This window comes from Lytechinus pictus, chromosome 14, assembly GCF_037042905.1.
Source record: "Lytechinus pictus isolate F3 Inbred chromosome 14, Lp3.0, whole genome shotgun sequence".
Classification (NCBI taxonomy): domain Eukaryota; kingdom Metazoa; phylum Echinodermata; class Echinoidea; order Temnopleuroida; family Toxopneustidae; genus Lytechinus; species Lytechinus pictus.
In genome coordinates this window covers 6,160,220-6,232,308 of record NC_087258.1, presented here as the reverse complement: position 1 = coordinate 6,232,308, position 72,089 = coordinate 6,160,220, and the positions used below count along the sequence as shown (strand labels likewise).

The 72,089-nt window shown below is 35.1% G+C and overlaps 4 protein-coding genes across 7 annotated transcripts in view; 2 read left to right on the top strand and 2 right to left on the bottom strand.

Moving 5' to 3' along the window:
* Positions 1-6,475, top strand: part of LOC129276720 (solute carrier family 35 member E2A-like) — a 26,809-nt gene extending 20,334 nt beyond the window's left edge. Inside the window, exons 7-8 of one of the 2 annotated variants that reach the window (XM_054913119.2) lie at positions 1,359-1,489; positions 2,230-6,475. In XM_054913119.2, the coding sequence (XP_054769094.2) occupies positions 1,359-1,489; positions 2,230-2,431 (333 nt within the window). In that variant the 3' untranslated portion in view covers positions 2,432-6,475. The remainder of the gene's footprint in view (positions 1-1,358; positions 1,490-2,229) is intronic. The other variant, XM_064109090.1, reaches the window with a different exon arrangement.
* Positions 6,476-10,133: 3,658 nt separating this feature from the next.
* On the bottom strand, positions 10,134-26,158 carry LOC129276318 (echinoidin-like). The gene is made up of 3 exons (XM_054912706.2): positions 26,070-26,158; positions 16,256-16,451; positions 10,134-12,257 (listed from the first exon to the last, which is right to left on the bottom strand). Exons 1-3 carry the CDS (start codon positions 26,156-26,158, stop codon positions 12,024-12,026), a joined length of 519 nt encoding a protein of 172 aa, XP_054768681.2. The 3' UTR covers positions 10,134-12,023.
* A 13,269-nt stretch (positions 26,159-39,427) lies between these two features.
* LOC129276721 (protein SCO1 homolog, mitochondrial-like) lies at positions 39,428-53,991 on the top strand. Of its 3 annotated transcripts, XM_064109268.1 has the most exons (9): positions 39,448-39,510; positions 42,624-42,739; positions 45,806-45,952; positions 46,996-47,166; positions 47,951-48,041; positions 48,455-48,652; positions 49,381-49,473; positions 50,441-50,556; positions 51,226-53,991. In XM_064109268.1, the coding sequence occupies exons 3-9, from the start codon at positions 45,824-45,826 to the stop codon at positions 51,367-51,369; spliced, it is 942 nt and encodes a 313-aa protein (XP_063965338.1). In that variant the 5' UTR covers positions 39,448-39,510; positions 42,624-42,739; positions 45,806-45,823; the 3' UTR covers positions 51,370-53,991. The 3 variants fall into 3 exon arrangements, with proteins under 3 accessions (XP_054769095.2, XP_063965338.1, XP_063965340.1); XM_054913120.2 differs by lacking the exon at positions 42,624-42,739 and having other exon boundaries at positions 39,428-39,510; XM_064109270.1 differs by lacking the exon at positions 42,624-42,739 and having other exon boundaries at positions 39,458-39,510; positions 45,831-45,952.
* Positions 53,992-59,296: 5,305 nt separating this feature from the next.
* On the bottom strand, positions 59,297-65,966 carry LOC129276722 (uncharacterized). Its single transcript, XM_054913121.2, has 6 exons — positions 65,507-65,966; positions 64,493-64,586; positions 63,562-63,650; positions 62,857-62,964; positions 62,224-62,298; positions 59,297-61,724 (listed from the first exon to the last, which is right to left on the bottom strand). Exons 1-6 carry the CDS (start codon positions 65,582-65,584, stop codon positions 61,647-61,649), a joined length of 522 nt encoding a protein of 173 aa, XP_054769096.2. The 5' UTR covers positions 65,585-65,966; the 3' UTR covers positions 59,297-61,646.
* Positions 65,967-72,089: the final 6,123 nt, after the last annotated feature.

Below are 72,089 nucleotides of genomic sequence, written 5' to 3'. Positions count from 1 at the left end.
TTGAAATGACATCATAACTTAGAAAGTATATGGACCTAGTTCATGAAACTTGGACATAAGGTTAATCAAGTATTACTGAACATCCTGCCTGAGTTTCAGGTCACATGACCAAGGTCAAAGGTCATTTAGGGTCAATGAACTTAGACCATGTTGGGAAAATTATTTTCAAAATCTTAACCGAAGGTTAAGTTTTTGAAATGACATCATAACTTAGAAAGTATATGGACCTAGTTCATGAAACTTGGGCATAAGGTTAATCAAGTATTAGTGAACATCCTGCTCGAGTTTCAGGTCACGTGACCAAGGTCAAAGGTCATTTAGGGTCAATGAACTTTGGTCAAGTTGGGGGTATTTGTTGAATTACTATCATAACTTTGAAAATTTATGGATCTAGTCCATGAAACTTGGACATAAGGTTAATCAAGTATTAGTGAACATCCTGCCTGAGTTTCAGGTCACATGACCAAGGTCAAAGGTCATTTAGGGTCAATGAACTTTGGCCAAGTTGGGGGTATTTGTTGAATTACCATCATAACTTTGAAAATTTATGGATCTAGTCCATGAAACTTGGACATAAGGTTAATCAAGTATTAGTGAACATCCTGCCTGAGTTTCAGGTCACATGACCAAGGTCAAAGGTCATTTAGGGTCAATGAACTTTGGCCAAGTTGGGGGTATTTGTTGAATTACCATCATAACTTTGAAAATTTATGGATTTAGTTCATGAAACTTAGACATTTGGTTAATCAAGTACCACTGAATATCCTGTGCGAGTTTCAGGTCACATGACCTGATGACCATGGTCAATGGTCATTTAAGGTCAATGAACTTTGGCCGTGTTGGGGGTATATGTTAAATTACCATCCTAACTCTGAAAGTTTATGGATCTAGTTCATAAAACTTGGACATAAGAGTAATCAAGCATCACTGAACATCCCCTGTGAGTTTCAGGTCACAAAACCAAGTCAAAGGTCAGTTAAGGTCAATAAACTTAGGCCATGTTGGGGTAATTGTTGACGTGCCATCATAACTTTGAAAGTTTATGGATAGAGTGAATGAAATGTGGACATGGGTGTAGTTGACAGTCTTAAGTCTCTGTTCAAATGTCATTTATGGTCAATGAACGTGGTATTATGTCATTATATGAATGATGTTTTTGTTAATGATTATTTTATAGTAGTTTTCAAAGTTAGCACTGCTGCTATATTAAATTGCGTAATGCAGGCGAGACTGCCAGAGGCGTTCCACTTGTTATAGACTGATGGTCCTTGAATACAGGTAGTTGTGGTATGAAATCAGCATGGACTAATGCTTATCAGGTAGATCTTTTTTTTCTCTGATTCCCTATAAAAACACAGGAAATTCCTTTTAAAGATGGTGCTCCTGATCATGTTCTTGTCATGGCATTGATAGTTGATGGAATCTTCTTTCACCTTCAAAGTATTACTGCTTACGCCCTCATGGGCAGGATATCGCCAGTTACTCACAGGTCAGTATTCTTATAGAGGGAGACATACTTGTTAGGGGGAGATGTGGAATTTGGTGAGACACACATGTTGCCATGTAGATGGACTGCCATTCTAGGGAAAGTGAATTTTATATAAATTTGGTGGTGCAAATGAGCAAACTGGCTCTTTATGAACAGAGAGTTCACATCTAATAACTTCTTGTGTCTTTATACAGCATCTTCAAATAATTTTAGATTCTATTTTAAAAAAATTTTAATTGTATTATTTAAAATTATTCATTTATTCATGTATTTAAGTATTAATTAATTAATTCATTCATTCAGTCATCAATTCTTCATTACTTTTTCCTTCATTCATTCATTCATTCTTTCACTTGTTTGTTCATTCATTCATTCATTCATTCATTCAATCATTCATTCATTAAATCATTCATTCATTCATTCATTTCTATGTTTATATATTATTTATTCAATGGGGGATTCTAGGGATATTTTTTTAATAAAAATGTTTTTAGTCAAATGTCACGTTTTCATTGAAACTTAAATTCTTTTTACGATTATCTTTCTAAAATATATTGATATGTTCCCTTAGTTTCAATTTGATATATTACAAGTCATGCTTCCATTCAGATATTTCTATTAGTAACCAGTTGTCCCTATATTTTATTTTGTACAATCTGAATTTTAACATATGCTTAGCCATTTGAACCTCTTAATGCTTTGTAATCTCCAATTGATTTGAAAACATGTTCCGTTCACAGCGTTGCCAATACTGTAAAAAGAGCACTCCTCATATGGCTCTCCATCCTGACGTTTGGTAACCCGGTAACCTTGTACAGCGGCATAGGAACCCTTATCGTCGTGTTCGGGGTCCTCCTCTACAACAAGGCCCGGGAACATGAGCAGCTGACGAGGGAAGAGGCGAAAAATGTCTGGCGCCAGACGCAGGAAGTAGATTTATGACAGGGTGACCCAAGGTAGCAAGTATTGTAGTTATGATTATGTGTTATATTGGCACATTAATGATGCCATTGAAATTGACCTCCATTATTGCCTATGAAATTGACATTGATAATTTGGCAGATGAAATTGACACTGACATTGCAATGTTTAATTCACATTGACATTTTTTATGTACAAAATTATTATTCTGTGATATTGATGATTATGGCTTTAATGAGATAAATCATTGGCATGGACATCTAAACTTACGTTATTATGTGATGATTATATTCATTTGGCAGTGACTTTGACACTGTCATTGACACCAACATTGTCATTGACATTGACATTGTCATTGACACCGACATTGTCATCGTCAATGACATTGTGACAGGTGTATGATATAATGAATCTGCTTTGTAGTTGCTATATACATAGTCATTGCCATTGTCATACAATCACCAAATCCATACCAGTGCCATTGGTCAGTATAATTTCCTTTCCAAAATGGCATGTGGCATCATTCATATTGTTGGTGTATATTTTCAAGACGTTGACACTATCCAGGGATGTTTATACCATAGATGTATACAATATTTTTGTACAAAAATCAACAAAATAACCACTGCAGAAACTAGCTATTACACAAAAGCGGAAGAAGTAGATATATTTTGTTCATGTTTATGCACAAGCAAGGACGGTTAATTACATTTGGTTGTTCGGGGCATTCTTTTGCAATTATTTTCCAACATTTTGTTTTTAGAAATAACTTTATTCTGTATGCTAGTGTACCTCTGTTCAATTGATATGTATAAGATGTTGCAAGGCAGTGTCCAGAACAAGTCAGGCTTGGTTCATACATGTATTATAATTATTAACAAATACTACTAATATACAACATTATTAGAATGGATTAGACCCAAGTCAGATCAACTTCTTGTAAACTTCTTCTCTACTCTCTCCTTGTCTCTACTTACAGCTTGTGTAGGCAGTTTTTGTGCACACACAAAGAAAGTTAATCCCATTTCTGAAATACAGCAAAAATCCATTAATTTACAGTATTTTTTTTTCTGAAATCAAGTCAGTTTATACATTCCTCAGAAGCACTTCATTTATACTTAATTTCTATCAATGTCAACAATCAAATTATATATATATATAAATCAAGAGTATTAAATGATATTTTGTGACCATGGACCCATCTTATAAACAGTATAGACTATAGACCCAGGTTTTTTTTTATTTAAAAAAATGCTAATTCTGTTTTTCCCTGGTGTTCTTAACATCATGTTCTTTGTTCTTGGGTGACACATACAAATATAATTAAGCAACTATTAAAAGTGAAAATCTCAGAAAAACATGAGTTCCAATGCATATAAAGTTTGGCATGTAAAACACTAAGAGCAGGCTTGATAGGCAGAATTTTCACTTATGAATAATCTTCTTTTTTATGTTGCCTCAATTTTCATTATTTTCACTGTACGTATTTGTTGTAATTTAATTAGGTTTTTTTTTGGCCTGAATAATTGCATTTTCCATGAATTTTGTGTTCTTGAATTCTGTGAGGTTTATATGTTTTCCTTACTGCAGAAAACTGAGGACTAGTCAAACTGAGATTGATTTCAAATTGTGACATATAAGAATGGAGATAGATCTTAATTTAATTTGATTGTAAATGCAACTCTTGTATGACTAGCCTATTTCATATTGAAGCATTATATTTTGGGGCCCTATTTTACAAAGATTTATGATCAATCTGTATTGATCTCAATAACTGGAAGCTATATTTTTCACAAACCTTCAAATGGCAACTTTCCCTTTAATATACTGAATGAGCAAAACCATCACCCATGCACAGTCAAGTTTTTATCGTAGTAGAGATAACAGTTTCAATTGACACATGCTTTTTAAATGGTGTCGTTACTGACTTTCCATAATTGAGAATTTGAGATGTATTGGATAAATAACAACACGTTGTTTTGATATAGCATGAACTGATAACATGACCTAGCTAATTGTAGCCATTTTTTCCAGGATCATTTCTATAAAAATATTTACTGTAGCTCATTATACAGAGAATTACATCTATTTGAACCTTCGAAGAGCATGCCAGCCAAATAAAATATATATTGGTTTTTAATATGTTTTTTTTTCAGTAACTTTATGTTATTGTAGTTCATAATGTTTTAGTTTTTAAGAGAGGACTCCTCTCTTGAATTAGATTTCAAACCTGCCACTGATGTCGTGACAAACCTGTCTCATGTTACATTTTAAAACCCCTTGTTGAAAAACCTTTTAGAGAAGGAAATATTTTCTTGGTACTTACTAAAACTCTACCGCTTCGATAATCAGAAATTATAACGAAAATTCTAAATGAAATATACTTAGTCTATATGAAGTTAACATATTGATAATGATATTTCCTTTGCGGAGATGAAGAGATGAGTGAGACCTTGACAGATAATTTTCTCCCTGTTAATTTATGATGTGGAGGAAAAATAAGTATTGATTTCCTTTTGTGTAAAAGAAAAAATATTTTGTTTTGATATTTACATTGATTGTGTTTCTAACGTATACAAAGTGGTATCATGAAATGAAATGTTTATTTTGTCTGTGAAAATTGATCAGAGCTGTTAATTAAAAATAGTTCCCATTCCCTTTCTCTTTTCTCTGCAGAAAATAACACAGTGTCCTACATTGTGTTTCATTTGAAATCATCTTCACACTGTCACATTTGAGAATTATTTCAGTGTGAATCACATATTCACATAGTCCACTTTGTGAACACTCTGTGATCACTCATATTGTAAGACATTTCCACAGTGTGAAATAATCACCACACTGTTAGATTTGAGCATTTGAACAGTGTGAACACACTATGAACATCAACACTGTACTACACTGTTATTTCTGGACAGCAGGGTTTGTCTTAATTTGCTTATAAATCCTTCTTCGTATGACCGAAATCGGATCTTTGTGGTGTGCTTGCTAAAAGGTATTTTTCGTTATTTTTTAGTGTAACTGTAAAAAATAAATCATGCCTCAACATTTCTATTTATGTTGTTTATGTATTGTATAGTAAATACATGTAGTTATCTTGTTACGATTATCTGTTGTTAGAATTAATTGATTTTTCAATCTTGCCAGGATCATATCATCTCTAATGTCATTGACTCATGTTTTTGTTATTTAGATATGTACAGATTAGTTATTTTCTTTTATTATGTGTTTTAGAAACACACTTGACGGTAGTACATGTACAACAATGGTACTATTACAATTCAATGGTTATTGTAGAAAATTTAGTTATTGAATATTCATCATCATTACTCATTGTTTTTATGGTTCATTTGTGCAACACAGATTGTCGCTGGGCTGTATAAAGACTTGTATCTTAAAATGTTGAGGTCAGCTCAGAAAATGCTGTATTTTAGAATTATGGCAATGTTGGCAACCTCATTATGAGTGAAAACAGTCTTCTAATTCTTGTAGAGAACTCTTCCCAGGCCAAAGAAAGTTGCTACTTATGTCAAAACTCTAAAATCACATTTTGCCGAGGTGTCCTCAGAATGATTAATTTTCATCAGCCCAGCCATGACATGTAAATGATGTATATGTGCAAAATGGTTAAATGCTTTCAGTATAGATGTTACAGAGAAAGTGATTTTATGCTATTTGCAAGCACTATTTAGGTTCTCAGTTTTTTTTTAAATCAGGGAAGTATTTGGAAATTTTTTCACTTTTTCTAATCAGAGAAAATTTCAGAGAATTTATCATTTGATGTTATTGTTAAATACCCTCTACTAAACTCTATGGCCCATATTCTGAACTCCAGTCCAGTTTAAGTTATATCATAGTCTAAATCTGGGCTGGATTTATATGGAAAACTCTAAGCGTCAAACATTTTTAACACCCTTTGCTTAGAACTGTATATTTTGTCTGAAGGATAGCAGCAATGGAAATCTCTACTTTGATTGATGAACAGGCTTAGTCCTACAACAAAAGTATGTGTGTTTAGTGGGATCTCTCCTATCATTCAATTGCGAAGGAAACTATTTATCCATCATGGTTTGTAATGCTTTGAGTGCCAGAACTTTTTTAGACCATAGTTTAACCCTAAAAGGACTGGGCTATTTGCCCGGGGGGCCGCTTACATTGGCGAGTGGATACCATGCGCGACCAAAAAAACACGTAAAAAGGATGTCTTTTTCAAGATAGGGCACGTTACGTACGTAAGGTAATAAGGGTGTCAAAAACACTAAAATAATGAAAAAAGGGTATCTATTTTCGCTAGGAAAGCTACGTGTTTAGGGTCAAATTTGCGAGGGTGTAAAAAATTATAAAACTAAAATGTTTTATAAAGGATGTACTTTTCGCCCTGAGAGTCAACACTACGTGTTTAGAGTATGATTTTGCGCGAGATGTGGGAGGTGCAGGGGCTGTACTAAACCCAATCAAGTAAAACCGACGACAGTGCACATAACAATAAAAATATTGTTGTACTTGTTTAGGGGGTCAATTCAGGGAATACTTGCCAAGAGTATTGTTTTGTTTCCAGTACTTGTTAAGGGTAGGGTTTTAAACACCAATAAGGGGTGCATTTCAGAATATGGAAAATACGTGTTTAGGGCAGGTGCTTTTCGAGACCCCATGGTCGCGCATGGTATCCACTCCTCAATGGAAGTGGCCCCCCCCCCCCGGGGCTATTTGAGATGTATTGAGACTGGGGGGGGGGACATGATGGCCCCCCTTCTGATCTTGGCCGCCGTTTGCGCGATTGCGCCGAAGTATGGCACGCACATTCTTTACCACATAAACTACTAGCTAATTTAAAAAAAAAAAATCTGAAAAATTATTTTTCATTTATTATGAATAAAATATGAAAATTTATTCATGAAAAACATTATTTGCATTTTTGATACCCAAATTCATTTCAAATTTTCTTCTTTTTTTGGCAGATGCCATCTTTGTAATCTAATTTAAAGGTTTCCATAAAGAAAAATTTCAAGAGCCAATTTTTTCCTTATGTATTTCTTTGTTTTTAGAATTATGTATTTCTTTTATGAATTTCATCTAACACGTGACATGACGTCGCGATGCTATACCCGTATGTCACGAATTTGGTCTCAAAAGTTGCGCGAGACTTCAAAGAAAAATAGTCATGAAATTTTGCGGCGCTATCTTTTTGCGTTTCGGAAATATCGCGTGAAGCGTCTAGGGGGGTCTGTGATGCCCCCCCTCGACGCTTCAGTCCTTTTAGGGTTACGTTTAGCTAGATTTCAGAATATGGGTTCTATTATTTTTTTTGGGCATAAATGCCTCTTCTCCAGTGTCATAAGTGCATCACTGCACTTTGTCAGATGTTTTTAGCAGTAATTTACTGACCCCCCCTCTTCTGTTTTGTTTTTGTCCAAGATAATGCAGGTTTCATCATACTTTTAAATAATTGATTTATTCATGGGGGAAGAGGGGGGATTGTTTCACCAAAAATTATGTATGCCTATCACAGGAAGGAAAGAAAACACAGATTTCTTATTATGGTATATCCGTTTTCAGATCCTGAAATACAATATAATGCTGTTTACAAGGTTAGCTCCCTGGGAGGAGTGGTTTCCACTGACTCTTTTGCTCTGAACCAATCAGATGCTAGGCTTTCAGTAGCCTATAACAGTGAAACTCAGGGACTGTACTTCTCATGAAAGTACTCCTCTGATGTTCTCACCATGTAACTGTTATTCATTGACTTTGTGCATTCATTGTTCCAAGGTTTCGGATTTGTTCTCTTTTCCTGCGTGAATCATGCTTTTTCTTTCATTAGAGAGTGGAATAAAGAAGAAAAAAAAATATGGAGGAAAAGCAGAAGGAAATTGTAAAGGTTATAGGCAGTTATTTTGGGCTTCTCTAAAAATGAACTAAGATGGTATCTCTACTATACTAAGATGGGCCAAAAGTGTTCCAGCATTATCGTCTGTTAGAATTACTACTGCAGGTGCAGGACAAATGTCATTGTACTTTATTCTTTAAATGAAATCATGTGAATAATTGAAGACTACTCTGTGCTAATTTAAAATAGAATGGAGTTGAACTTGAGAGAAAATACTTTGAGTTGTGTTTTTAATTTTGTGAGATTTTCCCCCACAAACATTTGACTGAGCAGGGAGATATTTATTTTGAGTACCCTTTTCTTCAAATATTATAAGTTAATGAATTGATATTAGTTAAAAGTACAGTGAATTTTCTTTGGGGTTTGTGTATTGTAATAAGAAAATTTTTAAGCTCATCAAATTTGCTAAAACTAAATTACTCTACTAGAACAGTGAGTGGTATAAGCTGTCTCTCACACTCCAAAATTATAAGCCGGTATTTCTCGCCATTTTTGGTTATGTTTCTACTTCTCACAGAATGTGCACAAATAATTTTCTCTTTTCTTAAATTATTTTTTTGAAACTTTCTATGGGTGTTACACATTTAGTTCATTATGTAGAATATTATGTACCATCATTTCTGGATATGATTTCTTCTTTTTAAAAGGGGTAATAATGTAGCAGTGATGCAATCTTCAAATTTTGTTATTCCAATTTTAAAGGCCAAATGACAAGATGAAAAAATTAAGGATTTTTCTAAATGTCAATTCCCTTTTTGCCCTTGCCTTGATATGATTTTATTATGATACATAATGTCATAATATTGTAATGATTTGATTGTAGCTTGCATGCTGTATTTCTCATTTCTATGATGTGAAGCTAAGAATAAGGAATTCATTTGATTTTATTTAATTGACTCGACTATGCTTTATTCTTTCCAATGATTCTGAATTACTATATATTTCATATTTCTATTGCCATAATGCCATTGTTAAAGTGCCACTACCTGTTATGTTTATCTTTCTATGAATACTCTTTTAATCATGTAACTTTTACAGTGATATGATTTATAATTTCATTTTGTGTTCAAGACTGTCCGAGAATGAAAATAATTTTCATTTTGTTGTATGAAAACTGTCAAATCATTTCAAAGTGATGTGTATTTCCATTTTTTTTTTAATCTTGCAAAGACATTCATTGAATGCACTGTTAATCATTATTTTAAGCTCAAACATTACATATAGCACCTATACAAACAATAAAACTTCTGAAAAGTTTAGAACCTAGAAATGCTCGCATTTTTGTGTTATGAATGTTACGTTTGATATTTGTGATTTATAATAATACTTCATGAATGTGCAGTAAGCAAGCAGATGATGTCATAACCCCACTTATTCTTTTGTATTTAAATGTATGACATTGTATTCATTCACATTTTGTCTTCCAGGAATGATACAAATTGGAATGATTTCCGATTTAATGTGTATGATAATGATTGCCGAAACTTATTTTATTCCAGCGGAGACATGAGCATATGACAAAAATTATGATTTCATGTAGTAACGTTTTATAAAATAGAAAGTGTGGAAATGACATCGCCAGCACACCTATTGCATATTCATGACAGAATGCATATACATGTAACCGTTTTAATGAAATATTGCTTAAAATTGTAAATTCAATAACTTTGTTATTTGTTATCAGATTTTAATGGAATTTTCACCCGCTTGCTCTCTGAAATAGATGTTAGATATGATAACATCAGCCCAGAGTACCCCATTAAACTCCAATTGGATTCTCCAATTATTACAACCACACAATACTGAAAACAAAGGACAGAAAAAATATCACACATCTAGTACACTTGAAATTTGCATCGATATTTTACAAGATATTCATATTATGCTACAAGCATTCCTTTTTACATAAATGTACATTTTTTTGTAAAGAAAAAGGGTACCTTGTTATGCAGGTGACATACCGTACATTCATATTTTTGCATTAAAAAAAATAAGATATCCATATTATGCTTCGAGCATTCATTTTTTTGGAAACGTAATATATGTCAATTTTTTTTTAAAGAAGACGGGTGAATTTTATGCTCCGGGGTAATACACAATATACTCAAATATGCATCTATATTTTACAAGATATATTATGCTACAAACATGACCAACTTTTTTTTTCTATCCATAAACTTTTTTTTTTTGTAAAGAAAGGGAATTTGCTAATCGGCATGAATCATTCGTAATATGAAAACAAATTGGGACACAATTTATACAAACAGCGATATGCTAATTATATATATGATGACATTTCTGCATTCTACTTCGTTAGTTTTTAGGAGAGTAAGTGAAACTAAAATGGAAACCAAATAAATAATTTGTGTATCGTGGTACATTTATTGTGTTATTTAATGCCCTGATGATAACGAATACTTGAACTTGTATTGCACACTTTATTGCACACTGAATTATATTAAAGATTATATATTGCACCAATTCTTCAACGACCTTAGGTACCAGACTCTACCTGAACAAATATTTTCGCCACCGTTTCAGAATATATATCTTGTCCATTTACTACATATTCAAGTACTAGATTATTTAACTAATTTGTTTATTTGAAACATGTTAACAAAACTATTGTAAAAAATAATCGGAATCAAATATTATGATACGCCTGACGAAAAGTGAAATTCATTAAAGGAAATAAACATCATTATCACGACCTAGATTTATTCCAATTTCAATTCAGTACCAAGCGGAAACAAGTGATGGGGGAGGGGTGTCAGTTTTAAACACAAAATAAGTTACATAACGGTTTTACGGTCAATAATTTGACTTCATAATTGAAAGGTCAGGTTCATCCCAGAAAATTGTTTATTTCGATCAATCCAGACAAATCGAAGAGGCATAATGCTGAAAATTCCATCAAAATCGGATGTGAAATAAATTAATGACAGTTCAGATATATGAATATTTTTTCACAGAACATTTATATGCACAACTCAGTAACATGCAAATGAGAGAGTCGATGATGTCCGTCAATAATTAAGCGAAACTTTAAAATGTCGTAACTTCTTATCTTACATCCGATTTTGATGAAAATGTCAGTATAAGCTTGTTGGATTTTGCTTTTTATTCTTTATTCATTAACTTATTTTTGGATTGAACTTGTCCTGTACGCGTGGGCTTTCCAAAGAGAACCGAGTTGTTCTTTCCACAAAACCAATTTTGGCTGATCATTCTGAATGATCATGTCATAGAAATCATTTAAAAGACGAAAAGCATTCAGCATCTCCGCATGCGCAGAAGAGATATTCGATTACATTTTTGACAGCTCTCCAAGCTACCGTCTCCAAAACAGGTACCGTTGCTGATCGTGAGCTCCCTAATGGAACGGACTATGTATTCATAGTATACGGAGTTTTCGCAATCACGACGGGACGGATTCTACAACATAGAACGTCTACTGTCAAAAGCCCATCATGACAAAGCAGTCTGTCGAAAATCGGTGAATCGAAACAGTTTTGTCCTGGACTCTGGACGAACGAGATACTGCAATTTTTCGTCAGCTCCGAAATTTAGGACGATCAGCTTTCCCCGTTCACCAATTTTCGACAAAGACCTCTAAGCTGTTCATTGCGATTTGGCGGACAAATTCAAAAAGATGTTCTACCGTTGTAGAATCCGTCCCCGTCGCGATTGTGAAAACTCGCTAAAGTCTTCTTTAGGTCGGAACTACTTTTATCGAGCCATTTTACAGATGAAATGGACAATGTAGTCCCCGTGCGCGTCCGTCATATCGAACCATTTCCCTTCGTGGTTGATCTCGACGCTCATCTGCGCGAAGTCCTCGTTGCCACCGTTGTTGTTGGGTTCGCCGGCTCTCCAGTTGGCGAAGTCAAGACTTGATCCATCCGACCACGTCCAGAATCCTTCCTGCTTTTTGTCACTCAAACCGAGCCATAGACGCTCATCCTGTGACGGAAAAGATAAAAGGAAAATCGATATTGTAATTAAAGGTGACAAGGGACGTCCTATAATTAGAGTTCAAGTAGGTCATATTTTAGGTGGAGACCGAATACCTTTCTGTTAATATTCTTGTTCATTTTAACATGCTTAATACACCAACGTCATTTTTGTCTCACCTGCATAGCAGAGTGAGACTACAGTGCGTATCAAAAAAAGTTTACACTTAGGAAAAATCCTGTAAAATTATACATTTGTAATATCCTGAAGATTTTTCCACATTTTATCATTGGAACAGATCCATTTAAGCATATGACGATATAACTGTCGAAAAATATTTCCGCTTGAGTGAGCACCACTTACTTTTGAAAAGTAGGTGAAAAATAATTTGCGCAGAACTTTGAAATAGTTATGCGAATAAAAGCAGACCTTAATCATGAAGAACATGTGGAATTATCTAGTAAAATTGATTTGAAGATATCTTATACCCCTTTTAACTTGTTTCCTTGCCCAAAACACTTCGAAGAGTGCATTGCAACCCACTTTAAATGATAAAAACTTAGTGAAAAAATGCTGCATGGAGATGTCTAACATAAACTTTTTTCAGATTCAGTTATGTCTTCAGATCCAGCTGGCACAAAAAGGGTAAAGGTTGCGCCTATTAAGTGTTGAAATTTCAATTTGGGTGGCAAAATTGTTACAAAATACTTGAATGTATCCGTTTTATTTCAATTGACTAAAAGTGCAAGGGAAATGTATGAGAAATGTTCGGCAGGGTAAGTTTGATTTTGCCCTTTCCCTTTGACACAGCGTGAAAATGAGCATTTCTGCGCCAACAGATTTCTGCGAGCTTTACAAAAATGGACAGTGCTCACTCAAGTGTAACATTCTGTCAAAACTTTTACTTTCATTGGATAGATGAGACCCAAACCCAAGATTATATGTGAAAAAATTACCCACATGTTGTATATTTTTAAATTCCCAGGGCTTTTTCAAAGTGTAAACTTTTTTTTTGATACGCACTGTATAGGCGCCGCTTTTCCGACGGCGGCGGCGTCAACACCAAATCTTAATCTAAGGTTAAGTTTTTGAAATGACGGCATAACTTAAAAAGTATATGGACCTAGTTCATGAAACTTGGCCATAGGATTAATCAAGTATTACTGAACATCCTGCCTGAGTTTCAGGTCACATGACCAAGGTCAAAGGTCATTTAGGGTCAATGAACTTTGACCATGTTGGGGGAATCAACATCAAAATCTTAACCTAAGGTTAAGTTTTTGAAATGTCATCATAACTTAGGAAATATATAGACCTGGTTCATGAAACTTGGACATAAGGTTAATCAAGTATTACTGAACATACTGCTTGAGTTTCACGTCACATGACCAAGGTCAAAGGTCATTTAGGGTCAATGAACTTTGGCCAAATTGGGGGTATCTGTTAAATTACCATCATAGCTTTGAAAGTTTATGGATCTGATTCATGAAGCTTGGACATGAGAGTAATCAAGTATCGCTGAACATCCTGTGCAAGTTTCAGGTCACATGATTAAGGTCAAAGGTCAATGAACTTTGGCCAATTTGGGGGTATTTGTTGAATTACCATCATAACTTTGAAAGTTTATTGGTCTAGTTCATAAAACTTGGACATAAGAGTAATCAAGTATCACTGAACATCCTGTGCGCATTTCAGATCACATGACCAAGGTCAAAAGTCAATGAACTTTGGCCATAATGGGGGTATCTGTTGAATTACCATCATAACTTTAAAAGTTTATGGATCTGATTCATGACACTTGGACATAAGAGTAATCAAGTAACACTGAACATCCTGTGCAAGTTTCGCGTCACATGATCACGGTCAAAGGTCATGTAAGGTCATTGAACTTTGGCCATTTTAGAGGTAATTATTAGATTGCTGTCATTACTTTCAAATTTTATAGATATAGTGTATAAAATGTGGATATAGGGGTAATCAAGTTTCACTGGCAAGTTCTAGGTCACATGATCAAGGTCAAATGTATGAACGTAGTATTGTTTCATTATTATGAATGGTGTTTTTTGTGAATAATTATTTGATAGTAGTTTTCAAAGTCAGCACTGCTGCTATATTGAATCGCGTGATGCAGGTGAGACCGCCAGAGGCATTCCACTTGTTAAAATATATTTACTATAAAGGATCCTACATAACACAATTTGTATTGCATGTGCGGCGATACATGGAGTGGAGGCAGGGGCGGACGACCGCCCATATAATTCTAATTAAAATGTAAAAAAAATAAAATAAAAGGAAGGTAAAGAGAGGGAGGATAGAGAAAAGAAAGAAGAGTATACAAAGACTTGAAATGGAGTGGGGGCAGGGGCGGGCGACCAGCGATATGTTTTTTAATTGGTAAAACAGGAGGAAACAGAGGGGGAGGGAGAAAGAGAAGAAAGAAGGAAGAGGAGTATACAAAAACATGAAATGAGAGGTTTAGGTCATGCATAGAGATATATTACTAGTTTATTAGTATATATTTCTATGGGGTCATGTTACTTTGTAACACCTCTCTAATTTAATTGAGAACAAAAGACCATCACTCCTTTCCATATCAAAATATTCTGATGACGCCGTGTTGAAATGTTATTTTTATTTTCATCAGCATATTGGCCACTTGCTCCCACCTGCTAAATCAATAGATACCCTTCACTGATATCATTATCATGGGCATATTCATTCATAAAAAACGACAAAATGTTTTTTTATAGTGATTCCATGATGTTAAAACAAGATAAAGCAGTACATTATGATATATTCTGGGTACAAGTTAATTTAAATCAGAAATAAAATAACAAAACAATACACGAAAAAACGATATGAAAAATATACAATGAATTAAAAGAAGAACAGAATAGAATAAAGAATGCAAATGAAAATGAAATAAAATGAACAAAAGAATATTAAATCGGAATAATATCCATTGAACGTCAATGCGCTCCATTGTAACAACGTCACGTTTAAAGGTCAAGTCCAATATTGATTTTAATAGAAAGAAAAATCAAACTAGCACAACGCTGAAATTTTCATCAAAATCGGATGTAAAATAAGAAAGTTATGACATTTTAAAGTTTCGCTTATTTTTCACAAAACAGTGATATGCATGCACAACTCAGTGACACGCAAATGAGACAGTCAATGATGTCCCCCACTCACTATTTCTTTTGCTTTTTATTGTTTGAATTATACAATATTTCATTTTTTTTTTTACAGATTTGACAATAAGTACCAATTTGACTGAACCATATAGTATTAAACAATGCTAATTCCACATGTTCAGGGAGGAATTAATCATTGTTTCACTTCATAATGAGGAGAAAATTAAAATATTTCATATTATTTTCATGTAATAAAATACAAAAGAAATAGTGAGTGGATGACGTCACCAGTCTCCTCATTTGCATACCGACCAGGATGTGCATATTACTGTTTTGTGAAATTCAGTGAAACTTAAAAATGTCATAACTTTCATATTTTACATCCGATTTTGATGAAATTTTCAATGTTGTGTATGTTGCATGTTTTCTCTTTTTATTCAAATCAACTTCTTGTCCTTGAACGTCATTTGATTACTTTACTACTTTGTATTCAAATTGCAATTGTTATTTTTTCTCAAGAATGTGGGAATCACCTTTTAAATGAATCTATTGGGAAAATCCCTACAAACTTGTCTTCCAACCCAGTTAAAATAGTTTAAGGGGGAAAACACCCAAATTAAAACAAAGATTCTAGAAAACTACTAATAATATTGACATTTTGAGAATAAACCTATCCAGACCCACAATTATATGGGAAAAAATGTCGTAAAAGTGATTGTACAGTCTCACCAATCAAACCACTCTTAATCGACCGATAGCCTAATATGCCTTTCGAAATATCGTATAGCTTTGCTCGATCTGGAGACAGTTTCGTTGTTGTGACTGAGCATCAGCATGCTCGACTCATTTGGCAAATTCAATGAGACTTACCCTGATTGGGCCGATAGAGGGCGGTAGTCTATTTCTGACCGTATCGAAATATGAAAATAAGAAATCATTTTCATCCTTTGAGTGAATAGAAACAAGATGAGCCTGTCCACCGGTCTGGCCACCCATACATCCACTGGTTCCGAATGACCGACAGAAAAACTCTGCTTCAAGCCATGTCTTTACATCGTTGAAATATCTGTTTAAAAATAAGAAAGATAGCATTAACAATAAACTGCATAAATTTTTTATTACGTTGAAAGTGCTAACGTTTTGGAGTGACTACTGGCTCATTAAACCACTCGTCTCGAAAGCCGACAGAAAAAGTCTGCTTCAACTTCAAGCCATGTATTTACAAAGAGAGCAGAAACATTTCACAAAATTTTTCATTAACAGTTTCTATAATTATTGTTTGAAATAATTATGCATTAAAATGGATCCTTTGTTCCTTAGAACCAATATTATATTGACCAATACAAAACAAACATGGGACACTTAGAATATCAAAATGCTTGCTACGATGATATTTACACTTTTCCCCTCCATCTTTTGTTCGGGGAGAAATGGAAATCGGAAGTGTGCAGATACAGATGGAATAATATTTTTAGCCAATATTTCATTTGATTAAAGTTTACCAATATAAATTCTTGCACATTGACTTTGGCACGAAGAGGTTAAAAACAGTGGCCCAATATCCAAAATAGGCGGCCCTGAAGTTTTGCATAAAAAATCAAGTGAACGAAGCGAGTTGTCCCCAAAGTTGACATTTTAGAATAAATAATTCTTCGTATTTTATTGTAATAGTAATTATAATTCTCAAAAGGATATAATGGGTTACTTCAATAACGACATAGCTTTCGTTGTCTTTAATCATGTTTATTTAGACCATGCATGTATAATTTTGTATTATTAAGGGATCTCCTTGTTAGCTGTTAGGTGGTAATGAATAGTTACTGGCGTGTTAGGTTCCGCCCTTTTCCGGCGATTTCTTAGGATACACCTTCATATTATAACATGCAGGTTTATAATCATGTTGAACGGTAACGTAATGGAGCTTTTGAAAGTGTGTGTATGTGGGGGGGGGGGGGGGGTGGGGCTGAGCCGAAAGTGGGGGCTGATAGACAAATCACAGTCAGATATGGTCACATTTGCATGTTTGTATACTTTTCTTGAGAAGTGTGTATGTGTGTGTGTGTGTAAGCTCTTGTGTGAAGGAATAGTTACCCTAAAATGTTGATATATTTAGACCGCCACACTTTAAGCGGTCACGAGGGGTTAGCAGTGACGCATTCTAATCCGTCTAGTGGTCTCCCTCTCTTTCCCCTTTCCCCTCATTCTCATCATGTCAAAGTTATGGATCCAGTCACACCAACGAAACCGATTCCAAACCGACCAATGATATGTCATTGGAAAAAACGTAAAAGGTTTGATCGGTCTGGCGTCGGATTTGCTTGGTGTGACGGTAGCAGAAGAAAGCACTTCTACTGCATGCAAAAAAGAAGATGACCGCTTTGACTTCGTTGAGTGGGTTGGTCATAGCTCCAAAATAGATTAGTTTCGATGTGAGCATGGTGACCGAACTTAAATGTTTGTATTTAGTTTAGACGATCTCGCATTGGCCTGCACGCTATAGAGTTTTTTTTTAAATAAACATAATTAAGTATTTATAAAAAAATAAGAGAAATACAAACATATCCACAGTAATACATAAAGCAACAGTGCATATAGTATAGACTGGAAATGATCAAAAATCAAACCTCCATGAGCAGAACGTTTACCTTTCTTTAAATTTGATTGATTACAGTTCTAAATATGCACTTATTTCATAGATCAAATAGTTCTAAAATGCCCAATATTCAGTATCATTTGTAAATGATTATGAATCATTGTTTTACATTCAAACAGAAACATTATGCATCTTTTCACCTTTAGTCGGTTTAGCTTTAGATGAAACAAACAACATGAACAGTAGATGTATATACGCTTATCATAACTATGTGAATTTAGCGATTCAATATTCTTGAAAAGTTTTATTCATGACTGAGTCCCTTGTTATCTCTCTATGACAAATGGATGTAGAAAGTTCACACAAAATTATTTGAAAGGGGTACTCGAGGTTGAAGATTACATAATATAAAAAAGGGTAAAATTGTACAAAGAAAACACTGAAAATTTCAGCGAAATTTGATAAGGAATAACAAAATTATGTCATTTTAAATGTTCAAAGTTTATTCTGGTAAAACAGTTATGCATGTCTTCCTCACGTTCATGAAAATCTGCAATGAGGGGGCAGATAATTTCATCTCCCCACTTACTTTTTATTTTTTTATTAAAAAAGACAAGATTGAGTAATGGTTTGATATATGCAGTAAGATAATCATTATTACAACATGCAAAAAGTTTTTTTTTAAATATTGTTAGAATTCAATATTTAATAACTTCATGGAATTTCAGAGATGGTGATGCAGGATGGTACTTGTAGTGATTTAAGATTTCTATTTATATCTAAGTAGCTGTTTGTAATGTACGTGTATAAAATATTTGTATCTAAAGGAACTGTTGCTGCGCTAGTGCCATGAGCGTCTCTGGACGGTGTGCGCGCTCAATAAGATATCACTATTGTTATTATTATTATTATTATTATTACTTTTCTCGGCATTTTGCTCATTTCATTTTCCTCTATTAATATAGATGACTTTATTTTCAAAGTGTGGTATCCCTCTAAGGCAAATTATGCAATTAAATTTCCCTGGAGGTCATGCTCATAATATACCATACAGTAATGCGTGTGTGTGTGTCTGTGTGTGCGTGAGAGCGTCGGTGTTCGTGTGTGGGGCGTCATCAGAGCCGGGGCGGATTTAGGATAAATCTCCATCGTGGCTTTAAAAAAATAAGAAGCAGAACACTTTTTTACTTCCCTTTCTCGACTTCTAGCTTCTGGTACACGGAAGAGCACATTTCCACTCATAAGTCATCTATAATTTATTTATTGTCATGCTGTGAACGGTTTTATTAATAAAGGAAGTGCGGAGATCGAGAGGCCAATCTATAAACGTTCAGAGAGGGTATAGCTATACAGTAAATGAACAAATATTTACCGATGATGATAATGATTTCATAGCAATGATAATAATGATGATAATAATATTAATGATTGAAATAATGAAAACAAGGATAATACTTATGATGATATTACAAATATTGATAATGATAATAATGATAATATTGATAATAATTAAATAATAGGAATGATGAGTAGTAGTAGAAGGGAAGGAGGCATGAGAACATTTTTTTTCTGTCCAATATTAATTCGTACTACTGTACTACAGTACATTAAAATTGTATTTTTGTGATACAATATTGTAACAGTATTGCAGCACAAAATTTTTAACGTAATTGTGGAAGGGAACATTTAAATCTAGATCAGCACTACACCTAATGAATTGTTACAGACTTGAAGGTATCTGGTTGTGTGTTTGGGACAGAGCAAATAGTGTAGTGGGGTATTAATCACAATGCATCCTCTCAAAACGCATACATCTCAGAAATCATCATGTATTTTTCCACAAATAGAAAGGAATTAGCTACAAAATCTTGGAGCAACCGCAAGCAATTAGTAACGCATTTATATATATTGTCTATCATCATTTCCTCAGGGTTTTCTCAGATATTAGTCAGACACGAACAGTCTGTTACATTTACATCTGTGGTGCACTCTTTTTATGTACCAATTGTTCCTTTCAACACGTTCAACTGCACTCCATTTTCATTAATGCCCTCAACTAAATGAAATGAATAATCATATTGACTGGATATTGTATGTGATAGTTGATATTATTATACCGAGGCACCCATGAGTGAAAATAATGCTTACACTTTTCATCCACATTTTAAGTGATTGTAAGTTAAATGGATGTGAGAAATAGAGATCAAATTAGAGAGCGAGAGAAAGTACAATTACTGGTAAACGAGAAGAAATTTGTTTGGATTTCCCCCGTCTTTTCTAGCTTTAATGAATTAAATTCAGCACGAAAAAAATCTATAGACTTTATAAAGTCATTTCTTGAAAAGTTGCACATTTCGGTAAATCACCAAAATGTGCAATTTTACTTTTTTTTCAAAAGCGTTATTATTATTTCTTCTAATAATTCTTTTGAGCTTTGTCTATGCTATATCACTGTTAGAAATCCTGACAACCCAAAACGCTGTACACTACATACATTATCCAATAAAAAAAAACCGATTTAAGTTTATATTCTTTTTCGGCTACACGTAGTACATCACTCCTAACTGGGTAACGTTCCCCGTAACTTGCCCATACATCACTCAACTCCCTTCATTAGCTCTCTGCATAAGCCTTCTGTACTCCTAATTATAATCACTGATTATCCTTGCCGCTCAAAACTGAAATGCTTATCTGTAACAACCCAGGACTAATTGAATCCCTTGTGGTGTCACTTTTCTGGATTTAAGTCGACGCTTTGAGCTTGACTGGGATGTAGATTGTACTATCTGACCGCCTGTTAATGGCAAGATAACGAATAAATTAACAATTAGAAGTACATATTATGCTACATACTATATAACACAGCTAAGTGGTTATGCTAACAAACATTCAACACTCTGAATTAAAGCTGGCAAATGAAAATTAATTCTTGTTATCACAAAATTACAAAAATATTGTACTGGAAATTCGCTAACACTGAATCATCGCGTCTTCGACGGGATACACGAAAATTCGTTTGTTTCAGAATGTCTTTAAAATTCCTTTTAATTTTGTTTAAGTAACCACTCTGTTGAAATGAAAAAATACAAAATGAGAGTGTAGGTTTTTAGATAAACACATGCAGACCGGCAACCCTTGGCTAAACGCCCTTAACATTAACAACCGATGCTACGTCAGTGCACATTTATTAAACTCTTCCCCAACACCCCTAAACCTTATTTTCCTCTAGCAATTTCCTATTTTTCTTTGGTTAATACCCCAGAGACTAGGATTCAAACTTTTGACTTTTGTGGTTTGTCTCATCAATTTATTTTATTCACCATGTACGGTCAAAGTCTTGAAGATACACCATGCAGTGACTCTTATTTCTTTGCCCATCATCTCATTTTATCTATCTATCTATCTATTCATTCATTCATTCATTCATTCATTCATTCATTCATTTATTCATTCATTCATTCATTCATTTTTTAGTCAAATTTGTATTCATTAACTTTCACAGAAAAAAAAATCACAGCTTATATTCAATAGCGTAACTTAAAATAAACAAAGTGTACATAACATACATACATTCATTCATTCAATGAAAAAAAAACTATCGGTAACCACAAAAACTCATTTTTTTAATCCTTCCGTTTGTTCAGTCATTAATCATGATATATTCATGGCCTACTGATTGACTGATTCTCTCATTGATTCTAATTTGCTCTCGGTTCCATGACATTATTTTGCTCCGACGACAATTTTATTGCTCTGCTCTAAATTCTACACACTAATCGAATGACTAACTTCAACCCTAGGTTTAACGCTATACCCTACCCTAAACCTAATACTGAACCTTACATAGAACCCTATTGCAACCGGGCAACCCTAACCCTAATCCTACATCTTAGACGAAATTAAGCCCGGAGCAATTGTCACAGAAGCAAATGTCGTGTCACCTCGCTCTCAGCCAATCAGATGCTAGGATTTACAGTAGATTATAACATCTGCCCTTGAAAATCACTGACAAAAATAAAAATAGTCCCCTGATCGAATTTGGATGAGAGGGGTTTTATAAACTAACAGAAAAGACATCTTAAGTTTCTTTTCTTAAAAAGTTGTGTCACCGTCGCTATTGACTTTCTGCCAAGTTTACGGTTGTTATACACGTGTGATATGGCGAAGACAGATACCTCGCCTCGCCTTAACCGCTATTTTCCTTTCTGATACCCTGGAATCGGGGGCGGCGCCCCAGGGAAAGGGGAGGGGCATAAGAGAAACTTATACCCCTATGATTGTACAATTATCAGAAAAAAGGAGAAAATAAAAAAATGAAAACGAAGATGAGGTGAATTGCTATGTAACCACGGTTACTATCGTATCCTCAGTTATTTATTTATAAAATGATACAAATTCACTATTCGACCTCCCCTCTTGTCAAAATACTCCGACGCCGCCCCTCACTGGCATAAAAGAGAAACAGGCAGACCTGTTTTATCATAGGAATTAGATTAACATTACCGTACCCTCGATGTAAAAGGGGTTAAAAGAAGAAGACAAGATGTCACCTGTAATCATGATGGATTTGTTCAACTACAACCACCCATGTGCGCGTCATCTTAAAGGTAAAATCTGGTATTTCGTTGATTACAAGAATATACATCTCGTTTAAAAGTAAATAAAATGTTTCAATTCAGAAAATGTGTCTCCATGGGGATTCAAAAGAAACTGTTTGACCAAATAACTTACTGATAATATGGAGACTCTGTTTCAGAATAAAGTACGCATAACAGTTACCTTATAATTATCATGATGATGTATAATTTTTGAAAAAAGGGGTACTGTCGTTATAGAAACTATCTTTCCAGAAATAAACAGAATCAAGCGCAGGGGTGAATCCAAGATTTAACAGGGGTAGGGTTAAAGCTGACCAAAAAAGAGTTATTACTTCATTTACACCTTCCACCTTGAAGCCAGGCGGGAGGATTACACTTTAATTAGACATTTTTAGAAATATCCCCCCCCCCAAAAAAAAAAATCCACATTTGTGTCCATCGGGAAAGGGTTAGGGTGGGGCTAGATCTACCTCAATTAAACAACGCATGCATCTAAAACCATGGCCCTGGGAAGCGGGGGTGCTAAAACACCCCCTAGATATAGCTGGGGTGGGGTGCTGCGTGTATAATTTACCATAGGTAGCACCCCTGGAAATCTGTAGGTATGCTCAATAACAGAAATGTAATAAAATATTAGCTTAAATTTGTAGCGAAATCCTTTTGCTTGCAAAATTTAAAACAGCACCCCTGTTAGAAATTTGTTTCCACGGCCCTGACTGAAACGGACCATTGACAATCACTCAATAATAGCAGATGACGGAAATTTAAAGTTTTATTTTCAGTAACAATTTATATTTTCATTTTCTATTAGTTAAATAATGGACTTAGTGCAGAGTGAACAATTTAGGATTATCATTTAAAAAGAAACTCATGAATAACAATCAAATTAACTAATAGAGGGAACCTCGCTCACACCAAAAGCCACCTAACACAATGGTGCGATCTCCTTGTATGTCTCTCCATTGTAGCAGGGGTTCTAGTAGAGTCGTTATAACACTTTGTGAAGATTGAAGTTAAGGACTGGGGACCGTTTAATAAAGCTGCTCGTATGTTAAGAGTGACTTAAAGAACGGCTGGTGAACCTTTCTTACGCGTTGAACTGTCGCCAATGAAAAAGCATTTACCACAAGTAAGGATCACCAGTCGTTCTTAAAGTCACTCTTAACATACGAACTGCTTTATGAAATAAACCTATGTAGTTACTGCCCCCCTTCTTTCCTTGTTAGTCAAACCTATTTTGCCGTTCTTCATATATGGTCTAGATTGTCTTACTTTACTTTTAATTACATACGATTAAGATTACTACAAATTTATCCTAAGGGGCTTACAATTACAAGCTTCGCTTTTTGATAAGTCCCTCATTTTCATTTTCACATGCTAACTGTAATCTATAATTTGTCTAATCATCAAAATGTATCTTGAACAAAAATTGTATACATTTCATCTATTTCCTACGAATTTGTTAATTGATTATTGAAGTATTCTTATGACACTTATTCTATAATTTCTGAAGGTTTCCATGGCGAAGAAGAATAGTGTAGTAGGTTTCACGGTACACCATGTATTCTTTCTTGGGCATATGTTGGTCCTGAAAAGGACCACCCAATCTCGACGTTTCGACAAGTGTGTTCTTGTCGTCCTCAGGAGAATTCTCCTGAGGACGACAAGAACACACTTGTCGAAACGTCGAGATTGGGTGGTCCTTTTCAGGACCAACATATGCCCAAGAAAGAATACATGGTGTACCGTGAAACCTACTACACGACACTTATTCTGTTTTGTACATTTATACATATGTATATATATGTTTGTTATGTTTATTATCAGAAAATGGAAGTGAAATAAACTAAACTGAAACTGAAACTGAAATACTCACCTGGTCGTGAAATGGAATTATGGAAGAAATTCATAGCCAGTGAATCAAAATAGCAGGGAATATTGATTGATGCTCATAGGAATCACTATCTATATGCTGTAATATTTTAAAGTATTATTTTTTCTTATTCCCTCATAAATTTAGTCAAACAGTGAACACTATGGGATTACTATTTGGCAACACCCTCTTGAAATACAATCCAATTAACAAAAAGTGAGAGCTAATCCCTCACCAAATTCACAGGACACACTGATTTCATCGCCACGTATGTCTCGCCATTGCAACATGTGTTCTAGTGGAGTCGTGTGTTCAAACACTTTGTGAAGATTGAAGTTAAGTACTGGTCATAAAAATTGAATAATGGAGGAAATTCATAGCCAGTTAACCAAAGTAACAGGGAATGTTGTTTTAAAGGTCAAGTCCACCCCAGAAAAATGTTGATTCAAATAAATAGAGAAAAATCAAACTAGTATAACACTGAAAATTTCATCAAAATCGGATGTAAAATAAGAAAGTTATGACATTTCAAAGTTTTGCTTATTTTTCAAAGAACAGTGATATGCACAACTCAGTGACATGCAAATGAGACAGTCGATGATGTCCCTCACTCACTATTTCTTTTGTTTTTTATTGTTTTAATTTACAATATTTCATTTTTTATAGATTTGACAGTCAGGACCAACTTGACCGAACCATATAGTATTCAACAATGATGATTCCACATGTTCAGGGAGAAATTATCGTTGTTTCACCTGACAATGAGGAGAAAATTAAATAATTCCATATTTCATATAATAAAATACAAAAGAAATAGTGAGTGGATGATGTCATCAGTCACCTAATTTGCATACCAACCAGGATGTGCATACAACTGTTTTGTGAAATTAAGCGAAACTTTGAAATGTCATAACTTTCTTATTTTACATCCGATTTTGATGAAATTTTCAGTGTTATGCTCGTTGAATTTTACTCTTTTTATTCAAATCAACTTTTTGTTGGGGTGGACTTGTCCTTTAATGTACATAGGAATTACTGTGTATTATATTATAGTATTATTATTATTATAGTATTATTAAAAATAAAGTTAAGTTCTGGTCTTAAAATTGAATTATAAAATGAAGTCATCGAAAGTGAATCGAAGTAATCATGAATGTTAATTAATGCACAAATGAATTACTGTTTATATGCTGTTACACCTATCTGATACCTATCTACAAATTTACCCAAATCCGAGAGTGTTTCAATCCATGTTTGATATCAGTTATCGTATATGCTACATGAATAATATTGAAGAAGACGCGTCATCGGTGTGTCACTCTAGTAATGAGCTGCTCAGGGGGTTCAAAGACAATCTTCCAGAAGCAGAGGGCCTCATCTGCACAGCTGCCAGGAAAGGACTCATGTGCTTTCGGAAAATAAGCCTTCGTCTCTTCATCCATTTTCCTCCAGGCCACGTTTCCTAGGTTTCCCCAGGAGCTGCTGAGGGGATTTCATAAACGTGAGGCACTGAAGGTTGGTTGTATTGATCAGCAAGAAGATGCGCTTATCTACCGACAACCTAAAGGCCTACATTTCATGTTATAATTGCTTCTGGTACCATGGGTACGACTATCATACCGCAATGCTGCCGACTGGTCGACACCAGCTACGTGTATTTCCGTTTGTTCTAACCCAACATGGTCTAATCTTACTTCGTCTACAACCATTTCGTCTACTAACCATTTGGTCTAATCGCCGTTAATTTCATTCACTGGTTTGTCTAATTTCCAGTGAGGGAACATCAATTTTGTATAATATCCACTTGGTCTTATACCATTTAGTCTATATTATTTAATGAACCATTTATGAATGACATTTTAAAAAGGTATACTATTTATCCTAGGTTATGTGATTTTGTGATGTAGGTTATGTGATGTAGGTAATGTGATTTTTCTTTGTTTTTAATGATTTCACTTTTATGTCTGATGGTCAACGTCCTTGACATTATGGTAATCATAGCCTTTTTTGCAAGTAAACTGGCTCCATGGAAGACCAGCAGCAATGCATTATTGCAGCTGAATATGGACTACCAGCCGTATAATTTACTTTACTCCTTACCTTCTATTATTGTATCTTAACTTTGACCTCATCAGCTCATGTTATATGTATTTGTATGTACTTTATTTATATACGGAAATAAAACAAACAAAACAATCCTCTTTTGCGTGACTTTATTCATAAATTCTTACTAATGACAGTATATAGCTCCACCATTTTTGTAATGGGTAAAGAGACTTTATTTTGGGAAACAAAATAATATGCATGTGTTTATGCCTCGTCACAAGGGCAACCTTAGTATATTTTGATAGTCTAAAGATGACGTCATCTTTTCTCAATTAAATAATTATAGTTACACATCCTAGAGCTCTCTCTTTGATTTTCTTTTCCCACATTTTCCCCTTCATTTTTCCTCCCCCTTCTCACTATACTTAAAAAAAAAACAGGGGAGGTCACCCCTGCCCCTGTCTCGTCATCCTTATTTTCATTTCTTTATCGGCGTATAAAGCCGGAAATTGGGATTCGGTTGGTGTGACGAAGAAATCTTTTCAAATGAGTTTGAATATGATGAAACATCAAAAACTTGCAAAGTCACTGCCACGTTTGCTCATATGCAGATAGCATAATAAAGTGGAGATCGTGTACTCCTAATTGCCTACTAGCTGTACTGCATGATATTGTTCCGATGGTGTATGGCGCAACATTTATTTACTTTAAAAAATGTATTAAAACCCAAGTCGATAAGGAGTGAAAATGTTGACCCTTTGTGAAAACGTGACAGATTGTGAAATCATATCATATTTCACTCACTTTCCTTTCCTTTTCTTTTTCTTGGACCAGGAACTTTTTTTCTTTGGGGGGGGGGGGGGTCAAATGCCCTAAGCCCCCTATTCTACCTGCCAGCAATTGCAGCCCTCACGTCGCTATGAGAGTTGCAACGGTTTGTAGACACGGGACTTCGTTACTAACATGTCAAGGCGTAATTAATAATATAGAGCCTTTTATTTTTATACTACAGTTTATTGCATATCATTTCTCCAGAGATAAGAATGGCTTTCGTCATGGCCTTGCCCCTCCCATATGCATTTGGTGTAGCTATTTTTATTTTCCAACGTGCTTGCAAACGCTGCCTGTGATTTTTGTATTCACCCATTTAACTAAGTACAGCCTTGCTAAACGTGTCAAATAAAGTTTATATTAATGTTAGTATGCTCAAATTTACAGATTTCAGTGCCCTTTTTAAAAAGCTCAAATCGCTTTTGTCGGCTCTGAAAATGTTCCAGAGGAAGAAAATGTTTGCTTCTTTTTAGTGTCAAGAATCAGTTTTCACTGCCACAGATATAATTTTTATCACAATTACGAACAAAATTTAGCTATGAATTTATTGACCATGAAAATAGAGCTAGATGCAATGTGGTGGTATACATCACATGCAATATACATGTATAAGGTTACATGAACCAGACTGAATCACACTTTAGAGACAACGTTCAAAAGTTCAGTCCCACACGTCTCTTTTCATGTGACCAGTAATCATTTCCCCCATATATCCCCTTGTCAGACATGCACGATTTCCCTTTTGTCTGTATTCCACATACGTCAGACTTAGTTTTATACTTTGTAAAAACGCTGTTTAAAATTTTAAGCAGGTTGATTAAGCATGTCACTCTAACAACACTATTGTTGTTTTAAGCAAGTTTTGTTAAGTCTTAAACAAGATTAGAAAAAGTTTAAACAACTTATTGTTGGAGTGACAGTCTTAAACAACGAGCTAGTGTAGGCCCTCTATTTCATTTGAAATGATCTCTTGATTAAACCCTAGAAACAAACAAACAGTTTCAGCAAGATACTTTATATATATATATATATATATATATATATATATATAGTGAAAGAAATGGATGAAGAGAACAACGGTAGGCGTAGCTTAAATCAAGGTTCACCAGAGTTATCTGCCCTTTGGAAAAATTGGTAATGCCGAAAAAATGTATATGCCGGGAATTGAACCCGGGCCCCCAGCTTTGAACGCCGGTGCCTTAACCACGAGACCACAGAGACGGGTTAGTGGCAAGGGCGACCCCGATCCGATTGACCGTCAGATTGACAGATTTTCGACACTATACCAATTATAATTTCCTTTGTCGGGTGTAGGTGGGTTTTGCCAAGAGTTACCAAAGCTGTTGTACATGTATAATTTCACACATTTATATATATATATATATATATATATATATATATAAACAAAAGAAGACTTAATAGAATATATTACCATGTTTATCTGAAAATGAATTCATGGCAATTCAAATGAATGAACAGACGTCTATTTTATGAATTTCTTTTTGTCAAGTTGTTGAACTGCTTTACCCATGTCTGGTTCAGGACCGTATGAGAAAATTTAGTTCATCATTAGCCATAATATTTGTGCGCTAATTTCCGCAAAAAACAAGATATTGCATGTAAACTTCCAATTAACTTTCAAAAATAGTGTTGATAAAACGACACTATTTTGTCATGATTGGGGTATCATATTGAGTCGGAAAGCGCCGGTGAAAACGTCATTTCCACAGTCCTGACAGTTGCAAGTCCGAGTCAACAACAGGCTGAAAATGGCATCTCTCTAAATCTAAGTAATATTCTTTAAAGGTCTTTTGGGGGAATTGGGACTTACAACGCACTGTGAAATTGGCACGGGTACACAGATATTAAAGGGAAACCACGTGAATGGCTCTGCATATACGTTGATCATGACAGATAATATAGGTTGCTAGGCTGAAAGGAGACATTAATTATCTCATTATCCTAAGAGGGGGGTAAGTCGCCATCTGAGGGTCCTGAGTCATCATGAGCGAAAGGCTCTAAACCAGTTGGCATGGTTGGGAGAGAGTACAATATATTCTACGATCTCATACAGTATAATACATAAGCTCCTACATGTCCTAGTATATCTACTGTATTTCACCGCTTAAAGTGATTGATTAACATTGTTTTGACTTTAAAAAAATCTGAGCTAGAAGGTCACACTTGTCACCTGTGTGTGTGATATGTTACAAAAATGAAGCCCAGAAAAAATTGCGTTCGAAAATAATTATTTAGTGCTTCAAAAATTGAAATATAAAGTGACCGAAAACACCATCTTAATTTCATCCCATACACTTATGTGTAGAATTTAGGCGTCTTGTAGACGCCTATTTACAAAATCGGGGTTTGCCTTGTAGTTTTAGCTTTTCATTCTCAATAATGGTTGTTTTCAGAGTTTATTAGTTCTAATACATGCACTACACATGTTGGTTTGATAATTTTTTAAACCGGCTGCTCACAAAGTTAAACAATACCTTTAAGTGAATGTCACTTCTTTGAAGTAGTTTCCTTTCTTTCATAATAACTACATACAATATAACAAACTGCCATGGCGTTATAATGTTGCTGATATTGTTGGTTCTCTTTTTAGGCTATTACGATACATAAACAATCATGAGCCTATATAAGCATGTTTCGATCAGTTTATGAATATCATATTTTCATTTTACGTTTTCGTGTAGATTAAAAGTGTTATATGATAGAAATGTGTAAAGTAACACATTAAGAACCCTTCAGGAAAAAAGAAACGTTATTTTCTTTTCTCATATAAGTACTTAGTACTTGCCTAACCCCCATGTTCAAAACATGGGCTCTATCACTGATAACAAAGCCACATCCTTTTTTTATTCAGGTGTTGATTCATTTAGGGCCTATAACCAGGTGTGGGACTTTTAGAATCATTGGTATTTTTGTATGCTTTTATCCTATTCAAAAGAATCAATTTGATGTGAAGGTAGATTTCCATTTTAATAGCTATGGCTGATTGTTTTTAAATTATAGTAAAAAAGTAAGGATACACGAATGCTTCATACGCGTGGATGAGGAAATTTCAAGAATAAACATGATAAAAAGCATTGTAATTTTATTGGCAGCTTTACGTTGATTCACGGGAATATTTTTTCATCATACCTTGATCCCAATTAGGTTGCAAGTTCGTTTACCTAAAAATAAAATCATTGATTGTATGCCAGGAAATTATTAAAAGCAGTCAAGTTTTAATTTCTTCCGAAGGTTTTCCCGTCTAGTGTAGTTTCTGGACATATCACGAATGTACACAGGCAAATTATTCAAAGAAGGATTACTGAATTAATATCCAATATTATGTAAAATAAGTCTTTTCATATAATTACGATTATGGCAAGCCAGATGTATATCTCGCTAAATTTTGAATAAAATTCAATGGAAATTATGATAAATTATAATACTAGAATTATACAAGTAGTTAAGAAAGATTCTAGCCCCCTATTTTTTTTTTTGGGGGGGGGGTGGTTGGACCGGCGTGGAGAGTGGAGAGGGGAAATACCTAAACGAGTCTCTCACCAGTAGGTATGAGATAAATTCACTCAATTTCAACAGTACACCATAGTTCGGTGGAAAGAAAGTGAAAAGAGCTAATTAGCTAGTATACAAGTTTGGAGAAACAAAGAAGTTAAAAAGCTGTGAAGAAAGAAAACTATCGCTTACAAAAATGAAATGATTCTATTATCAATACATTGGATTTTAATATCTTTGAATATTAGTTTGCTTAGGGATAGGGACTTGAAATAACAAACATTTTAAGGAAAGACAAAGGGTGATAAAAAGCATGAGATTATCCGAGCTCATGAGCATGACAAAAGATGTAGGTCATGATAGCAATATCGGAGTATCGCGTCTCATTCAGAATCATATCCTGTAGGATTATGTCGATTACTGCTACTTGAATTTCATGTTATTTTGTGATAGATTTGATACTTAACATTTTATTGTGTTCCAATTCTTCGGAGTTTGCAAATGTGTGTGGGTATATGCTATGTGTGTGTTGGTGCATTTTGGAGAGGGTGTGCGTTGGTGTGTGGGTGCAGGTCTATGTGTGACAGTGAGGTTGTGCATGCGTGTGTAATAGTTATGTGTGTGTGTGTGTTGATATGTGGCTGCGACGGTTGATGTATGCGTGGGTTTGAGTTTTTAATTTTTTGTCGACTATGTATTTTAATTTATGATGTTTCTGATGATATCAAGGAACTTGCTCTGTGTATTTTGACAAAAAAAAAACCTATGTCTATTTTCGTTGTATTATGATTATTTTATCATTAACATTATCAATATTATTAGTCTTATTTTTATTATTATCATTATTATTATATTATCCTTTTTATCATTATTATTATCATTATTATTATTATTATTATGGTTTTATTTTGAATTCTCATTTTGTAACCGTATCTTAATCAACAAACATGGCAAGGGTTTCTCAGTCACAACGCAGGAACCGATTCCAGACCAACCAAATCTATTACGTTATTTCAGTCGAGTTGGTTGGAGACAGTTTCGTCGTGGTGTAAATGCGTCCTAAAACACGCTTGGAGTCAATGCAAACGGTCGACATATAGTAGATTTCAATCTAGTATACTAATATAGGTCATAGGTCTGAAAGATAAATATGATTCATCGATTTATCATTGCACATCGTGGAAGGGTTTGCTACTTTGATGAATGACTAAATTACTGTACCCCCTTGCAACATATTCCAAGCATGATATTTGGCAGGAATCCTAAAATGTAAAGTAAGTATGTAAAAAAGGAAGAATCCTCGTTTCCATCATAATTTGTGTGTCCTTAATGTTTTCTGAAGGGCTACAGGGCATCGCATATTGCGAATCACCGCCACGTTGCCTTCTTACATGATGATGAAAAGAAGAAACACCGATAACAGTCTCTGCTCAAAATTATGATTGTTTTTCTATCATGACACCAATGAATAAATGAAATGAAATGAATGAATGAATAATACATAAAAAATGGTGTTGTGTATGTTTGAATACATCAATGCATTTTCTATCATGAGAACGATGAATAAATAAAATGAATACACGAATGAATAAATGCTTAAATAAATGAATATACTGAATGCATACATAATTAATAAATAAACTGATAAACTGAAATCATAAGTCAGTCTCTAATTCTAAGGTGAAACATCCTAGGCAAAAGACATTTAATGATGATACAATTAAGATCACAATTTAATATTGTAATGTATTAAACGATCCTAAACTTAATTTACTAAGCGTCATATTGGCATTAGTATAAAGCAAATGCAACCTATCTCTTTCATGAGGTTTGAACCCTAGACCTGGCCCAACAAGAAACGTTTTTAATCAGAAGTTAGCATCTCGAGGTTAATTGCAATTAAAAAAAAACAAACAAGATCGTTTTTAGATGATTTTAAGTGGATGTTTCCTATTATCATATTCAAGCAAGGGGCCATGATCGTGATTATCGATTATTACATTCAGGAATCCTTGTTTCCCTCCACCTTAAGGTCCTTTGTCAATGTTTATGTAAGCCTGATAACAATTTACAGCAGTTACAATTTACCAAGAGGGCCGTTTGCAATAGGGAAACTGCTGATGACTTGGAACAAATTTGTTATTCAAATGTCAGTTTGAAAAATGTACGTATGAACAAAGTATAACTTGCATAATTTATATTTTCTACCTACTATTACTATATTTACTTTCTTCTTCTTCTTTTTCCTCATTTTCTTCTTCTTCTTCCTCTTCTTCTACTTACGTTTGTTATCATAATCTTCTTTAGTATTGTAAATGCTATTGTTATTACTACTCTTTTTATCATTAGGATAACTATCATTATTATAATGACCTGCTACTATAAAATTATTGCGTATTTCATCATTATAATCACTACCATCGGTATAGTATAATCATTATCCATATATTACTAATGGTCTAAGACTATTATTTGAAGGGGGGGGGGGGCTGAAGTTTAAAATCGGGCTGGAGCTGACCCCCACACACACCGACATTAGAATCCCCTACATCGATGTGACCAAGAAGGGATACCATAGAGATGACCAAATTAGTTTGGCGAGACAAGTCGACCTCACAAACAAGATTTGAGAAGTACACAGGTATCTTATGATAAGACAGGCAAATTAATGAATCATTCGATTCATATCCGGGGTTTAAGAGCCGAGTTTGCAAGGGGGGGAAAACGTATCGAGATAAAAACATATATAGCATGAAACTATATATTATTTTTTAGTTTTAGAATATTCTATATGTTGAACATGTTAAAAGGGTTTAGAATTTAAAAATAAATATTTTTTAATATTTTCACATTTGAAGCATTGTATGGGAAATGTTTCTATTTTGATGTATGTTAACTTTAAATATGGTGGAGTACTATACAAAAACATAACCAAATGAAAACAACCAGTGCAATAATCATCATATTGCTTTTAATAATACATGGAAGCAATGCTAAAACACTCTGACCTTTTGCAACGTCTTGTTAATTCGGAAGTGGGTTTGGATACAAGTCTGTTGGTTGGATTGTCAATCGAATGCTACAGTCACACATCAACAAAATAACTCCAGACCGATCACAGCTCTTACGTCATTCGAATGGCAGATAATCGGTCCGTTTCGAGTCGGTTTCGTCGATGTGACTGTACGTGTAAACCACGTGACGTCTACGTTGTTACCATGGATACAAGTTCATCCAAGTTTATCCAAGTTCATCAACCAAGTATTGTCGGCAAGCTATTTAGACTAAAATTTGTTGACGTCGATTCGTTACTAAGCAGGCCCGCGGTGTATTTCTTTTCACAATCAGATAACAAGAACCAATTGCATGTAATATATTAACCGCAGCAAGATGTAACTTACATTAATCATTCTGCTTTGATGTACACTTTTATTTACTGTAAGGTAAAGTAAAGGTATCGGTAAATTAAAGTATTAACGAAAGGCCTCTTAAAATTGTAGACTATAATTTCTGATGCAAAAGTGTAGTGTACTCTTCGTTTTTCTCCTTCCTTGTATTTTCCGGGTTCTTTTTCATCAGTGTGAGTAATAATTACGGTATGAAGATAGCGCTTTGTATATTCATCATCATGTTCCGTGAATGATACACTAAATGGTGTATGTATATAGATGAGCCTTGACTTAAAAGTTTGAAAAAGTAATCAATGTATATTGTCTGATCATGCATGAGAAAGTTTTTATCAGAGAAGAGGATGGTGATGAACGATCAGACCTAATCGCAAGTATATAAAACTTGAACTGAAACTATCTGTCGCATGCTCCCTTTATCATTTCTCTTGTGTTTTCCTCAGATCAAAAAATTTATCATCAATGATATATACCTTTGGTACATTACCGTCTTTTCAAAGTTTACAATGGTTATATATATTTTAAAAAAGAAACTATACAAAGTCCCCTTCCAACTTTATATTCGAACTTGTTTCAAAACTCATATTGACAAACAAAAACGTATTCCTTACCTGTAACAGTAATTACCATAACTAGTCCAAAAGGTGGGGCAGCAGCATTGTTGTCCGATAAAAAACTGTCCGGCAACTTTGTTCGTGTGTAGGGCCACCACTGAAAAGAGTACCACAAAAGTTATTAAGCTCCCCATGTTTCTTTTAGCTTTCACAACCTTCTCATGCATGTATGGTAGTTTGAGGGTGGAAACAAAAATGATCAGAAAATTATGACGAATGTCGTCTGATTTTTCCCCCTGTCTTCCGTAACAGGATGTGCAATTTTGGATAACAGCTCACAAATTGGACGGATCCCGTTGTTTTGTGCAAGAAAGACACAGCCACTGGAGTGTTTTGTCGTGCGACGGGAAGATTCGATAATACAAAGTAGAGTGGATCTTGTATTCGTACTGGAGGCCGCGAGAAGTGATGGAAGAAGTTATTGTGCACACGACACTCTAAAAACTTTCAGCTGATCCCGTGATCGCTATCAGGTAGTCTAGTCGCACACACCTTTAGACCATTTTATCAAATATATTTTTCTTCCTTGAGTTAAGCATGAGCCATTGAGTAAAGTAAGTCGTCTTTGTAACAATTTTTATGAAGCTAGTGTAGAATAAATCAATTGAGTTAATAATGATTTGTTAATTTTGGCAACGTTGCATGCGCTGTGAACTTACATATTATACTTTAACGAAAGAACGCCTATCTTTCCAAAACATGTTGTAAACGTAACGACTACACATGAAAAAAAAAACAATACTCGTTCTACATAATGCATGAGTCAATGACAACTTTTTTTTCACGTAAAAAAGCACTTCCGTTTGATACATTTTACATCGAAGAATAAATATATAAGTCTTGTAGGCACCATGTTTGGTCAGCTATGAACAGATCAACTATTAAACGGTTCCGTTAAACTGGAATAGCGTTTTAATTTGATTACATAAGAACTTGATAATAATAATACAAAACATTTATAGGTCGCTTAATACGGGCGTTTCTAAGCGTGCTGTGTTCTGAATTAACTTTACATGGGAAAAAAATTCATTGAGCATAATAACACAAGGTGTGACAAAAATCATTAAGAGAGAAAAAAAAATACTAACAGATTAAAACTGGTGTGCACCTCCAATGACCGACTTGATGCATAATGAATCGACGTAAGCACTGTCATGCTGGTTTGCAATTAGGTTGAAGACCGAATAAGTGCCGTTCGAACATTTTCTAGCAGAAAAAGGGTGTTCTTGAATAATAGTTTGTACATTATTATCATTAATATTTTACATAACTGCATATTTTGCTTTTTAAATATTGGTTCTGAAAGATCACAAATACCATGCTTTCTAACTACATTATAAACAAGTGGATTTATTCTCAATTAAAACGATACGCCTACGTCTGATAATCTCTTCTCCATATTTATGAAAACGGTGCATTCACTATTGAGAAAATGAACTCATTCTGATTCAGGATTTTAACCGCATCATTAAATGTTATCTGGCCTCCGCCTGCCACGAAGGTCAATTTAAATCAATTAATAATTGTAGACATCCTGTGATAATAAAGAAAACTGTTAAAATAATTCAAACAACGCTGTTTACTATGTGAATCGCACAGTAGTTGAAATTGAATTGAAATTGAATAGTTGTTTAAACAGTCTAAACAAGTGTTTAAAATCTTAAACAACCATGCTTAAATTATTGATGATTAAATATTTGAATTCAAACTTTGTTGTTTAAGATTTCAAATACTTGTTTTAAATGTTTAAACAACTACTGTGCAATTCACATAGTAAACAGCGTTGTTTAAATTATTTTAACAGTGAAGAGACCTCCGTTTTTTTTATCGAGGAGTCATTATCAATGTCTTGCCGGCTTTTAATGTCATTTAGCTATAACAAATGGAAATCCTTCATCCCTCAGTGTGTGTGTGCAACATACAATTATCATTTTTATCAATTTGATATTTCTCCCACATTTTCAGAGCAAAGAAGTCACAAGCCAAGCCATATCATTTGATATATACATTTTGAATAAACACTGGTACAACTGGCAAACATATTGGCATGAAATTCAATATGGAAATCAAAGAAGTTATCACAGATATTGGTAAAAAAATATCTCAAGCTTGATGGAACCTGAATTGAAAGAAAAGCTTTTTTCCATCGGTCCTGAAATGTATGAAATATATTCACATGTATATCCTAATTAACCCAAACACTTAATTTCTCAGGAATAGTAAACAAAGCATAGTACAAACATGAATAGAACAAAAATAATGATTTAGAAATTATGATAAAAAAGAGTAAACAAATAAGATTTGTGAATATGATCTCCGATGCCTAGACAATGATTATTGAGATCTGTTTTATAATTTGTTTAACATGATCAAATGATTGTTTCCTTCGAATTGCTAAATCTATCAGCTTTAGTTCATGCAAAAGTAAATAAACCGAATAAGAATGGTCATGATATACTCTTGTTGGACATAATGCACAATGACCCTACTAAGTGAGACACTTCGGTGATAAGGCGCCTGTTAAACAAACTGATCCTCATTTAATTGGCTGGAATTATATTTGTCATTTGAAGCAGTCAAAGTTTTGACACTTTCTCTCAAAGTAGATTAATGGAGCTTAGTGGTAAATAAAGCCCTTTGATGAATATTTTCGTTCTTGATCAAGGCTAGTATCCAGAGACAAGAGACCTAATCTCCACTTTGATTCCTGGACTTTGGAGATTTTACATCTGTCTCTGTCATTTGGAAGTTTATGTTTACTATGTATACAGTGGCTTACTTGTAATTCTGTAGACGAAACTTTTATTTTTCGCAAGTATAACAATTGTTTGATTAATTTTGTGAACATAGTGAAATAGAGAATCTTATTCTGAGTCATCGTTCAAAAGTGCAATAGAGAAACTGATTATTGCTCATCGTAAACATGGTAAATTCGATTTGTAATAATGCTACATGCTGTTAGACGAGTCTGCCCTTTTCCTTTAGGATGTTTCTAACTTCTTCTCCGCCATGTTATATTAGCTAGGATGGCTACCATGTCAATAGGGTCTTAAAAGCTATCTAGGCCTACGTGACGTCACTCAGGCAAAATGGATGATAAAGAGAAACTAGTTTAGTTTCTCTTTATCATCCATTTTGTCCGCAGAAGATTATTTTCAATATCACAGTCCTGTTTTTTTACAGACAGAATATGACGTAAGACCTGTCATCATGCTGGCCATTATTTAAATACATCAATTAATTCCAAAGATTTTTTCGGACAATATCAAATACTTTTTAAATAACAATGGGACAATTGCACAGGGCTGGGCAGGGGTGATGGCTCCGGGGCACATGGTTGTTTTATCGCATTTTTGCAAGTGAAAATTTATTGGTCTTATAAGTGGTCTGATTCTGTAGTCTTTATTCTTCCGATAAACACATCTGATTCACCCCTGTCATGCACGTGTTTACATTGATTAAATTCACTTTAAAAATTATTGACCTGTAAGCAAGACAATGATAAAATATGAAACTGTAATACCAACACCAATTTAGCTCATCTTAGTACATTTTTCTCAATAGATTGTAAGGTTTTATATGCGTTAGCCTACATTGGAGGGAGGGTGGGGGTAGAAGCTTTAAAACTTAAAATCTTAAATGGTGAATCGACCGGGGGCATGTTCGTAAAGTCATAAAAAAAGTTTAAAAAATCGAAAATCACCCCCGTTCATGCCTTTGTTTAATTGAAACCCATCAAGATAGACTCCCTCGCTCGCTTGTTCCATCAACTATGCAGGGGCAGTATCACAGGGGATAGTCAAAAAAGGGAGGAGAAAAAAAGGAGGGAGAAAAATGAAAAAAAGAACGGACTGAAAAGAATACAAAGATGAGACGTTAATAAAGACCATATCTCTTGGAAGCAGTGGTGCGTCAGTGGTGCTGGCCGGTGCTAGTGGTGCTGCAAAACACCCCAAGATTTTTCTGGGGGTACTCAGCACCTCTGCTAATTGCTATATATAATGCAGATATTTGACCCAAATCACATTAATTTGGGATCAAACACCGGTTTTATTTATGCTTGTAAAACTTGAGAAAAAACAAAGCAAAACAACCCAGCACCACCTCTTTAAAAATCGTTCCCAGGCCAAAGAAAATAACATTTTTATTAGGTCGTCTTTCCCCATCGAACTATCCTGGCGCATCCCACACAGTAAAAAATGCTGTTGATATTTCTTACACATTGCTGTTTACTATTATGAACCATACATTAATTGTTAAACAGTTTAAACAAGTGTTAAGATCTTTAACAACAAAGTTAGATTTTTAATATTTAATTCTAAAAAAAAAAATCATTTTTGACCTAGAATTCCACTTTTAAATATTCTTCTTATATCAAATAATATATAATTGTATTCTATTTTCATTTACCAAAAATCAATCAAGGGGATCGCCCAAACTTCCTGTAACGCTGCCCCTTGCCTTAGAGAAAGTATATTTAGGAAGGATATCTCTTCCCGGGATCTCTTCCTCTCTCAGCACAATATTGCTGACCATGTACGTTTTCAAATTTTTCAATTTTCCTGTTGTATTATTCAAGATACCTTCAAGTATTACCGTATTTCATAAGCTGAGTTAGCTGAACGGACAAATTCTCTTTTTTCTCAACGGGTACTTCTTTATTTAAGTCATATTTATCCAAATATTATGATTCATTTCAAGTAAAAAGGCTTGAATTCGTTGTATTTGATTATCTGTATTATTTGTTATGGAATCGTTCATCTTAGTTTCGCCGTAGAAATTGTTAAAATTCGTAGTTATTTAGACTCAGTCCCACTCGTAGTCAAACATGTTGGAAGTATTTGTATTTCGATTTAACGTGTGTAGACTGTAGGCCTACAGTACATGTGTATTGTGTGATACTTTAGGAAAAGAAATGTCTGTAGACGGTAGCACTGTTATGTATTGGCCTCATTGGTATAGTGGACTGTAGAAGCTGTAGAAGGGAGGCAGCGTAGCTCAGTCGGTTAGAGCGCATGTTTCGGATAAGATCGTAGATCTCAACGTGAGGGGTTCGAGTCCCGCTCATGCCGAAACGCGTCTGACAAAAAAATCTGATGCTATAACGTTGTGTGTTAGCGTGCCTCACCACTGTATTCAGTGCAGGTGTGAATGCAGTTGGAAAACACTCCGTCCATCGGAAAGGACGCAAATGTTGGTCCCGTGTATAGGAGAGTCACAACCTATGCACGTTAAAACCAATACACTATTCGTCAAAGAGTAGGGTGTTCACCCGGTGTATTGCACCTGCCGATCCCGGCAAAATTCAGCTCAAGTCAATCTTGACGTTCATATGCCATAATAATCATTGTAATGATTGTGGGCATTAACGGAAAGACAAGACAAGACAAGAAGCTGTTTTAAGTTGGAAGACTGTTTAAATCACTCTGGGGCTACACCGCTATTCCAACGCGTGTTGGAAAAGTCGACGCCAGACGGGTACGTTTTGGCCTTGAATTTCCAGCAAATTAATCAAAATTACGGCCTAAATTTAGGTCTATGTTATCAATTATATACTAATTTCATAATTATAATGTAAAACGGGTACTCACGGGTTCTTTTCTTTCCAAATTTTGTGTTTTCATCGCCTCTTCTGGCCAACTCTTGCGATGGATTTTGTCGCCATAGGATCCTGTACGTGCAAATCCAGGGCGAGTTGTCACATGACGCTCGCGAGTCTCTAGGGGTAATGGCCTTTAATCAAGGCGTTCTTTTTGCTATAATTTTATAATGACGCTTAAATATCGAAATCAATGTAGACGAGTCTGTGCAGGGGCATAACAGGGGTATATAAGAGGGGGCATAGTACATGTCGCATGTGGAAGATACAAGTTACGTAATGTAAGTCCCGAGCACTAGCGTACCTAGGGGGGGGGCAGTCTGCCCCCCCCCCGATGAGTCACAAACCCATGCAAATTACATATCTCTGCCCCCCGGCCCCCCTGACGAGCTTGAAAACCTATTTTGCCCCCCCCCCCGACGAGCTTGAATACCTATTTTGCCCCCCCTGGCGAGCTTGAAGACTTTTTTTTTTGCTTGTCAAATTTTTTCTGGTACGATTGAAGACCTTTTTCATTGAAGAGCCTTTTTTTCCTTTTTTTTTGCTTGTCAAATTTTTTGGCGGCCGATTTTGCCCCCCTGTGGAAAATCCTAGGTACGCCATGCACTGCCCGCGCTACATGTATGTTGGTAGCCCTGGGACCTCTGGATATTAACTAATCCAATTTAATTACAGATGGCAGATTTTTTTATTATCTGAGTAGCCCCCCCCCCCCCGGATTATTTGTTCTCACATTACTTTCCTTTTTAAATTTCCTTTCGTTCTTTCTTTCATTTTTCTTTCTTTCTTCCTTCCGTTGCTCCTATGTTTTTTTTTCAGGTGAAATCCACTCGGGGGATGGCCAGCCATGCCCCCATCTGTTTATGCCTCTGAGATGTAGGCTATACTCATGATCTTAATCTTCGATTTTCCAAAGTAGGGGGGTGCAATTTCTCAAGTAAAATTTGACAACCCCCCCAAAAAGGTTATCACAGAAAAATTGTCATTTTGTCTCGCGTAAGATTTGACAAGTAAAAAGAAAAGATGGTTACTAAAAATAAAAGACTCATTTTGTCCGTGTAATATTTGGCAAGCCTCCCCCCCCCCCAAGTTTAACATATCGGAGGCGCGATGGCTCAGTCGGTAGAGCAGGGGTTTCGGATTCCGGTGACCCGGGTTCGATTCCCAAGTGGTGCGCTAGTGCCCTTAAGGCTTATCCTCATTACCAGGTCCCTCGGAGAGGACCTTAAGCCGTTGGTCCCCTGGTTGCTTGCTCACAGGCATTCGTGCTTTTTTAGCAGTCAGGTAAAAAATCTCGATATAACATAACATTAAAAAAAAGTGAAGGTCATTTTGTCCTGCGTGAAATTTTAAAAGTAATAAAAAGATGGTCACTAAAATTGAAGTTCATTTTGTTTGTGAAATATTTGGCAAGCCCCCCTCCCAAAAAAAGGTTTTAACTAAAAATGATTGAAGGCCATTTTGTTCCTCTTAAAATTTGTCAAGTATAAAAAAAAAAATCACTAAAAAATGAAGGTCATTTGTCCCACGTAAAATTTGACAAGCCCCCCCCCCTAAAAAAAAATGAAAGGTAGCTGATAATGATTGAAGATCATTTTTTCTTGCATAACATTTTACAAAAAAAAGTGTGTCACTATTTGGCGAGCCCCCTACCCTCCAAAAAAAAGGTTTAATTAATAATGATCGAAGGTCATTTTGTCTCTCGTAAAATTTGACAAATAAAAAAAAAGTTGTCACTAAAAAAAGAAGGTCATCTTGTCGCGCGTTATATTTGGCAAGCCCCCACCCCCTAAAAAAGTTTGTCATTAAATATAGAAAGTCATATGTTCAAAGTGAAATAAAGTTGGGAAGCAAAAAAGAAAAGGACAAAAAAGAGCAAAGAATATGAACAAAATATCCCCATTACAAATATTGCTGTGATTCTCATAAGGAGGTGGGGGGGGGGGGGGACTTAACTTTGTACGAACGACATTTTTTTTTTACATCCAAAATATTGACTATGAATCTCAAAAGGTGGAACGGGCCAGAAATGCTCAACCCCCCCCCCCCCCGATCTGCCATTGATTCCAATCGATAATGACTTTTCCCTGCAATACTGATGCTTGAAATCAAGATACTGAAGATTGATATATTGTAATATAAATTATGAACGTCTGACAAAAAGATAACCAACCGATCACCTGACCGATCAGCTGACCAGTACGTGAATCACATCGTAGTTGATCAGTCCCCACAGCGTTTGGAACGCTCACCAAGAATTCAAGAAAAAAGACTGAAAATGTAAGTTTAACCTCAATCCATTAAATTTCAAATGTCGTAGAAGTTTCCTTATCATGTTTAAAACTAATTAATACCTAAATTGTTACCATCCACTATGTATTAAGGCGTACATTTGCCAAAGTTCTTGGGTGCAAATAGAAACGGCAATGTCTAACCGGTTTTATCACTGATGTCGCCTATGAGGTCCATACATGTAATGTTTGGACCTCATTGGTACTAGGAGTGGTTTAAATCACGTTCGTTATGTTACATGTATTTCAGAGTGATCTAAACTAAATCTATTCTATGTTTTTTTTTAGTTCTTCCTACAAATACAATCCTAGACCTAGTAGTAGACCAAAAGCTTCGGTCTCTGTTAATGTTGGTTGTTCAGCTGAACTCCGTTGGCTTCACTCATCAAAATACAGAGACCGAAGTTCTAGTGCGATCTGTACAGGGGACTCAATGGCCATCACTCCTACTCCTAGTACCAATGAGGTCCAAACATTAGCATGTATGGACCTCATAGGCGACAATGTGTTAAAAACAGGTTAGAAGTAGAACCGTTACTGTTTCCTGCACCAAAGTATGATATTACTCCCTAAATACGATTTTTTTTCTCGTTTGTTTATCATTTATTAAAAGATTGCCCATTAAATATCATCTTATTTCTACTTAGAATATAATAAAATAAAGGGAAACTTACATTTGAGTCCTTTTTCGATCTTTTCTTGGCAGTCAGTCCAGTCACCGTCGAGTGCGATCAAAGCGGTATGAAGCTGATTTTCAGATCACGTGATACGTGTAGTCATCACCTGATCTATCGACTATCCTTTTTTAAAGACCGCAATAATTATAAATTTTATTATAAAATATATATAGAATAAATAATTGCATTATATTATATATATCTCTACAATTAAAAATATTTTGTGATATAAATTTAATATTTGACGTAAAAATCGCTATTCAACAAAATATTTATTAAAAAATAAAAAATAAAACAAAATAAAAACGCCTTGGACACAGTGCAAAAAACCTAACGATTTGGCCGCGTTGTTAACAACTATCGTAAGGGGCGCTCTATTTATAAATAAAAAAGAATGTACAGCTGTCTACCGCGACGTGGTTTGTCGCAAGATTTGGGACAAATCCGTGGGAATTCTTGAGAAAATACATCAAAAGAACTGGTGAGTACCGATTAAACATTATCAAAGTAGTAAATAGGTTATACATAACTTGTAGATATATATTTTAAATTGATATTGATGCTTAGTTCCAAGCTAGGGCGGCCCAAATGTGCGTGAGTGGAGTCCCAGTTTATTAACACGGGTAAGTATTGGGGTGTCGCCTAGAGTGAATGGCCATATGTTTATGTGTATTAAGTTCGGATAAAACAGGGCAGTGAAGTTGCGCGACAGCCGAGGTAAGTCACTGTTTTTGTTCCTTTTATTGATTTTCCCCGTTTTTTGGCAATTAATGCCAAGAGGGAATATTAATTTGCATATCGGTCGCGTTAATTTTCAAAAGTTTGATTCATTAAATTTAAAGACAAAAATTGAAGAGCCCCGACGGGGGGATTTTGCATTGTAAGTCCCCTAATGGTGGCTGCACGATAGCGAGCCGTCTGTGAACGAGGAGAATAAAAAAAATAAAAAAATGTAAAAAAAATCTTCGAAACAGACAGCTGCCAGCTGTCTTAAGTTCTTCCCTGCCTATCTTACTTCACTCAAGTCAAGGCCAAGGGTTCATTACATGCCGCCGCACATAGGAAAATCAAGCCATAGAAGTCGTGTATTGTTAATGCCAGAAGTGGCGTCGCCGCACGTGTGACCCACTAGTTAAAATCCACTGCCAAACTCGGTTCTTTGTCAAAGTTTGTGCGAGTGACCTAGACAGCTGGCAGCCGTCTGTTTCAAAGAGTTTTTAAACATTTAAATTTTATTTCTCCTCGTACACAGACGGCTCGCTATTGTGCAACCACCATTAGGGGGTTAACAATGCAAAATCCCCCCGATGGGGCTCATCGATTTTTGTCTTTATTTCATAAAAATATATAAAAAGAACTACCATAATATAGATTAAACCGTTTTGGCCTAGAATGCACCAAAACAGGGGAAAATAAACTTAAAAGGAGGAAAAAAAAGTGACTTACTTCAGCTGTTGGGCAACTTCACTTACCTATTTTATCCGAATTTAATACATAAACATATGGCCATTGAGTCCCTGTACAGATCAAGCTAGAACTTCGGTCTCTGTATTTGGTGAGTGGAGCCAACAGAGTTCAGCGGAACAACCAACATAATAGAGACCAAGGCTTTTGGTCTATGTGTGACCCTACTTCTTCTTTGACCTTGTAAATCCTCTTATCTATTTTTTTTTGCAATTGCAAAGAATATGTACATCGCCCACAACTTAAACTTCAAAATAGAATGGTGAAGTGTTCATAGTCCATTTCTATTTTTTATACTAGTTGATGCATTAAATGAATTATTTATCAGTTTCATGTGTTTGGCCGTAGGCTTAAAAAAGGAAGCTCCCAAACTGCTAACTTATTTAACTTATGTAGACATTTCAGGATTCTTAATATCTTCTGTATTTTGTATTTTTTTTTCTGACTTGTTTTATTGTTTTTTTATGACAATTGCAAATAGTTTGAGTCAGTATTCTGATCATAAAAATCATGAAAATCATCTAGGTTATTTAGTTGAACCAAAAAACTGATTACTTACTTTGGCTTAAAAAGAATTTGCATCGCATTAATGGATCAAATTATGCTTTTGATCAATTTTGGGTATGACATGCACTTACAAAATCTTTGGTAACTCAAAAAAACCAAACAAACTAAATGTTTTGCCTGCTGGCAGAAGCTTTTCACAGTAAAGATTTATCAAAAATATTACATAAAATATTACCGGGTGGAGTGGGGGGGGGGGGGGGGGGAGGGGGGGGGGGCTGATCAGTTCCCAGTTCTATTAGGGTTAAACAAATTGGGTCACTTTGCTAATGCTATCTTTGCAGTCTAATTTTTTTTTACAGTAATGTGATAGAAAGAAAATTAAATTGTCTAAATATTCTCTCCTCCAGATTGTTTATTCCATCAACATGCAAGGTGTAACATCTACCAGTCTTAGACTGTTTGGTCGCAGCTGTCTGTTTCAGGCCTCATGTAAACCAAGGAATGACCTGTGGAGGATGCTTCCCCAAAGCACTGCTTCTACTAGCTGCACTGAGGTAGGCTCATCCTCAAAAGTGTTAAAAGATTGTTAAGTTGCAGCTTTCATATTGAACTTGCTCCACACAGTGGGGGATCCATGGTTTTGAAATAGAGGGGGTACAAAAGCAATTTAAATCAAGGGGGTGCAGAGGAAATTTTCCTCAAATTTAGGTATGTTAAAATGTTCAATGAGGTAATCTCCAAATGTGTCCCCTCCTGGGTACCCCAGTTGTACAACCAGTTAATCTACCAGTACTTAGAAATATCACATGGGCTAATCACATTTAGTCTACCGTCTTGATTTGGTCTAATTACTGTTTGGTCTACTACAATATACACTTGGTCTAATATCCACTTGGTCTACTGTGCTTAGTCTTATGATGCCCTGATGGTCTTATCTACACCTCGTATATAATAATTCTTCAGTTTGTCAAATGAAAAAGTGGTTCTTTTACAGTTCATCTAATCATTTAACTAAAATTTGTGACCACATGGACATTAAATGAAATGGGTTAAGCCTAACTAGGAATTTGAAGAATCGTTATATGGTTATTGGTCTAATTGGCAATTACACCAAATGGTTATAAGATGAACTATACAGTTGTAGATTAACTAGGATTATACCTTGTGGGAGAAGACTCAGAAGAGCAATTGGAAATTAGACCAAGTGGCAATTTACCATAGGGATTATATATGATGGAACATGGGTGAATGGCAGAAACAGAAGTGTTTGATCGCTAATAAAAGAAAAATGGAGCTTGAGTCCCAAATGTGTGATTCAGATTGGTTAATCAATGTTGCAATTGACTTTTAGAATTGCGTTTGATTTCAAGTATTTCTTCAACAGTCCAAGAACCTGTTACAGGAATTAGGAAATGAAATTGTTATAAGTAGTTGAAGTACGGATCTTATCTGAGAACTTGGAATGCTGCTAAAAGCTTGACATATATGTACCAAGTTCTATTTAAGGTCAATTCTTATATATATACAGCACAATGGTTTGATTTTGTTCAATTTGACTCTAATTATATTCAATCTGTATTCTGGAACTTGTATGCAGTGTGTAACGTGCAGGCATTTGCTTCACACATGTACCAGAGGGACGGCCAGCAAGCAGACCACTACATTCCCACGGCCGACTTCTTTCTCCCAGACCCATTTCCCTCAACACATTCATAGGAGAGAAGCAAGTGGTAAGGGGAACAAGGCCCCTGGACGTGGGAGGAAGGGGGTAAGTGTTACAGCCCAATCCAAGTCGATGTATCCATTTTAAAAATTATATTGAGGAAATAGAAATACTTTGTAATGTTTGTTTATTCAAGCCTGCCTTATGTTTTGTTAAAGATTTGATATTATGAGTCACATTCGACTATCCTTGTAATGTGATATTCATAGCTTATAATTAGGTAGTGAATGTACTGTGATTATCATCAGCGTATTCTTTGTGATGATTTAAATCTTGTTGTTTCATGATGGATGACAATAATAAAAGGCATTTACATACCACCGTTTATCTAGATATATTATCTTCCAAGGTGCTCTATTATTATTATTATTATCTGGCTTTAGCTTTATACAGCGCTGGAAATGACAGCTCGAGCAAAAGGCGGTGTAATAACAATAATGCCCCATGTAAAAGATTATTTTTAGATAAATGCCGCAATATAAATGCTTATGATTATTATTATGTATAGGCCTATATGACTGTTGCTCTTTTCGTTGATGCTATTATTCTCTCGATGAAAGTCTTAGTTCAATCCCCTTTCTTATAGACTTAGTTACTGATTAAAACACTATCTTATTCCGTGCTTGAGGAGTGTTTTCATGCCACCCAAAAGAAGTCGAATACTCAATTTTAATTCTCACTGTGTTTGTGTTCATTTTAATCAAATATTAGGTTACATCATTCACACAACATGTTTTTATGATTATCATCTTTCATTTCATTCTAACAAATTGCTACTTCATTCATTTCAAAACTTGAAATGAAATAAAATAAATATTTATTTTTCCAGCCCATAACTTGGAAATCCTTGGCAGTGGTGTTAGGTCTTGGTGGCGCAGCTTTATATGCTTTCAAATCTGCGAAGGAGAAAAAAGAATTGCGTAAGTTTTCTTCTTTTTAATACACCTTTTTGGTCTCTCAAAATATAGTATGTATAATATTTTGTCAATTACACACTTATAAAAAGAAATGTTTGCTCGACAAAGTTGGCCCCCCCTCCTAGGTCACTCCACTCCTGGAAGATGCTCAATCATAGGTTTGACAGGTCTTATTTATAACAGCAAATTATGATATTGAACATCTTAAAAGTTGGGTGTGTAATTACATTCTAGATCTAGCAATGGCTTAGGGATAAATATTGACTATGAGCAATCCATCTAGTCTAGCAGACTTTTTTTCGGCAGTTTTACTCAGATTAAAATGAATAATAATCTGCAGGAATTATCTTGTCAATCCCTTTTGAATGATGATCAAACTGATTGGTCTTATTTCTCCCCTTTTTTGATATTTGTAGAAATTCAAAAGGAGAGGAACAAAGCTGTCGGCAAGGCTGCCATAGGTGGACCCTTTGACCTGATTGACACCACTGGCAAACCAAAGACAAATAAGGACTACCTTGGACAATGGATTCTGCTGTATTTCGGTTTCACTCACTGTCCTGACATCTGCCCAGATGAGCTGGAGAAAATGATTTTAGCTGTCAACAAAGTCAGTGAGTATCAGTTCCTTGGATAGGATGTAAATTGCTTCGTCTTTCATTTTATGGACACGTGCAATGGTATAAGCTGAATAATTTGCACCATTCCACCATTTATAGCGTCACAGATTGTGTATTCTCTCAGACAGGCTGAACAACCAGGGTCCCGTTATACAAGGTCAGCGATTAATCTTACGCTCGATTTTCATGATTAATTGTACATTGCAGTCAATGTAATCTATCATAAAAAATATTCTACGATGATTGCTAAGGTTTGTGTTACGGGCCCCAGATGCGTCTGTTGGGCAACCCTGGTGATGTGACGGTGCAGACGCTAATCAGAATCTGACAAGTGCAATGGCTGAGCAAACTTGGTCCAGGATGGGGATGTTGATCAACTGTGACTAGATTACTGAGATTCATCGTTCAAACTTTAAGAAGAGATATAAAACAAATATAGCAGGTTTTTCTTTTGAAAGTATGAATAGGAATTATATATCCTCTGTTAGAATGGCAGTATTACTGTGTTTCCCATCGGGCTTCATCGCTCGGAAAAATAGTAATTGCCATCTGAACCTCTGTTGAATAATCCTCCTTTATACTTTCTCAATGCCTGGTAAATTTGTGTACATTATTCATATTTTAGAATACATCAATGTATGAATTGCATATTCAGTTGCTATTGGCTACATTCTTGAACCACTGTTAATATATTGGATATTATTCATTTTTTCTAAGCACAGATAGTAGTCCGAACTGTGACAAGGTTGTTCCAATCTTCATCTCCATCGATCCAGAGAGAGATGACGTGGAAACCATGGCAGCATATGTCAAAGGTCAGTTAATGGTAAAAGCCATAGATATAAAAAAAATGGATAGAGCTCATTGTATGCTGCCACACACACGACCTTGAGGCCACAGGAAAGGTAACCCATGACACAATTAACAGTACATGGGACCATACCAACACGTAAGAAACAACACACACACGCCCATGCAAGAGAAAAAGTGTAGAACTTTGTGTGTGCTTGACCTTTTGGAGTACTTATAAGTGTTTCCAGTACCTCTAAAGAGCGCGTTGTTGCTCTATTCAGTTTTGTATAGATCCATGGTAATAGCACCACTGTAATCTCTTGAAATTCATGAGGATTGTTAAGTTCAAGTCGATCAAATGCAATGCGTAGGCTGTCTTTAGGGAAATCTTACCCTGGGGCTTGGACTCTGAGGACAATTTTCTAATTGAAATTTCCAAATTGTAACCTCCACAGAATCTGTTTTTGGAGTCTCTAAAACCCTGTGCAAAACTTTTCTACTACCTGATGAATTTGGATATTCCATTTGATCTTCATGGAATATTACTAATAGTAAATTCAGATTTTGGACGGCTTTCTAATTGAAATTTCCAATTGTAACCTCCACGGAATCTGTTTTTGGAGTCTCTAAAACCCTTTGTAGACCTATTCTACTACCTGATGAAGTCGGATGTTCCATTTGATCCACATGGAATGTAATTTATTATATTAAATTCAGATTTTGATGCATAACTTTCATGTGTTGCTACAGCGGCCACCTGTCTAAAAGTGAAATCTGTCTTCAGTGGCCAAAAAAAAATTGTCTTCCATTTGAAATGAATATGTATGATAGAATCTGCCAGTAAAAGCAACCCTTGGCAGTATGCAGATTTTTTTTCAGTGGGCTTGCATTAAAAATATTAAAATTCAATGGTCGATTTTGAGCATGTATATTTGTCTTTTATATGGAAATAATTACAAACAAGGGCAACTTCTCATTTTTTAAATTCAGAATTTGACCCAAACCTCATTGGATTGACGGGATCTAAGGAGAAGATTGATGAAGTATCAAGAAACTTTAGAGTGTACTACAGCATGGGACCAAAGGATGAAGACAATGACTACATTGTGAGTTCGGATACAGTATTTAGTACTTTGTAATGTGTTGATTTATGCCTTTGCGTAGGATATCAATGCTGCCGGTGTCACACCATGGGGCCGTTTTGTTAGTTACGCATGACTTATTGCACAGCTGGTAACCTTTTCTGTTACTGATAAATATAAATCCCTGTAAAGCTGACTTAGCACCGAAGAAAATGTACCAGGGGGCCGTTTCATAAAGCTGTTAAAGCATAACGTAAGAGCGACTTTAAGAATGACTGGTGAACCTTTCTCACGTACAAAAAAAAACAATGAACATTTAATGGTGAATATCATTTTCCACATGAAAGGATCACCAGTCGTTCTCAACTTACAAACAGCTTTATGAAGGTGTGCGTAAAATTGTGTGTAATTTTATGTACTGCTTTATGAAACACCACCCAGATCTTCAATGCCATGGCATCATAAGAATTTGTGAAGCCTCTGCACTGATTCCTTTATTCACCATGGAAACCTTATGAAATTACTTCAAGGATTATCTTCTTATACATTTTGCAGAAGGAAGGGTTTCAACGAAGTTGTGAGTAACTTACTAACAGCTCTATGAAATAACCATAGGATACCGCTTTCTTTATTAGGTCAATTCAATAACTATATGGCTGTACCAGTGACACTTATTTCTTGTATATTCAACAGGTGGATCATACAATCATCATGTATCTATTAGGACCTGATGGAAGCTTTATTGACTACTATGGACAGAACAAGTCTGACGAGCAGGTGGCGGGTGGCATCGCTGCTCAGATGAGAAAGTATAAACAAATACAAGCCGGAAAATAACATTGAAGGGAGTCATATTATATTTATATTAACCCCAACATGCTCTGACAAATAGTTGAGTGGCGGATAATATGTCCAGGATCAGAAACTCAGAATAAATTAAAAAACTTCTCAGATAGTAATTACCACTTGGGCTAAAACCACTTGGTCTATTTTCAAGTTGGTCTAATTACCATTTGGTCTACACTGCACTTGATCTTATACCCATTTAGTCTAATTTTCACTTATATTTTTCCCTGAATGAAATGAAAATTTTGTTTAATAACAGTTCAGGTAATCATATAGACTAAAGTAGCATTAGACCAAGTGAATATGGACAAAATTGGTGTAGCCTAACTGGAAATGGTAAATGGGATATATGGCAATTAGACTACATGGTTAGTAGACGAACTAGTTGAAACAAAGTAGGATCAGACGATGTGGGATGAGACAAAACGGAAAGTAGACGTAGTGGGATTAGACCAAGTAGCAATTCATTTTTTGAATGGGATAGTGTTCACACATAAGGAAACAACTTTCCTTCATTATGGAGCGCATATTTTTATTTCCTGAAAATCATCCACCTACAATTTTAAAATAGTTTTGTTGCCAAGCGAATAAGCAAAAAAATAATTAACCCCCCAAAAAAATTCCAATTTGGTTGGTTACCCCTCTAAACTTCACTTTTTTTAAGTCTATTTGGACTGTTGCTCATAAATTGAATGGCATGATAGGGGTTGCTAATGGATATACTGTATGTCTATGGTTTTGTGTATAAGTTTTTATTTATAGTTACTTAGATTTTGAAGAAAAAAATGTATAAAAAGGAAAGTAGATCAGGCTTCATATTGACATCTATCAAGATTTCTTTTCTTTGTCACAAAATGACACAAATCTATGAAAGAAATCAACTCTTTATTTTAATTTACTTGAATACTAAAAGTCTAAGGGCAGTATTCTGATAATTAAAACCTAGATTTAACACAGGCTAATCAAGAAGTTTAGTCTGCACGTCTGGATGCTGGATTTCATCTTACCTCTTCAATAACCATGACAAAGATGATGTCCCAAATTATTTAACATAATTATGTACTATAATAATTTTCTGCTCATTTCATAATAAAACAATTTTTAATGTAGGATTAAGACAATTTGTACTTGAGGAATGCAATGGCAACTAGCATTCCATAGGTAAGTCTGGTCTAAGTTAACTTACAATGTAGGTTTAGACCAGTGCTTTGAGAATACCACCTGATCAATCGTTCTAGAATCATTGACCTCGCATTGACGTATGTGGTTTTTATTCCAGTCATTACATCATGCATTAAATGCATATTTTCCTGTTACTTGAATTGAATTACATGTATGTAATTGATTTATATAGCAATGATAACAATCAATGCCAATTTTTTTTTACAATCACAAAGATGTACGTAATAATCAGGGTCCATAGACTCTTTTTTTTTTTTCAATAATTGTTTAGACAAACATAAAATTGACCATCTGATTGCGATTTTTTTCATGGTCAGCCTCCACACTTTCAAACCATTCCGCAGCTCATGATAATTTGCCGGGACCTCTAAAGAGCAACTTGTGTTTCCTGTGAGGTGCTTTATGAAGAAAGTTCTATGTCCTATCTTTGTAAATTTCAAAATATTGAAAGGGGAAAATAAATTAATTAAATCGAGTTTAATTGAAAAATTCAAGAATAAAATAGGTTATTGAGAAGTGTTGGAAGTTCATCTTGTTCAACAAATTCACAAACATTTATGCACTCCCAGGGTCTAGGTAAATGTCAGTATGATTCCATCTTAACTATCTTATCATGAACAATAATACAAGTGAATTGGCCTAAAAATTTGAACCTCTTTGGACCACTAGTTGATATGGAAGATGTAAATAACACGTAATGCATATTCTGGTCTGATTTGGGGCATCGTCTAGTTGTTACGACTCATCTTTCAATCAGAGGGACTTGGATTCGAATCCTAGCCATGGTGTGTTTTCCTTCAGCAAGAAATTTACCCACATTTTTCTGCACTCAACCCAGGTGAGGTGAATGGGTAACTAGCAGGATTAATTCCTTGAATGCAATCAGCATTGAAAGTCAGCTCGAGCTAAAGCCGGGTTAATAATGATAACAATACGTCTCAGAGTAGATTGTTTCTAAATAGATGGCGCTACATAAATGTCTATTATTATTAATATATTTTTGGAATTAAGGCGATTATGTGACTTATGGACAGTCAATGTTTGCAGACTCTAGTGGAACATCTTTGATTTACTTGGGATGGCTTGGGACTCAACAAATATATAAATCTTTTAAAAGTGTTTGTCTACATCTATGGCAATGTTCTAAACATTGGTATAAAAAAATTGTATATTAATTTCTTTACACCTACTGGCTCTAATTGTGGTTGCCACAGTAAATAATACATTTTTGTCATTTGTTTGTCACTAAACTACCAAAATGTATTGTACAATCTGCTAACAGTCAATAAGTTGAATGTTTTTGTTTAATCTTTGTAATGCAATCATTTCTTTCATTATTTAAAGAACATTATGTTATGTGGATGATTCTATGATTGATAGAAAAATAAAATGCTGAACTATGATTAAGTTAATTAAACTGAGTATCAAACTCGTTGATTTGTGCATGCATAATGTTTGTACAAGTTATTTTTCTTTTTGAAGTATGAAAAATCTCCTGAAGTGCCTCTCACATACAGTACTTGGCCAAAGTTTGTTGACCAAAGATGACCTTTGACCTTAGTCATGTGACTTGACACTCAGACAGGATTTTCAGTGTTATACCATTACCCTTAATATGTCCAAGTTTCATGAATGAGATCCATAAAATTTCAAAGTTATGACATTTCAAAAACGTAACCTTGGTTAAGATTTCGATGTTGATTCCCCCAACATGGTCTAAGTTCATTGACCCTATAAAATGACCTTTGACCTTGGTCATGTGCCCTGGAACTCCAGCAGCTAGATGTTCAATAATACTTGATTTATTTTATGTCTAAGTTCCATCAACTGGGACCTTATACTTCCTAAGTTATGACATTTCAAAAACATAACCTTCAGATTTCAATGTTGACGGCACTGCCGCCGCCGCGCCGTTGGAAAAGCGGCGCCTATAGTCTTGCTCTGCTATGCAGGTGAGACAAAAATCATAAAAGTTACAAAGCATTTACAAGATTAAACCTGAAACCGGGGAACATAATTTATAAGAAATAAAAAAAGGCAGATCAGTTAGAATAAACAAAATAAAAACTTTCAAGGATGAGACTCCGAGACGGGAGAGAGACCAACTTTTTAGAAGAGGAAAAAAAACCACATCCAGACTACCTGGGCATAAGAAAATAGGAATTGGAGAGTCCATGCAGCTCCTCTCTCTCTTTGTCATTCCCTCTTCCATCTCTTGCATGATGGGAGAGATTCCTAAAGACTAAACAATCAGCTAGAGGTCAGACCTTATATTTATAATCCTATTTAGACCTTTTGTAAAAGAAGGTGTTGGCCCGGAGCAGAGTTTTTCGTCAACGGTATTACTATTAGATATCGAATAATAATAAAAAATAAATATAACAAAGCAAGAGCTGATTTTTTTTATAGGCGTAAACCTGAACGTAACGGTAATTAGCACTTATTTGTAATCGTGAACAGCATGCTTATCTAGGCCTATAGGACCCGGGGGCCTAGGCCTATGCGATCATGCAATTACAAGCGCGACGCGCGAGCAGAATTTTTCATGTGATGACCTGAAAAATGTGACATTTCAAGTACTGTTCATACTTCGTAAGACATCATGAAGAGGAAAAAATAATGAGAGCGCGAAGTGCGAACTGAAAAGTTCATAAGCCGACCCAGAAATATTATGTAAAGCATAATAATCTCTAATCATGCTTGCCAAAGCACGAGCGTATTTTTTTTTAAATTTTCATATTTAGAAAGCTGTCTTTTTCTAATCTTCGATCCCTCGATCCTTTTGTTATTTCACTTTTCCTCCCCTCTTCATTTTTTTTCTTGGCTTTCTCCCCCTTCAATTGTGTCCCCCCTCGATGATTTGGGCATGGACTTTCGTTGTAAGTCCATGATATGGCCTACATTAGTCTGCTGGCACAGACCCTGATTGAAAATTTGATCAGCAAGTGTGTTTCCACGCAAAGACTAGCACATACAAAACTATTTTTTTTTCTTCTTTTTTTTTCCTGTTTTTATTGGTTTTCATAAAATAACAGTTACAAACAATATAGGCTGACAATAAGTTCAAGACAATTTAAACACATTGACATTAATAAGCTAAATTATCTCAAATTAACTTAATAATCAGCCACAAACATCCATCCTCACACCATACCACTCACACATACACACACACACGCGCACGTCTTCCCAATGTTAAAAGCTTGCATAAAGTTTAACTGTCTTCATACTTTCCTACGTTTAAAAATAGGACCCTCATTACTGCATAACATGTACAAAATAAGTAAAATAATTGAACCAGGATAAATTAGCACATACAAAACTTGCTGTTTCAATTCAGCGAGAGGGCCTTCAGAACACACATTCAGACCCTTAAAGAGTTTGCACAGCATGCATATTACGCCGATACAGCGATATGATGCACAGGGATTTTCACGCATGCGCTTTACTCAACAAAATGTCAGCGCCCATGATCAACTTTTTGTAGAAATTATCGTGTGAATAAACGGCATTTGCGGGTAAGATAATGCACCTTTTCATTTCATGTATATGTGTTTGAGAATGTCATAGCATAAAATTTTGTATAAATATCAATAACTTAGTCTTAGAACTATTCCAGTTCGTTTAAACTTTGATTCCATTTCTCAATAATTTTTTTAGTCCCATGTGTATATTATTGTGTGGTACAGTACAGTACACTTCAGCCAAAAATAATTTCGTACCTTCTCATCCAAATGATAAAATGAACAAATATATATATATATATATAATAAATTCTTTATCATGCAATGCCCAAACGCCATGAAATTCGCTAGATAAAGTGAATACATGTATTAATTCAAGTTTCTTTCTACTTTTTTTTCTTATTTTCTGTTGAACTTGAACAGTTGAACTTGAAGTTGAACTTGAAGATGAAGTTGAAAATAAACTTCTTAACTGTCTGGTGTTGACACTCGTCAATATTATAAGGCCCATTTTATATGCCAAAGAAATTAAGTAAAGGTCTAATGTCAACAGATAAGGGGCCTAGCTCTAATGTCGGGTTGATGAATGGAAATAGCCATTAAACAATCCTGTTTTTATTAAATTAACCAACATTGTTGGCTAATACTATTCATAGCAATGAGGGCAAGATTTAAACTCATACCATTACTAGTCAGTATACAGCCGAGTAGTAGTTGACCCGACACTTTTAATGTTGGATCTAGACCACGAGCAATTGATAATGCCTGGGTTTTGTGCTCTCACTTAAAAAAAGCAAAAGTCAGATCACAAATAAAGTGGGCAGTCTAGCTTGCATTTTTTTGTTGTGAAATTGAAATTGGATAGAAAATTGGATAGGAAGATATTTGAAAAACATATTAGAAATTGTTTATTCTGGTCATTCACAGTGTAGGTGGAAACTTTTGTTGAAATCATTTATCCCATGTTTGTTCAAGTCTTAGTCTTTAGAAAATATGAAACAAGTGTGTGACTGAAAAAAATGAGTATGTAACCAATGCTGGCATAAAGTTTTTCAGATCCTTGAAGGCAGAGCCTCTAAGTTATATTTGTTGTAGGAGCTGTGATTTTTGTATAAATTGTGTTGTGTCTACCAGTCCTTGCCACATTTTATTATTAAATTTACATAACGACTTCCATTCAATTGTTTTTTTCTTTATTTGACTGAAACAAAATGTAAATTGAAAAAAAGTCTCTAAAATAATTATTGAGGGAGACAGAAGTGGAAGTCTTTCCACACCTCACAAATTTAGAACTATGATGATGTAATTGTGATGGAGACAGCTTTTAAAGGTGAAAAATATTATTGTGAGCATTCAATTCCCTTTCCTGTTACGGAGGATGAATATGAATGAATATTTAGGTCCACCAAATAGAGTTGCCTCCAACTTAAGAAAAAAAACCCTGCTCAACTCATCTTATTCAGACTGAACATTTGCATAGATGTAGGTAGGGACTACAGGGTCCCAAACATATGTTTCTGCGAGCATTGAAATGTGACCTGTACCACCTTCTTCTTCTCCTTCTTCTTGAGTTCCTCTAGTCTGGAGAACTGTACACAGAATAGTGTACAGGTTAGTGTACAGGGGCCCGTTTCTCAACACCTGGACAAGTTAGTCATATCTTTATCCACCAACCATGGAATTAGTTCCAATCTTACTAAACCTGTTTCACGAAAGGCTTCCTAACTAGAATACCTTGATATCGATACTATCGGTAAAAAGAGCAGACGAGACGTAGCCTTAGTCACAAAATAGCATAATTTTCAAAAAGAAAAATTATGACAAAATTACAAATATTGTGATGAATTGGGAAACACATCTTTTCAAAATAATAGCAGAGGTAAATTATGCATCATACATACTTAGACCATGAAGACAGAAGCATTCAATTGCTGAGAAAATTAAATTATGAACAATTCATTTCATGACTAGAAATGTGGACGTTGAGATGGGTACCCCTGGGATATCCAATTTTAATAATTTACGAAAGTAAAACATAACGGTTTTCTTTGTAAAATGATGATAATTATAAGGTCTTTTATGATTCTAATCATCATCAAAATAATAGTTTAACATACACTTTTTAAATCTTTGATACCGAAACATACGATTTGACAATACTATGCATAAATTAGAGATAGAATTTATCAAAATGATAAATGGGGTCTGGAAACGACAAATACGAGTACAGTTATGGATGGCCTGACGTAGAATCTTTATCGATTAGATTATTTTACTATTTCAAAATGAATGGTTTTGTTGCGTTTTACCAATAGTTTTTATAGTTTCATTGTGTTACAATTATTGAATGCATTATCCAACTTGTTTTGTGATGTAATTTCAACCTTTATGATTGATTACGTAAGATTATAATTTTCAAATTTCTAGGCACTTTTGCATGTCATAGTCTACCCACGTGATGCCATACGTCATTAAGAAAGAAGTTATGACAGGTTCGGTGGTGTCATAAAATATTTAGTAAGGTTGTTGTACCCGATCTTGGCAAAGAGGGCTTTGTGAAACAAAGAGCGGACAAGTCACTCACTATCTCCAATTTAGTCAAGAAGTTAGACTTATGACGGTGTTTCAGAAACGGGCCCCAGGTTACCTGTCAATTTATTATCATAATTACACTCTGGAGCCAGAATTAATTGTTCCTCTCAGATGGAATAAAAAAATCACAGGATAGGAGCCATCCCCCCTCGGTTGCTTTGCTCCCTTACATGGTGATTTCAGGAAATTTGGAATATGGTTTGTACATAAAATGACAGACTTTTTTCACTTCACATAAACAGATTTCCAGCTTTTACAATACTGATTTGTGGTCTTGGAGGTTCAAACCTTTAATTGCAATATTATTTAGGGAAAGGACACTTTTCTCTTTTGCACATTTCTATATTTCCACATGAATGAAAAAAAAAACCACAGCAAATATCCATTGCCAATGAGAAGGGCATCGAGGCCAATCAATAGGGCTCCTAAATCAAGGCCATGACTTTATAGTGGCCTTCCATTAATATTAGCCCTAGAGGTTGGCATCTTTTGGATGGCCAAATGTATCTCACTCTGACAGGAACCACATTTACTCTCTCTGATACTACCACTCTTCACTTGTGTCTTTTTTCACACTCTCTCCTTGAGCCGCCTGCTTTGGACTTACATGTAATAGCCCTTCTTGAAATATAGTGTACACATGGTTGACACTCTTTCTTTTGCACAGAGAACAAAACTCACAGTTTTTGGTCCTTGCATTTTATTCTAAAATTCATATTTGAAATGAAAGACATTAATGTTTCACATATTTTTTACTAGGCAAATATTTTATCTTTAAAAAAATATGAAATGAAAGACAACATTTATGTTAAAAATAAACCCTGTGGCAGCTTGCCAGGATTCATAATTAAAATACAAGACTACCCCTTAGATTGTCTTTAACTGGACTTGTATGAATTTGAGTTTTATTGTAGTTTTGCAGGTGGGGGGGGGGGGGGTAGAGATTTGTTTCATTTCAAATTGCTAATTATATACTGAGATATGAAATGAAAATGTTATTTGTAGGTCTGTGTTCTGAACTTCACAGTAAATCATTAATCATCATGTTTGCCATTTGAATCATTACAGATTGCCTGGAAATGATAGAGACAATACTATAGTTTGTTTTCTTCATCATTAAATCATGGTGAAATAGCCCACCACAAGAAGGACACAGTGTAGCCTACATGTAAACACAATTTTGACACTATTGGCTTCCCCTTACTTTAGCCCAGGCTTAAATCATGGCATTGATTAAACAAGAGATAAGTCTATGGTCCACAGCCTATTAGGCAACAACAATAACGGAAAAACAACCAAACATTCAAATAAACAAATGTCTGCATGGCACTAAAACATAGGAATGAAACACTTTATTTTGTTCAAACACAAGAGGAACCTTTCAATACATCTACCCCATCACCAGAGTGAATAAATGAAAGGACTTAATTATTGTGAATCATTTTATAAATATTTTACCTGATTTATGTGAAGACGCTCTTGATAAACAAAATTTGGATGCTGTGTTGTAAGGAAATGTATGCACTATACAAAATTAAATGGAATGCACTTTGATGTTCCAGAACCAGAACACTGGACTTGACCTCTTTTTGATGACTACATGTATGTTCAGACATTTTATAGATATATACATTTCAAATTGACTAGGTTCTCAATTTTCTTTCTAGATTTCAGCCTCAAATGATTATAATAAATGTTAAGCTATGATAAAAATGAAGAAAAGAAATGATTATAACAATTTTCTAAAGTAATATAAATATGTAGTGAGATAAACTTAAAGTATATAAAGATAAGAAGGAAGGATAATATTTGATGAGTTGTTTTGATAAAGCAAAAAGAGTCAGTATTTTCTTTCTTAAATTACAAGATAGAGAGGGAGAGAGAGAGAATTAAAATGAGAAATGATAGATAACAGCAAAAGCTTATATATATAAATTTACATTTTCGTCACATTATATCATGGTGTACAAATTAATTGTTTCGTATATTTACAGATTTCACAGACCATTGTATACTTGTTGTGGAAGTTCATTAAATTGATTATAATGTTTCCAGGGAATATTACCCCTAATTACTGTGATAGACTTCCAAAACAGTTTTATTTCAATCTGAGTGTAGGCCAATAAATTGTATGTTTTTTTTTATTCAGTTACCTTAACTTTCTGAAACATATTTCATACAGTAGTACAGACAAATATGTACATGTATGCCAAACCCAAGACGTAAAACTCTGAGATGTTTAGTTCTTACATATTGATAAGTGAATTGAATTTGATTCTCTTATACATGTATATTTAGGGACGATTTATGATATTTTAGTCAAATAAGTAGACAATGTACATTTAATTAGTTAAAAAAAGTAGCAATCAGTAAAGGCAGATTTGTACCCTTCCAACTTGCACTTCTCAAAAGCAAAAGTAGAAACTGAGAGGAGCAAACAGCATAATTGGCTTGATAAATGCAAGTTGGCAAGCATTCACCATTGTCTTTATTCAGTTCCTTTTTTAGATTTTGTAGTCTGGAGAGAATACAATGTGTCCACATTACAAAACACATATTTTACACTGTGAACATACTGTTCTTTTCACTTGGTACTTATTTTACTAAACATCATGGCCCGTACTCTGAAGTCAGTTTTAACTTAGATCACAGTCTAAATCTGTGCTAAAATTATGGGGGGCAAACATTCAAAAATTCTGTTTATATTGTATATCTTTTATGTTTACTATTTCGTTTCCTGTTACTTTCATAGTGAAGAAAATATAATTCAGAATACTTCAGTTATCATTCCCAGACACTCGAGAACAATTTGAGAGTCAAATGAGTTAATAAATTGGATGTGGACTGTAAAGGCTTTGTGCCCCAATTAACTCTCCATAGTCAAACCACAACTTTAAACCAGGGTTTAATTTAAACCCGAGTTCAGAATATGGGCCAATTACTTTAAATTAGTTTAATGTGACCAGTAAACATTGTCTTCCAATTTTGGCCTTCAATGAGCTTTACGTTTAACAAAGCTTCATGACTGATTTAGAAGGTTGAGCTCTTTTGTTGGTTTCCTGAGCTGTTCTCTTGGTATAAGGCCCAGGATGCGAAGATCACATGAAGCTGTGTAAAGAGAATGGGAAATGTTATTTGTTGTTTATCATTTAGAAAAAAAATGAATGCAAGACAAAGATTTTGAAGAGTTGTAGAAACTTGAAGTTGCTTAGCAAATTTAAATGCCTCATTAGAGACTTCTGCATGAAAGTCATGTTTTCAGGTTATACCATTGGTAAAGTGTTTGTTTATGAAGGAATATATATTTAAAAGTAACATTACATTTTTTGCTCTCTTCCTTTTTAATGCAATTATTAGAACGCCATGTCATTCACAATATATAGCCTGTAGCCTTCCCGTATTGATCAATTTGAAGATTTAGTTTTCAAGTTAAGTTTGCAGCATAAACTAAACAGAAAGACTCATCCTTGATAAGTTTGGTGAGTGATTTTCGCCAACTAATTTACCAATCAGATATACTGTAATGATTCGTAGTACTTAGCGCATTACATTTGTCAGTGAAAATCACAGACAATACTTTTCATTAAAAGCTCCCTAGAAGACTTACCATGTAGATGAACCGGAAGCAAAACCATATAATCTCTGCCAGAATGAGGGGTTCATCCTCAAGTCCACCCGTCGTCTAAAAAGAAAAACAAAATGAAATTAGGTTCACTTTCGTCAAAATAGAAAAAAATGAGGGTTTTCTCAAATATTCAATGAATTTGCCAAAAGGGGTATATAAAATTTTCATACCTTAATGAATACAGTGAGCACTGCGAAAAATAGAAAATTATTATTTTTTTGCATTGTTAAGACTTTATGAATCGCACTTTCTGTCAGTTCAATGCCCTGCACATAATATGTTTGAAGATGATATTCTAGCTGATATCTCAATTGAAATTGAATGTAATATCCTATTTTTCATTGAAAGAAAGAAGTTGAATAGAGTAGTTGAGATCCAATGCTTTTTTCTTCGCGATTAATTTGTTTAGAATTAAAGGAATGATTAATATATCAATGGAACATTAAATTTCCTTTTTTTTAGGCGAAAAAAAATTATTTTTTCGACAGCCTAACACCGTCTAACGAAAATTAAACAGTTTTAGATTGCGACGCAACCTATGTGACGCGGTTATTCGCTAAAAAAATATCGTTATGAGCTTGCGCAGGAAAGCTAAGTAACGGGATATCAACATACCACGTAGGTGCTGTTGAATGTTGCAGCGAAGAAAACGATGGCTCCGAGCTCCAGAATAGATCCAAACGATGCCATAACCGAAAAGAATGCCACTGGAATCGAATAGTACTGTAATAGGGCAAGAAAAAAAAATCAGATTTAGATTCATGGATTCAAATCAATGTGAGTTAATCCAAATGATTTACTGATTGTAGCACCCATAAATTTACCAAGCACCTATGATGTGTTATATATGTCTTTGAAAATGATATCAATTATTTGGATTGTGGTGGTGGAGATGATAGTGATGATGAAAATTAACAATGATAATGATAGTAATACTGACGGTTATGATAGTGATTAAAAATCAACAAGAATACTATTTATGGCAGTAAAAGTTACATGTACATGCAAGTGGTTAGTTTTTCATCAAAATATCTTTAGATTTTGTATTGAGGGTACCGTTTTGAATTATGCCATCAGACATGGTCTCTGTGTGTCACGTGTCTATGTTCTTGGGCCACCTTTACACACGGTTTACCCGCTGGGTGCTCGCAGGCAAGGTTTCATGGCGAACCTCTTTAGATAATAATTTCCATTTTGTCTAAAATAAAAAAGTTCAGGTATATGGTTGACCATGCGCTCGGAATAGATATGGCAATATAGATATTCCAACAGAAGCACATTTCTACTGTTTAGAAAGTTAATTTAAAGTTTTAAACTCACCCAGTACGCCCCCGAGAAGAGGATCAGGGTGAGGAGAGGGAAGATAATTCCAGTTATGGCAATCAGGAAGTAATGCAGAACCAATACCGCTAGAAAGAGAAGGAGAAATAAACATGATATAATGATCAACATGCTCAAAATGTGCACTCTTCAAATAGTGAATTAAAACCAGGTTCACTTTCTTTTATCAAACTTTTGTACAGCTTTTATATGAAACAGTTGTTCAAAACTTTGAGCAACAAGGGCTGGGCAAATGTGACCAACCGGTGAAACTTCATACCCACCGAAAACAAAATGATACCAACTAGGAAAAAAGGAATATATTACACCCCCACTCTAATAAATTAGAAAAAAAAAATCAAAACAAAACACGATGATTCCCTTTTTTAATGTATGCAAGGACCTAAGTCATAGGTTGGAAGTGTCTAAACACGTACATGTAGCATTGGATTGAATATACATTTTCCATATTTTTTCCAGTTTAGTTGCCATGACATTTTTGATTGGACAGTGGGCCCTATGCAGTATTTTGGGGGGTTTGGGTAATCAAAAAATATCTCAAATCTGTCGGAGAAATTATATAAATCTTAAAGTAGTTAGTACTATTATCAAGAGTGTACACTGTAAAAACTGTGGTGTTAAAACTGACACCAGTTGGTGTTAATAGAGGACCACTCCCCGATGTGTTAAAATTACACCCTAGAGATTGAACATAACACCAAAGAGTGTAAATGTAACAACCAAAGGTGTTGTAATAACACCTATAGGTGTTAAACTAACACCATCAATTTAACACCGGAGTAAAATAACTGGTGTGGTCCTCTATGTACACCAGTTAACACCACAGTTTTTGCTGTGTACACTGTCCCCTTAGTTTTAGTTCAGAACTATTTGTTTTTTAAAGGAAATAGTGAAAACATTGAATATTTACCTGTGAAATAGCTCTGGTTTGTGAACTCATTGGATCGTGTGTACATATCGAGCAGAACCCAGACATAGTAAGCTGCACTGGCTGCAGAAATAATCTACATTTTGATGATAAAATGAAATGCACAACAAATATTATGTGTTTAAAACTTAAAATCCTTGACAATTATTATGATGAAAGTTATTATTGTTACCGGGGGTACTTTATTATTATTATTGCTCTGCGCTTTTACCAGAATTGACCAAAGCGCTTACATACAAGAAAAATAGAATGTTACAAATATAGAATTGAAACACTACATTGGTGACGTATCTCGGGTTATTTTCCTATTAGATATCCGACCTCATAATGCCACCTGTTTCGGTAAACATTATATTTAATTAGAAGACATTGCTTTAAGATTTGCGAACATGTATAAATTTTTATGGATTGAAACAATGTCGTAGTTCTTGAGACGTGCGACGGTTTGGTATTACCAATCGACACAACTAAACACTATATTTTAACACGTGACGGAACAGTTAACATCTTTATAATTCATCATGATCAGTCTTTATTGACATTTCTTGTCCATTCTGTAGGCCCACATAAATTAAAAAACAGTTTTACATTGAAAACCGGTTCGACTGTAGGCGAATAATTAGCAACAGCTATTAGAAGTCACCATAATAACATTTTTCATGAATTACAACTTGTATGTAATAAATACAAACGTTTATGTTGATATATTATTTCCATTACCAAAAAATCATAAAACAAAATAACAACCTTTAATAATAATCATATTCTGAAGTAGAGAACTTTACTACAACTGCGACTTGCGAGCAAGATAAAGCCTGCCATAATTTCTATCAAATGTTGGGGGTTAGAGAGGGTGTAAATGGGTTACACCCAAAATAACAATATACCCCATTCAATTAAAACGCAGACCCCATACATGCATCTTGCTATTGCGCATCATATCCAATAAGTCAAAACCAACGTTTGCAACGTTTTCCCACCATGTTAGAAACTTACCAGAGTAATAATGGCGCCCAACATCCCACCTTTACGATGGGATAGGCAACAGTAGCAGTGATACGGAGTAAGCGCCATTTTTCTTGAAAAAGACGCCACGAAATACCCTCTTAATTTCTCCTCAAAATGGTTTCCCGAAAGCTACAAAACACGTACAGAACCACTGCGCTCGTTACATTTGGGTGTCAACTTTTTACCTCTGTACGTGTTCTGTAAATTATATGCGCCTCTCCGCCCTGTATGCCTGTGTGATTTGGAGGTATGCGAACTTGATTCAGTGGCTGAAAGGTTTTGGTGAGGTCATCGTCATATTCTATTGTGATTCGCCCAAAGATGAATATGCTTTATGGAAATGAAAAATGAACACACACAATACGCGACTCCACCTAGCCTGAAACGTACAAGTGTATGTGGTAAACCCAAACCCGAGTGTGCGTTGAATACACAACTTTTTTTTATTGATTTCTTGTGTACCGAGTTGTGCCAAGAATGGTCCCTTTGATAACAAAAATCCCTTTTTGTTAAAATGCTTTGGACCATGTCTTTAGAAATGGTACAGTGCTAGTATAATGATCACAGGAGAATATTCAAAAGTGCACTTTGATCGTGGCATTCGCTGAAGTATTATTATTCGCTGAAGTAGAATTATTTATCGGAATTAAAAACCCAGTGTCCAAACCCTATACCAGTGTAAAATACCGCGTGTAAATAAATCATATTTCATTCATTAGAAAGATAAAGGGGAAGTCTTCCTCAGTATGTAGTTTGAAATAAAAAGAGGAATTTCAAGCAAGCGAGAAAACTCTGAAAATTTAATCAAAATCGGATGTAAAATAAGAAAGCTGCAAAGTGTCTCAATTTTGCTTAATTTCACGAAACATTTACTTGCACACCCCATTCGGTATGCAAATGAGGGAACCAAATACGTCACCACTCACTATTCTTTTGTATTTTATTTGGGAGATGAAATATTCCATGAAAATCTGGTGATCGCCATTGTTGTAACATATTGGGATTTAATAAAGAGCTAAATAAATCCTAATAAACACAAGTTATCACACCTGTGATGCATCAATATGACTGTACAATTAATATTCCCTGAAAATCTGGACTCGCCATTGTTGTAACATATTGGGATTTAATGAAGACCTTAATAAGTCCTAATAATATTTTTTTTAATGGTAGAATCCAACAATGTCAAAGATTATCAATTGCCCAACTGCAAATGTGAGTTTTTAACACGGCATGCTTTGCAGGTATTTACATGTAGTTTTCACTAGATAAACAAATCAGGACCGAGTGTCATGTTAATCGGTGAAATTCGAGAGCTATTTTATCAGAATGTTCTAGTCGAATTTCAATTATTCATATTTTTACGTAATCTGACTTTATCAGACCCGAATCTTTTTGTGAAAGGTGCAAGTGTATGTGAATCATCATGGTATGAATGATTATAGCTTTATGTTAAGCTCATTTTGGTGGTGTGAATATTGGACATAAAGTATTTATACCCATTACGATATGATACTTTTTTTTCATACAACACGTGTTTGCATCTAAAGAAAACCAGTGACAAATATGTATTGAAATTTAGTTATTTGACTGTATTTAACTATAATTTTATATTTAGGAGTGAATTAATTTTCCATCATATGTACTTTTTCAAAGCTTTCCAAAACTAAGATCACTTTTTCATAATAATCATGATTATACCGTAATTGCTTTTGAAATTTCTTGATTCTTTTGTAACATTGCTTTTTTGTTGATTTTATGTGTATTTTTATGCTTTTTGTAAAACATTTGTCAATTCAGCTTAACAAGCTGCGATCTTGTGTTTTAATAAATCTTGAATGAATCTTGAATGAATGAATATTTGTTATTGAAGAGAAAAAAGTTTAATGGCAATTACACACTTTTCCCGCCGCTGTTTTTAGAGTTAATGCGAGAGTTCGCCATGATGCTGCAAAACTGTCGGTATACAGTAGAAGGACACGTTCTTTTCTTTATTAAACTGCGGTTTGATTATCCCACAACACAAAAAAATCCACAATTTTAGAAAGATTTTTTGAGAAGCAATAGTTCTGAACGCGATCGGAATGTCCTCTAGCAACCTCACTTGTCCTCTGAGTGAGTGCGCACTCCGGTCTGTCAGGCCATGTGATATCACGTGCAAAAAAGAAAAAGAAAAGAAATCTGCAAAAATTGAAATTTGTATATTTCACAGAATAAAATACACAAGCAATTGAGTGTGTGACATCACGGACTTTCTATATTACCCGCGTTTTCTAAAACTGTTTTTCGGTAAAAAGAAAGAAATAAGTGGAGGGGCAATTTTTGTCAACAACTCCAACAATGAAGGACCTTCTTTAAAAACCCGAGCACTTTGTAAAATACAGCTTTATATTTTGTTGTTTATCTGTTTGTAATATTTTTAATGTATCTTTAGTGTAATTCGTGCTACATTACCCCCAACTAATTCATAAAACGTTATTTGCAATGTTGTTCTCTGCAGATTGAGTGATAGCGAGCTAGGATTCTCTGCTGTGTAGCGCCACCATAAGGTAAAGTTGTGTGAATGTTCAACTCGAATGGCTTCACGAGAAAAACGAAAATTTAAAAGGTAATGTAATTCGTTTTACTATTTCATCACAATGTAAATGTAATTACTCATATATTGCCAACAAGTTTTCATTGTTTAAAAGGGGTTCGAGTTAATTTGGAAAAATTGATGAGTTTTATTACAACAAAGAGTAAAATGAGTGAATCCGGATTTACGAAACCAAAAAGAAACGGAGAGAAAGAGAGAAGAAAAATAGTGAAAAGCTTTCAAAGATAACTTTATGATCTAAAACTGCTTTATTGCAATAGTGTAGTTAGCGAGTTGTGAAGTAAATAATCATTATCTTGTCAAATTTGTAAAAACCAATGTATTCTGTTATTACCTGTTGATACATTTGGTTACCTTATTTTTGACGTTTGCTTTTTTTATCGTACATTACACAATACATTTAAAACCCAACTTTCCATCCGAAACGGGATTTATTTCGTGTTATTGCTAATATACTATACCACCTTTTCTTTGTTACAGTTTGATAAGAAATGAAAAACAAAACACTTACAGCTGTGCGAAGGAAAAAAAAAGGAAAAACACTCTCCCGTATGTTGAAAACCAGCGCAGAATCTAACAATGTGTATTGACTTCTTATTTACGCTTATTTTGCTCTTCAATTTTCTCTCCCCCATTTTTTAAAGTGAAAGGGGATAAAACCAATATGAGCGTTACACTTTATTGATTGAATGGCCCATTTAAAAGCAGGTTGAGTGAATTATTATTGAGCTGGAATGCAGTGACCTATTTTACCTGTTGCGAGAGCCGTCGACAGAATTCTGTTCATACCTTGGTATAATTAAGTGAAAATGGTCGATTTCGGGCGTGACAAATGCTTTGTTCCATGGCAGGCTTCTTGATTTTGACTTTTGGAGAAAGGAACAGAAGAAAGGGATTTATACTTCTTTTCCATATTTTGTGAGATCTTAATTTGTTGTCACCATAGCATACATTTGTTACCTTATTACACCATAGCATACATTAGTTACCTTATTCTCAGGACTTCACGTCTTCATCATTTTTTTAAGTAATATTTTATTTCTCTTCAAAATAAAAAAACATAATGTTATAGTACAATCAACAAAACATTTACATAATGAACATACAACATAATTGAACTGAAGGTCTGTGAGAAGTTTAATCTGTCTTCAAAACACCCCCGTCATCTAAGCACAAGCACAAACAAAACACAATCGGACACACAAACACACCCACACAGTCCCCCCCACACACACCCTCGGAAGTACACAGTCCCCCTGTACTATCATATCAATCCGTGATATCCGTGTTTGCCTCGCCACCTCTATTGGTGAAAATTTCCCATTTTCTGAGATGGCGCACTAAAGTGCCCCTCTCTTCAGCTAGTTTTTTTCTCCTCATATTCATTTTCTATAATTGTTTGTTTTATTTCTTGAAGTGAGGGGGGTTTATTTTTATTTCTACTATATACAAAGATCACATATTTGATTAAAAGTATTATAATGATTAACCAACTGTTCCTTCCCTACATTAGATATCTTTATAACAACGTGAATTCCCTCCCAATTTATATTTTTAATATCAATTAAGTTTAAAAGAACACCATAGAACACCACAGATGTTCATGTTCAGCCTTTTGATCATTTAGCTCACAGTTTTTAGATCATAATGTAGATGTTGCATTTTATTGGGTATCATGTCTGGTTGAACCAACTCATCAAATCGGTCATTGAAGGTGGATCTCATCCACAATCATGTACAATGTAATTACAGGGGCGGCGCCAGGGAATCGCGACTGAGGGTGAGGGATGGGTTGAAGATGTCGTGAAGTTGATGTCATTCTGTTCAATTTAATTGCAATTTAATCCTCCGACATTTACCGTTTCCCCATTTTTATTATATACTTGAAGAACCCTTGAGGTGGATGAGCGTTCACCCCTTTCCCATGTAGTGATGCCCCTTGTGTAGGTATCTAGTTTCTATCCATTTATATCTCGTCTTCGCTTTCTCCAGGACTGGTTTTGCTCTCAAAGTAGCATCTTTAAAATAATGCTCCCTGGTGTTTTGATGACATCTAGATTTTCGCTCCAAGATGGCCTATTTTTCTCTTGTAAAGCTGGGTTATGACTATCTCGTGTGCCAAAAGATGAGGCAGAAGAAGACTGCCCGATCGTCGTGCAGTGGAAGAGAATATGGGGAGTAGGGATTCCGCCTTCGCTTCCGCCTTGTGTACCGCCTTATGCCTAGTTGACACTTTCACGATTTTCGGTTCCCGCATAGTTCACGCACTGATATTGCGTCATGCGTGCCAATGCGTCGACACTTGCGGGAAGGGGCGGGACGATGAGCGGCAATGCGCAGCAATGCGTGAAGAGCGAAAAAAAATTTTCAACATGTTGAAAATTTTGCCACGCACTTCCCGCATTGCAGCAGTGCGTGAACTGTGCGCAAACTATGCGCAAACAAGTCGTGCCAATGCGTGCCAGTGCGTGGCGTAAAAACAGTGGGTACCCCACCCCCGGGGTAGTGGCACGCAGTTCGCGACTAGTTCACGACAGGGTCGCGCATACTTTGCGCATAGGTCAAGCATACTTCACGCATAGTTCGCGAATGACATGCGCAAAATTGTGAGTGCAGACCACGTGATCAATGTGAGTCGTTCTAATCAACGAACGTAGAGGGTGTCAACACCAGAACGTTGAATATTTAAATTTGCGCTAGATACGTCACAGAAATAGGGTGTCGAGAATATTTGCTGAAAGCACGTCGGGACAGTGCGTGAACACTGCGTGAACTATGCGCGAACTATGCGCAAACAATGCGCAAACATGTCGTGAACGTGTCGGGACATTGCGTGAACTGATATAGCCAAGTCGTGCCATAAAGTGTCACGCACTGGCACGCATTCATTGCGGGGCAGTGCGGGACCAAAAATCGTGAAAGTGTCAACTAGGCATTACCAGCAACTTTTCACCTATGCTATAGTTACACCAACGAAACCGACTCCAGACCGATCAAAGCTATTTCATTATGTCGAATGGCACATCATTGGTTGGGATACGGTTTCATCAGTGTAATAGTTGCATTATGAGTTAGTTCTTACCCAATCACATGTGAATATTGTAACTTTTAACTCATCATTGGACGAAGAAGGAAGATGCATGATTATTCGGAATGATGCCGCCATTAATATATAGGCCGTGTTAATTTTGTGTAATGTGAAATAGATATTACCCAAGTAACACACCTTTCATGTATTTTACCTCTGACCCGAGAAGCGAGTTGACATTTCCTTTTAGAAAAGTCTTGGTTATTTTTGTACCATTATTTTGTGGTAAGTGGAGCCTAAAATAGTTTTTATATTAAACTCTCTGCAGATTAGAAAAATGCACGAATCCATTGCATGATCACGTCATTATGTTAATGAAAACAACACTCATTTAATTTTCAATTACGTTTAGCCCTACGCTTAATTGCCACGCACCCACTAACTTCTATTTATTGATTTTATGTTTGACTTTATGCAGTAGGTTTGATTCGACCCCCCATTCAAAGCACTCTTGCGGCAACCCTGCGCCGCGTTTCTGCGTCCTTTCCTCCGCCTTAGATAAAAGATCATCAATCGTTCACTAGTGAATATCATCTTACAACTAGGGCGCCAAAAAATTCACTGCAAGTGCACTGTTTTAGCCCGGGCCCTGTAACACGAGGCTTAGCGATTGATCGTAGGGCAGATTTCTAAAATTTAAAGGATTGGTTACTGTGCATGATCAGTCTTAAAAATCAGCCCCATGATCAATCTCTAAGCTTTGTGTTAAGGAACCCTGGAAATTAGCATCGACAGGCATTCCCTCCCATTTGAAGTGAAAAGAATTTCATCTGTATTAATTCACACTATGTCTAACAGGTCATTCTCCTGCAAGGGGAAAAGGGCCATACTGTATACCGTAGTAGTACGGACAATTTATACCTTGGTGACATTTGCTCGACGGCGGC

Bases quoted from the DNA above. Each gene is read 5' to 3' on its own strand.
- LOC129276318 (XM_054912706.2), bottom strand. From the start codon at position 26,158: ATGGTTGTAGACGAAGTAAGATTAGACCATGTTGGGTTAGAACAAACG. The intron at 16,452-26,069 runs GTATGATAGTCG...ATTTTTAAACAG, and splicing joins GACCAGTCGGCAGCATTGCG to ATATTTCAACGATGTAAAGA. The intron at 12,258-16,255 runs GTAAGTCTCATT...TTTCCGTCACAG, and splicing joins CCTCTATCGGCCCAATCAGG to GATGAGCGTCTATGGCTCGG.
- LOC129276721 (XM_054913120.2), top strand. From the start codon at position 45,824: ATGCAAGGTGTAACATCTACCAGTCTTAGACTGTTTGGTCGCAGCTGT. The intron at 45,953-46,995 runs GTAGGCTCATCC...ACTTGTATGCAG, and splicing joins CTTCTACTAGCTGCACTGAG to TGTGTAACGTGCAGGCATTT. The intron at 48,653-49,380 runs GTGAGTATCAGT...TTCTAAGCACAG, and splicing joins TTTAGCTGTCAACAAAGTCA to ATAGTAGTCCGAACTGTGAC.
- LOC129276722 (XM_054913121.2), bottom strand. From the start codon at position 65,584: ATGGCGCTTACTCCGTATCACTGCTACTGTTGCCTATCCCATCGTAAA. The intron at 64,587-65,506 runs GTAAGTTTCTAA...ATCAAAATGTAG, and splicing joins TGGGCGCCATTATTACTCTG to ATTATTTCTGCAGCCAGTGC. The intron at 63,651-64,492 runs GTAAATATTCAA...TTCTCTTTCTAG, and splicing joins AAACCAGAGCTATTTCACAG to CGGTATTGGTTCTGCATTAC.